The sequence below is a fragment of the Camellia sinensis genome, chromosome 11, assembly GCF_055761805.1.
Source record: "Camellia sinensis isolate YWXY chromosome 11, ASM5576180v1, whole genome shotgun sequence".
In the NCBI taxonomy this organism is placed as follows: domain Eukaryota; kingdom Viridiplantae; phylum Streptophyta; class Magnoliopsida; order Ericales; family Theaceae; genus Camellia; species Camellia sinensis.
The window spans coordinates 141395280-141467368 of record NC_138971.1 but is presented as its reverse complement, the minus strand read 5'-3'; the positions used below and the strand labels follow the sequence as shown (position 1 = coordinate 141467368).

Here is a 72089-nt window from a genome sequence, read left to right as displayed (position 1 = left end):
CCTCCATGACAAGAATAAACAGCAAAGGAGACAAAGGATCCCCCTGCTGCAAACCCCAAACGTACGGAAATAACCCGCCAGCGTCCCATTCACCAAAACAAACAATCGAACCGTCGAAATGCAAAACCAAATCCACCGCCACCATTTTTTCCCAAAACCTAACCGTTCCATAACAGACATAAAAAAATCCCAATTGACATTATCATAGGCCTTGTCAATATCTAACTTACAAATCACACGTGGCTGCCCTGCTTGCAAACAAGAGTTAACACACTCATTAGCCACTAAAACGACATCTAGAATCTGGCGGCGCCCCACAAAAGCGTTCTGTGATTTGAACACCACCTCCCCCATATGCAACCGAAGTCGGTTGGCCAAAATTTTTGATAGAAGCTTGTACACACTGCCCAACAAACTAATCGGCCGAAACTTGCAAATATCCTCATCCCCTCCCACCTTAGAGATCAAAGCAATAAAAGTCGCAGTGAAACTCTCCTCAAACTAGCATGTCTGATAAAATTGCCCCATTACCGCCATGACATGTCACGACCCAACCCCAGGGCTTAGGGTTGGAATCGCAACTTACTAACTTATGTTATTTGTACCAAATTAAACTGCGCAAGTGGAAATAAAATAATGAAACAGAAAATTTACTTCATTTTACTATTTAAGAAAAAGAAAATACATCTCTAGGGCCTTAGTTATTTTATTAGTCAGTGACCGGCCCCGAGTAGGACAAAAAGGAAGCAAAACTAAAAAGATAAAAAAAAAAAAAAAAAAAAGTGTGGTTCAACAGCAATCCATGTGCGGGTTCCATTTTGTGGGGTTATGGGTTTCCCCTACATCTCGTCACCTGAAAGGGTAACAGCTATAAGCACACAGCAGAGTGAGAAATATTATGCCAAGAGTGTAGGGAATACAAAATAACCATGGATAATTAGTTGGGCTAAAATATTTACATAATTTACTTTGAAATAACAATTTATTTAAAGTGGCAAAATATAGAAATCATGTAAATAAATAACCATAACCACGGTATAAAACAGAACAGAATAGAGGTCACAGAAGTGACAGTCAGAACAGAGGTCAATGGATCCATGACAAACAGAGGATCACAAAGTGGCTAAACAGAGACCAATGGTTATTTAAGTCCCCCAAGGCGTGGGATTCCAGTGGTGGTACTTACAAAACATAATTATTTATAAGGTTATAGTCAAATATATACTAAAATTTAAACAACCATATCCATGGATTTTCTTTTAAGTAAATAGAGTTTAGAAAATAACCCACGTAACTGAAATATTTATAAAACATAACTTTTATTAATATAACTTAATAAAATATAACTTGTATAAAATAAGTTATGGTAACTTCAAACATTCGAAAAACATATAATGGTAAATCAAGATATAATATAACTCACCTTACTATTGATCCTTAACCTTACTCCACTATCACAACCTTATAAGCTCCTTACTTTCAATATTCATGTACCCCTCTCTCTCTTTTTCTTTTTTTCTTTCTTTCTTTCTTTCGTTTTTTCTTCCTTCATTCACAACACTCTTGCTCCTTATATACTACTAACTGAGCCTTGATTGAGTGACACGTAACCTCTCTATGGAGGGCCATTATTATGCTAATAGATTGAGTGTTAATTATAGATTCAAATAAGAGATTTGAGTCTTTTTAGGATAAGTATAGATCTCTCAAATAAATATATACTTGGGCCATTTGTTTGGGCCGATATTACTAAACATTTGCTGAGCCAAAAATAGATTACAAATTTTCTTTTCTTTTTATTTATTTATTTGTTTGTTTTGGTGCTAAATTTTTCAGTGTTTCTAATGTAAATTAAATTACACCTTATCACTTATCATCGTAAAATTAATTATTTTATTTTACTTTACAGATTATTATTATTATTCTTGTTATCAATATTATTATTTATTTACTATTTTTAACTTTAATTTGACCCAACTAGTATTATAATTCTATAAATGTGTTAATTTGGCCCCAAATAATAATCCCTAATTAATCCCATATTTGATAACCCAATGCCAAATTAGATTTATATATTTATTTATTTAATAATCTATCATCACATGCAACCATAATTATATATAACTATAAATATTTATGTAGTATTTAATTAAACGTTTAGGGTGTCACATGACATCCCCCTTTACAACTTCCCAACAATGCTGGAAAAAGGCCATAGTGAAACCATCTTGCCCCAGAGCCTTATCTCCACTCATCTCCTTCAAAGCAGCCATAACTTCCTCTTCTGAGAATGGCTGCTCCAATCCCTCAGGATTCGAGAGCCCACTAAACACCATACCATCAACCACCAGGTGGTACCTCTTCCCTTGATGCCTAAACAAATGCTCGTAAAAGCCAACAATCCCCACCCGAACCTCCTCCTCGTCCGTCAGCACCACCCCATCCACCTTAATCTTCCCAATTCGATTCACTCTCCGATGTGCATTTGTCATCCGATGAAAAAACTTTGTATTGCAATCCCCTGCCTTTAACCACAGACACCTCGATTTCTGTCTAAAACTGGCCTCCTCTATCTGAGCAATCCGAACATAATCAGCCAGTAAGTGCTCCTTCTAAACCACTTCATCGTCAGACAAACCCACATCAGTTTCCATAGAATCCAATAACTGCAATTGAGCCAACATCTCCCCCTTCTATCCATCCAAATGACCAAAAACATCCTTATTCCATTGTTTCAAATCCACCTTCAGCAGTTTTAACTTCAAAGCCAACCGATGACTCGGAGATCCAGCCACAACATAACTCGTCTACCAGTGCCTCACCCTATCTGCAAAACCATCATAACGAAGCCACATATTCTCAAAATGAAAGGGTGAAGGACCCCTCCGAATAGCCCCACCATCCAACAGAATAGGCCAATGGTCAGACACCGGCCTAGACAGACGCCGCTGATCTGCCCTTGAAAAATGCTCATCCCAAGCTCTTGTCACCAGCAAACGATCAATCCAAGAAAAAACACGGCCCCGAGACCACATGTAATCCCTTCCTTGTAAAGGCAAATCCACCAAATGTAACTCATCAATCAAATTCGAAAAAGCTCGCATGACGCCCGTTAAATGACCATTTCCCGACCTTTCCCCGACCAGCACACGATATTGAAGTCATCCCCCACACACCACGACAACTCCCAGCGAAAAGCAACACTCTCTAACTCTTCTAGGAACAACCGCTGATCCACACATCGAGTTGGTCCATATACCCCTGTGAACACCAATCGAAAACCATCATCCACTCATCTGAACAAACAAGACATTGAAAAAGCCCTAACTTCTTTCTCCTCTTTCATCACCACCCTAGTGTCCCAACAAACAAGAAGTCCCTCTGCCACACCAGACGCTAGAAGAAACACCCATTGAATACACCGACCACCATAAATCTCCTTAACAACCTCCCCACCCACACACTCCATCTTGGTTTCCTAAATGCAAACCACATTTGTTTTCACACTTCGCAACAATGACCCCCCGCCACACGCTTCCCCCGATCATTTAGATCACCCACATTCCAAGATAACACCTTCAATCTCATTTTAGAAATAACTATTTGTCCTTTCCCCGCCTAATTTTCTTTTCGGGGTCCCCTGAACGCTTATCATAGTTAATAGAACACTCTAAATTCCGTAGCTCGCGATCCCCCCTTTGACGTTGGACTCCGTTTCAAACCACCTCCCATGGTGGAACCCCACTGCGCCAAGACATCTCTATTGCTGAAAATAATCGCATAGCCTCTGACTCATGACCCTCAAAAGAAACACTTAACAAACGACTAACCTTAATAATTCTTTCCAAAACCCAATCCGAAACCTCTATAGGTGAAGGCTCCAAAACCCCAAAACCGTCCCCCGCCACAACCCCCTGCCTATCACCACCCAAACCGATATGAGAAACTGCAAGCGGGTGAGGAAGCGAAAGGGTAACAGCCTACTCATTACCATAAAAGTCCACACTATCAGCTACTTCATCCACCAAATCCTCTCACCTATCCGGCACCCTCGTAGGCCCTGTACAAATAGCAGCTGGTCCTCCCTGCATTAGAACCAAGGCCTAGGCACCCATAGGCGAAGACTGTGACCCCTCTGCCACCGCAACATCTGCTGAGACTGTCGGCCCCCATAAATTCTGTGTAAGCTCCTCCGAACGAGCACCCTTGTCCTCCTTCGTCAGACCAAGACAACTACCAGCAAGCTCATTAGGAGTAAACGCTATCTCCGTCATTGCCAGACCAGGATTCGCCACCTTACCCTCTGAAAGTGACGACGCGGCTCCCATCGACAACTGATGATGATCGGCTTCCTGCTGTTGAACCTCCGTTGTCGCACCACAACCACGACCTAGGGCACCCAAAAACGATCTAAACACTTGACGAACCGATGGGTTGAAATTTGACCCGTAGGCCAGACTCGTCGGACCCCTATGAACCAGCAAACCACCCCGTGAATAGACCCCAAAATGGCCGTGCAAATCTCTTTGGTCCATTATAGGCCCTGTAATCCCAAGTCCACATGGGTGTGATCCAAAATAACCAACTCCCATAGCCTGACGCTGCCGTGGCCCAACATGAAAACCTTTTCCTCTGTGACCCAAAACCCCAACTCCTAAATAAGCATTATTAAACTGGCCCAGACCCACATCCCTCATCCCAGGCCCGTAAGCGCTGTCCAGGCGCTCTCTCTGCGGCCCAAATCCTCTACCTGACTACCCATTAGTATGAAATTCTAACGTACGATCATGGCCCAGATATTTCGCACGAGCATCTCGCCTCCAATTTTGCTCCAGTCGCCTCGCCGCCGACGAGGACCATCTTTTCCGACCACTCAGCTGCCACCAAGATTGCCGCCGGTCCATCCAACCCCATTTTGGATCAAAACCTTCCAGGACCAGGGCAAGGCCTTCTCTGCCATCGTCCACTGGAGGTATAAAAATCTGATGACGACGAACCCTGGTAAACATGACCACCTGTACCACACGTGCATTCTGCTTAGACCTCAGTCACACCGCCACACTCCGGCATCCACCCGATACGCAACCCAGAAACAAACCAGAATCAGGAGTCCCATCGGCCTGTCGCAGCCTCGAAACTAGCCATCTGATCTCCGCCCCGTACAAGGCTATCTCGCTGCGCCATCCTTTTCCTCGTTGCACCACGGCCAGCCGACGACGACCAGTAGCATTTGCCCCAATGTTCTCTATCTCGTATGACCGAGACCCTAGAAACAGAAGCCTCCGACGAGGACCACGCTCCAGCACCAGAAACGGGTTATGAAGTATTTATATCATGTTTATAGTTCTCTAAATATTAGTCTCTGTTTGGATATGGATGGATTTCAAATGGAAGGATTCGAGATTGAATTTTATAAAAATATAAGAGATTGAGCTATTTTCCCATGTTTGATTTGGCCGGTCACGACAAATGGATAATTGATGAAATATAAAGGTTGTGATGCCACAAGTCTAGGTTGGTAGTTCAATCCTTGAATTGGTTGGGAGAGGTAATGTAATAAACCAAATTGCAAAAGGAATGAGAGAGAAGCATCCGACAGGCATACAAATAAAACTTGGAGGCCACAGCTAACTCTAAGAACTATCTCAGTTTTGACGAACCCTTTTACTCAGAACTTTGGCTAGCATCACTTTCCAGAAATCGTTCTCATAAATTGTCTTTTTAACACTGAAGTTTATATCATAGTAACAAATTTTTATGGTTGTTACACACCATGCCCCTGACTTCTTAATAGCTTATATGCCTTTCTGGTCAGTATTGGAGGAATTTGCGGATGACATTTTAGATGCCATCCATTCATACAATCTATACTTGGTGTGGAGCTTTAAAATATTTAAATCTAATGATGTAATTCCCCACTTCCTCCTCTCTATTTGTCACTTTTTATATCTGTATCAAGTGCAAAATGAGAATTAAATAATTCTTTTTCAGCTCAAGCAGTTAATTTGTTCTATCATCCCATCCATGCATTGTCGTGATGGTGTCGGGGCTGGATAAAGTTTTTTCTTTCAGTTATTCTATTTGCACAGAAATCAACCCCAAAATAGGACACAACTCTCTCACATGGGTGTGAGAATCCAAGAAAGGTGGTGCTCACCTCATGTCAGAGGATTGTGTCAGTTTTTGTATTGCTAGACTTTTTCTTTTTCTTTTTGTAGATCTATCTCTTGTGGCTAGCATTCTCATGTACAATCAATTGGTGTATGCGATTGAATTGACATGAGTTACTCTAATCATATCATCTTGGTGATGGAAATTGAAATTAAAACTTGGCCTCTCTTTGCAAACTCGAACGTGCAGGTATCTCCAAGGAGTGAAGCCCGAAGCAAATGAACTAGGTTTCCATCCAAAAGGTTCAGGAAGTGTTCAGGTCCTTGGCATAACCCATGATATGGACAGCACGTGGCATCTCACACCATCATCCGTTCAGGTAGAGTCCTCTCTAAATCCAAGTTATGGTACTCATGTCCTAAGTAACTCCTGTTAAACCACACATGCTGTAGGATTTTGAGTCAATGAACAATACTGCAATGACAAGACAACGACAACAACATTACCTCTTTGGAAGCGAGAATGGTTCGCCCGAGCCTGTGAAACAGGAGAGTAATGCTATAAGGCTTTTCTTTGATGACTGGCCTAAAGCTAGAGATTCGTAGTCCGAACTTGATGATCAAAGATATGACAAGAATACATTCTCCACCACTCAGTTATCAATCTCTGTTCCAATGCCTTCGTCTGAAATCTCATCCAGGAGTGCTTGTTCCCCAAATGGTGAGTTAACTTTAAACCAGACAGCTTTTGCCAACCTAATTTGAAAGGGTAAATTTTTTTAAATAGAATGAGATTTTGAATCACTGTCTTTCTATGTGTTGGTTGCAGATAATTGAAGGAAGCAAACAACAGTAGTCGTCCTGGGATCTGGTGTGCGTCTTATGAATTAATAAATGTACTTTTGAGAAGGTACTACAACATGTAGCCTTTTATGTTGCTAAACTTAATGTTGATCAACATATAGTTTGCTGAACTGGTGGTGTTCAAAACATATGCATGCTTAGTCCAGTTTCCAAGATAGAGGTAGTTAATTTAGAGGGTTTTGCTTCTAGATTTTGGTTTTTGCTGTGAAATTATTATTACCTAACTGTTATTTTGATATACATTGTTGGCTTTATTTCTTAACAACTCAAGATTTTTGGATAATATATCAGAGCTTTGGTTAGACATGAGGAGTGTTAGCTTGTTATACATTGTTGGATTGTTGGACCCCATTTCTTAACGTGTGGATAGTGGATTTTGAAGTTGCCCTGGGGGCGCCGCCATGTGCTCCAACACAAAATTGTGGGTCTCATCCCTCCACTAATCACAATTTTCTTGGGACACCAACTGGTTATGCCCCATGACAATTGAATTACCTCCCTTGGCAGTGGGCTTTCCTCAATCTTCATGGGATAACATGCAGAAACGATTGAAAGTGATTGTTGTTATGCACACACTCTAAGAGAAAGTGATTTTTTTGCTTGTTATTATGGATTGAAAATATCATTCATAATTTGTTTAATCTTATGTTATTTTAGGAAAGTAAAAAAATTGAAACTTCAAAACACCAAATGAGGTGTTGCCTTTTTAATATGGTATAGATAGATAGATTAGCATATAGGATAGTAAACGATGTAACTAGTTGGATTTCCTCAATTATCTTATCATGTTATCACATGTAATCAAGTCACTCACATTCTTGAAATTTTAAAGGATTTGGAAAAAAAAAAAAAGTACTTAAATACTTTGGTAAAATTTGAGTGTTTAGTAAGGATACAGTGAGAAGGGATATGAATTGAACCCTTTTAACTATACTGGGGTGTTTAGCAAAGGCTATTTTTTTGCCTTTTTGGGTTAAAATTCACAAAAGACAAAATAGACTAAAATAGCCAATAAAACAAAATGTCACATCAAGCACATAATCATTTTTTTTTTTCATAAACATTACATTCAATTACAAAACAAATTCAACTACCTTCCCAAACACATAAATTTTAGCCTACTAAAATAACCAAAAATTAAAATAGTCTACTAAAATAGCAACTTCCCAAACATTCACACTATTAGTGTCACGACCCAAACCCACCCTTATGGGTTTAGCACTGTAACCGGCCAATAATCCGTGGATTACCAAAGGCCTCTGAACAGATTAGCAAATAATAAGGGGCTGCGGAAGCAATAATACAAAATAGACAAGGTCCAATAAGCTGTGATAACGTACATGGGACAGAACATTTCAAAACTTATTTATATATACATAAACATGCCAGTCCAGATACACAATATTTACAAGGTATACACAGATTGTACTTCCTAAAACCTAACTTTATAGAACATATACAAAAACTAGCATGTAAACAAAAACAGCCATGGCATTAGGCTTCGTTCGGAACCTCCTCGTGAGGCGCAATAGTTGGCTGACAAAACAAAATAGAAGGCCGTCAACTCTGGCCCTGGTCATGTGCCGGCTCACCTACATACATAATATAAACTGTGAACGAAAACCCAGTGAATAATAATAGAGTAAAGGGTTTCAATGAATGAGTTCGTACAGATTCAGAAATCATAAGTCATGATTAAGTTTACGTGATACATCCATTAGCATTAACAGAACAAAACAGAACGTATACACGTGGGGCTACGAATAACCAGTTCCATAAAGGAACCTCCAGATCCGGGTAATAGAACAGAACAGAAGTTGAGCCCCCGTGACAAGGCCTCCGGCACAGGTAACAAAGTACAGACAGAAATAAGTTCCATAAAGGAACCTCCGATACCGGGTAACAGCTAACAGATATCACATGATGCTAAGGATGTCACGAATACATATCAGAAATTGAACAATCATTCATTGTACAGAACATATCATTTCGGAAAACAGATCTTGTTTTATCACACAAAAAATAGATACAGTTGAACATAACTTTACTAAATTATTACTCACAGTTGGCCTTGAAACAGACAGACGGAGCAGATTGATCACACAACACGCGGCACGTGACCTACATAACACATAACGGATACACCTTTGAAACACACATTCTAAAAGCACAAAACTTACGTCATTGGTTCTTAGTGTGTTTCTAACCTTAAATCCTCACTATAAAGTCTTAAACATAGCCTAGGAATGCCTAGGATGGAATGAGGATACAAAGATGCCTTGGAAAATATTTTTCAAAACTTGCTGAAAACAGGGGTCTCGCTCAAGCGTAGCTTCCTTCGCTCGAGCGAGCTTGTCAAAACAGAGAGGTCGCTCGAGCATAGACTCCTTCGCTCGAGTGGTCTGTAAAAATGCAAAAGTACTGGTTGTTGAAATTTTACGCTCGATGCCCGCTCGATGCTCGCTCGAGCGTGAGACACAGCTCTTCGTTCGAGTGTAGGTCTCGTCGCTCGAGCGTGCGTCTGCGTGCACCAAAAACCTGAGAGCTTGCAATTTACGCTCGAGCCACTATTCCTTCGCTCGAGCGGAGCTCTGAACAAACGATGGTCGCTCGAGCATGGAACCCTTCGCTTGAGCGAGGAAGCCAAATTCTGGAATTTCCAGATTTGCCTCCCAAGCTCAAACCAAGCATTAAACACCTCAAAACTCGACCTCTTGGGCCCATTTTCTGGAAAAAAAACTTGCAAACTCATAGTATAAGATGTTTCAAAGATCAATTTGTAAAATCAAAGCCCAAGGGTGAGTCAATTGAACATAATTTCAAATAAACTTCCAAGAATTATTAAAGAACATGACATGCAAGTGTTCAATTGAATTCAACGCTCCAAAAATATAACCAAATGCAAGATTAAACTCAAAATCATGATGAACTCATGGACTATAACTAGAATATGGTCTTGCATGCAAGAATTTCCATGAAAACACTTCAAAATGCTAAGATATGAACATGCATGCATGATTTAAGCCTCAATTCAACATTTTCAACCAATTCTTGACTTTAATCTCTAATCTTCCATGAACCATGCAAGAATTAATCTTAAATTCACAATTACAAGTGAAAACTCCTACCTTAAGTCTTGAATTCCAAGCCTAGAAGCTCAAATATGCCACTATTCTTCAATTCTTCCAATTCCAAGCAAAGTCTCTAGATGAAATCAATCTCCTACCTCTCCCTCTCTCTCTAGTCGGCTTTGGCAAGGGAATAGGCTAAAAATGTTATGTGAAACAATTCTAAACAAGTCTCTAAGAAGTGGCCCACTAAGTGGCGATTAGGTAATTGACTTGAACTAATGTAATTTAACTTTATTTAATCATACCAAATCAAATGTCAACTAAATTTACCATAAAATCACATTAATTCTAATTAACACAAAACACTAATCAATTTCGGATTCGGCCGCCGATAAGGCCTTCAATCCACAGTTTAAAACATAAAACATGAACAGATCGTTTTATGGCCAACAGATAAAAACACTAAGATGATGCAATACATATGCAATTTAATTCCGGATTCCTTCTAAATTACTGTTAGGCATAATTAATCATGGTTTAGCATTAATCGGAGGTTGGGGTTATTACAGTCTTCTCCCCTTAAAAGAGTTTGGTCCTCCAAACTCGAATTACCTTCATTCAAAATCAACATTGGGTCAAATGGGAACAAATCTGGATATCTCTTCATCATGTCTTCCTCGGTTTTCCAAGTTGCATAGGTTCCTCCGTGGTTTTGCCAATCAACTTTTACCAACGATATTTCTTTATTCCTTAACTTTTTGATCTGGCGATTCACAATCTGGATAGGTCTTTCCTCATAAGTGTAGTCATCTTTCAAAAGCACATGTGTCGGTTCGATGGCGTGGAGTGGATCCCGCAAATATTCTCGTAGCATCGATACATGAAAGACATTATGCATATGTTCCATTACTGGAGGTAAGGCTACATGATACGATACCGGATTGATCTTTTCGAGGACTTCATAAGGTCCAACATATCTTGGCGCCAACTTGCCCTTAACACCAAACCGAGTTTGACCCTTCATCGGGGTCACCTTTATGAACACATGGTCCCCAACTTCATATTCCTTATCTCGTCTTCGAACATTAACATAGCTCTTCTGCCAACTCTGTGCAGTTTTCAGACGTTGTTGGATCAATTTCACTTTCTCGGTTGTTTCTTGCACAAGTTCTGGTCCCAACAAAGGTCTATCACCTACTTCAGCCCAACATATCGGAGAACGACACTTTCTTCCATACAAAGCTTCGTAAAGCGCCATTCCAATACTTGAATTGTAACTGTTGTTGTACACAAATTCGGCTAATGGCAAGTAGGTCTCCCAATTTTCTTGGAAGTCTAACACACACATTCTGAGCATATCTTCCAGAGTTTGGTTCGTTCGTTCAGTTTAGCCATCTGTCTGTGGGTGATAGGCACTGCTCAGTCTCAATTCAGTCCCCAAAGCCTGTTGCAAACTCTGCCAAAATCTCGATACAAACTTTGAGTCCCTATCAGACACAATAGATACTGGCACTCCATGCAATCTCACAATTCCAGTCATATAGATATTGACCAATTTATCAGCATTATAAATAGTTTTGACAGGCAGAAAATTGGCAGACTTAGTTAAACGGTCAACTATAACCCAGATAGAGTCCATACCTCAAGAAGAACGAGGCAATCTCACAGTGAAGTCCATAGTAATATGCTCCCATTTCCATTCCGGTATTGGGAGTGGTTGTAGCAAACCAGCGGGTCGTTGATACTCAGCTTTAACCTGTTGGCAATGTAGACATCTAGCCACAAAGTCTGCAATACTCTTTTTCATTCTAGGCCACCAAAAATTCTGTTTCAAATTATGATACATCTTCGTGTTTCCCGGATGCATAGCAAATTTACTACTGTGAGCTTCAGTCATAACACGTTTCCTCAAATCACAACAATCGGGCACACAAAGACGGTTTGGAATTTCAGCACACCATTCTCAAACACAAATCCTAGCCTTGGCTTCGAATCAAATTCCTTTATGATCTTTTTCAAGTATTCATCTTCACATTGTTTTTGTTTGATCTCATCAAGAATAGCAGGTTGAGCAGAAAAAGCAAATAACAGCCCATCTTGTTCTAGGTCAGTCAACAATTCTTTTCGGTTGGATAGCAAACATGACAAATTCGCACTGGATTTTCGGCTCAAAGCATCTGCTACGGTATTAGCCTTTCCCGGATGACACAAGATTTGCAAATCATAATCCTTGATTAACTCTAACCATCGCCTCTGTCTCATGTTCAATTCGTTTTGGGTGAAGAGGTATTTCAAGCTCTTATGGTCGGTGTACACCTCACAAGTTACCCCATACAAGTAGTGACGCCAGATTTTCAAAGCAAACACCACAGCTGCTAATTCAAGATCGTGTGTTGGGTAATTCTTTTCATGAGGTCGAAGTTGTCTAGAAGCATAGGCAATCACCTTTCCATTTTGCATTAATATACACCCCAAGCCTTTATAGGAAGCATCACTGTACACTTGAAACCCATCAGTACCATTAGGTAAGGTTAAGATTGGTGCAGTCACTAACCTGGTTTTCAACTCTTGGAAAGCTGCCTCTCTTTGTTCATTCCAGTCAAATGGCACATTTTTCTGAGTTAACTGAGTCAATGGCATGGCAAGCTTGGAAAAGTCTTTCACAAACCTCTGGTAGTAACCTGCAAGTCCCAGAAAGCTTCGGACTTCTATCACATTTGTTGGTCTAGGCCAATCCACAACGGCTTCAATTTTCTAAGGGTCAACAGAAACTCCATCCTTGTTGACTATATGTCCCAAAAATGCCACACTGTCGAGCCAGAATTCACACTTGGACAATTTAGCATACAACATTTTCTCTCTCAAATCTGTAAGGTAGTTCTTAGATGGTTCTCATTTTCTTTCTTGTCTTTAGAATAAATTAAAATGTCATCAATAAATACAACCATGAATTCATCCATATATGATTTAAACACCCTATTCATTAGGTCCATGAAAGCTGCAGGTGCATTAGTCATCCCAAATGGCATTACTAAGAATTCATAATGTCCATATCTAGTTCGGAATGCGGTTTTCTTTATGTCCTCAGCTCTAACCTTTAATTGATGATACCCAGACTTGAGGTCAATTTTGGAAAACACTTGGGCACCCTGAAGTTGATCAAACAAGTCATCTATTCGGGGCAGAGGGTATTTATTTTGGATAGTCACTTTGTTCAATTGCCGGTAGTCTATACACAATCTCAAAGATCCATCCTTCTTTTTGACAAACAAGACTGGAGCACCCCAAGGTGAAGTACTCGGACGGATAAATTTCTTATCTAGTAGTTCCTGAAGTTGGGTTTTCAATTATTTCAATTCAAAGGTAGATATTCTATAGGGAGTCTTGGAAATAGGTTGTGTCCCCGGAAACACCTCAATAGTGAATTCAATTTCTCTATCTACTAAGTCCCCAGGTAAGTCAGTCGAAAACACATCGAAAAATTCACAAGCAACAGGGATTGTTTCTACAGTAATATTGTCAGATGGTGCAGTCAGTATACAACACAGATAACCCCTACATCCCTTCCTAAGGAGTTTTACAGCTTTCATAGCCGAAATCAAATATGGGGGAGGAACTACCCCATTTCTAATGAAAGTAAATTCAGGCATACCTGGTGGTCTAAACACAACAGTTTTATTTGCACAGTCAATGGTAGCACAGTATTTAGTCAACCAGTCCATCTCCAAAATACAATCAAAATGGTTAATGTCCAAGGGTAATAAGTCCACATACAACATCATATCGCCAATCATAACATCACATGCTGGATAAATATGAGCACACATCATAGAATCCCCAGACGGTGTAGACATAGATAATACATAGGTCATAAGTTCTAATGGTCTAGTCAATTTTCGAGAAAAAGCATGCGATACAAAGGAATGTGTAGAACCAGAATCTATCAGTACACATGTATTTTGAGAACATATAGAGAGTGTACCTGACACCACAGTATAGGTGTTCGGTACGTCACCGGGCACTAGGGCAAACACTCGGCCTCATCTCAGAGGTTCTTTCCCAGTATTGGTTTTGGCATTGGTCCTGGCCACAGAAGCGGATCCCACTGAACTTGTTGCAGGACGGCTAGTAGTCTTAGACCTGAGCGGGCAATCTCTCACTACATAACTTGGCTGGCCACACCAGAAACAAGCACCGGACGCTCGGTGGCACACACCCCTGTGCCTTTTACCACAATCAGAACAGACCGGAATAAACCCACTACTCTGACTTGAGCTGTTCGAAGTCCCTGTGTTTTGCTTCTTACTAACAAAGGACCGGCCTTTTTTAAAACCAAACCCGGATCTTTTTCCTCTCCACTCAGTTGTTGTAGTTGCTGGGGCTTTACCTTGTTTCATGGTGACTATGGTAGCTTCTGCCATTAAGGATCTGCCCAAGACTTCCACATAAGAAGGCAATTTTAACACGCCCACCCGATCGAACACCTCAAAATCCAATCCACCTTCAAATTTCCGTGCTTTCTTGTAATCAGTGTCCATCATATGTGGAGCAAACCGTGCTAATTCGGTGAATTTAGCTTCATATTCCGCCACAGACATTCTTCCCTATTTGAGTTCCTGAAATTCAAACACTTTCCGATCCCTGAAACATTGGGGAAAGTACTTGTCGTAGAAGATAACATTAAATTGTGCCCATGTCATATTCCCGTTACCGCTTCGGATCAGTAACCACCACCTACAGGCTTCATCTTTCAGAGTGTAGGTGGCTAGGAGGACTTTCTGAGTTTCAGAACAAGGAAATACTTCATACAACTTTTCCATCTCAAGCAACCACGTTTCAGCTTTCAAAGGTTCAATTCCACCATAGAATGTTGGCGGTTTCATTTTCATAAATTTCTGTGTCAAATTGATGATGTCAGTATTATCTGCCTCGGCTTGTGTCGGTGGAGGCGGATGAGGCAAAGGTTGTTGTCTCTGTTGTTGTGTCCAGGCTTCAGTCAACGCTGCTAACATCTGTTCTATTTGGCCTATGCGGGTCTCCGAAGATTCACTTTCACTACTTCCCCTTACATTGTCCATCTTACTATACAGGCATCAAATGATAATAAACACAGGCATAATCTTATTCGTTTCCTTCAGTTCATTTGATTCAAATGTACATTCAGTTTTCATATTCAGTTGAATTACCACACACTCACACATGTAGATGGAATGCCCCTAACTCTTACTAGGACATCCTAAGCTCATACGGACTTGTGTGTACGGTAGAACATGTGCTCTGATACCACTCTGTCACGACCCAAACTCGCCCCTATGGGTTTAGCACCGTAATCGGCCAGTAATCTGTAGATTACCAAAGGCCTCTGAATAGATTAACAAATAATAAGGGGCTGCGGAAGCAATAATACGAAATAGACAAGGTCCAATGAGCCGTGATAACGTACATGGGACAGAACATTTCAAAACTTATTTATATATACATAAACAGGCCAGTCCAGATACACAATATTTACAAGATATACACAGATTGTACTTTTCAAGACCTGACTTTACAAAACATATACAAAGACTAGCATGTAAACAAAAACAACCATGGCATTAGGCTTTGTTCGGAACCTCTTCGGGAGGCACAACAGTTGGCTAACAAAACAAAACAGAAGGCCATCAACTCTGGCCCTGGTCATGTGCCGGCTCACCTTCATACATAATATAAACTGTGAGCGAAAGCCCAGCGAATAATAATAGAGTAAAGGGTTTCAATGAATGAGTTCGTACAGATTCAGAAATCATAAGTCATGATTAAGTTTACGTGATATATCCATTAGCATTAACAGAACGTATACACGTGGGGTTACGAATAACCAGTTCCATAAAGGAACCTTCAGATCCGGGTAACAGAACAGAATAGAAGCTGAGCCCCCGTGACAAGGCCTCCGGCACGGGTAACAGAGTGCAGACAGAAATAAGTTCCATAAAGGAACCTCCGATACCGGGTAACAGCTAACAGATATCACATGATGCTAAGGATGTCACGAATACATATCAGAAATTGAACAATCATTCATTGTACAGAACATATCATTTCAGAAAACAGATCTTGTTTTATCACACAGAAAATAGATACAGTTGAACATAACTTTACTAAATTATTACTCACAGTTGGCCTTGAAACAGACAGACGGAGCTGATTGATCACACAACACGCGGCACGTGACCTACATAACACATAACGGATACACCCTTGAAACACACATTCTAAAAGCACAAAACTTACGTCATTGGTTCTTAGTGTGTTTCTAATCTTAAATCCTCACTATAAAGTCTTAAACATGGCCTAGGAATGCCTAGAATGGAATGAGGATGCAAAGATGCCTTGGAAAACATTTTTCAAAACTTGTTGAAAACAGGGGTCTCGCTCGAGCGTAGTTTCCTTCGCTCGAGCGAGCTTGTCAAAACAGAGGGGTCGCTCGAGCGTAGACTCCTTCGCTCGAGTGGTCTGTAAAAATGCAAAAGTACTGGTTGTTGAAATTTTACGTTCGATGCCCGCTCGAGCATGAGACACAGCTCTTCGCGCGAGCGTAGGTCTCGTCGCTTGAGCGTACGTCTACATGCACCAAAAACCTGAGAGCTTGCAATTTACGCTCGAGCCACCATTCCTTCGCTCGAGCGGAGCTCTGAACAAACGATGGTCACTCGAGCGTGGAATCCTTCGCTCGAGCGAGGAAGCCAAATTCTGGAATTTCCAAATTTGCCTCCCAAGCTCAAACCAAGCATTTAACACCTCAAAACTCGACCTCTTGGGCCCATTTTCTGGAAAAAAAACTTGCAAACTCATAGTATAAGATGTTTCAAAGATCAATTTGTAAAATCAAAGCCCAAGGGTGAGTCAATTGAACACAATTTCAAATAAACTTCAAAGAATTATTAAAGAACATGACATGCAAGTGTTCAATTGAATTCAATGCTCCAAAAATATAACCAAATGCAAGATTAAACTCAAAATCATGATGAACTCATGGACTATAACTAGAATATGGTCTTGCATGCAAGAATTTCCATGAAAACACTTCAAAATGTTATGATATGAACATGCATGCATGATTTAAGCCTCAATTCAACATTTTCAACCAATTCTTGACTTTAATCTCTAATCTTCCATGAACCATGCAAGAATTAATCTTAAATTCATAATTACAAGGGAAAACTCCTACCTTAAGTCTTGAATTCCAAGCCTAGAAGCTCAAATATGCCACTATTCTTCAATTCTTCCAATTCCAAGCAAAATCTCTTGATGAAATCAGTCTCCTACCTCTCCCTCTCTCTCTAGTCAGTTTTGGCAAGGGGATAGGTTGAAAATGTTGTGTGAAACAATTCTAAACAAGGCTATTAGAAGTGGCCCACTAAGTAGCGATTAGGTAATTAACTTGAACTAATGTAATTTAACTTTATTTAATCATACCAAATCAAATGTCAACTAAATTTACCATAAAATCACATTAATTCTAATTAACACAAAACACTAATCAATTTCGGATTCGGCCGCCGATAAGGCCTTCAATTTGCATTTTAAAACATAAAACATGAACATATCGTTTTATGGCCAAAAGATAAAAACACTAAGATGATGCAATACATATGCAATTTAATTCCGAAATCCTTGTAAATTACTGTTAGGCATAATTAATCATGGTTTAGCATTAATCAGAGGTCGGGGTTATTACAATTAGCTTTCATAAAATGTGTGCAAACACAACAAATTCTTCATAGTATATAATTACTACAAGAACACATTGTTTTAAGGGTAAATTACATTGACGTCTCCTGAGATTTGGAAACCCCAATTTTATTAAAAATAATTAAGTAGTAAACAGTTTGGCTCGATTTAATCAAGTCTTTTTGAGCCTTAATTTGTAACTATAATCAATAGTTCTTAATTTTTTGAAACCAAACCATAGTACTTTTAAAATAAAATAAAAATTGGATCAAAACATACAGTTTGAACCAGTTTCAATTGATTTATCTATTCATCTAGTTTTATTGAACAACCTTACCACCTGGCTTGAATCAATGACATTGTAACACCATTTAGTGAACAATTTTCTTCATTGCTCAGCAATGGATTCGTGTCCTCAATAGTTCGGCTGGTAGAGAAAGCAGGTTGCTTAGGTTTTGGTGGAAGTGCAAGTTCATTATTAAGCATTGAGACGACATAAGACATAGTAGGTCGATCAGCTGGATTTTCTTGCACACATAGAAGCCCTACGTTGATGTATCTCAACAACATCAAACTAGAAGGACAATTTACAACTGGGTCGAGCAAGTCCAAGCCACGGTCTGCATTCCACATATCCCATGCCTGGAAATTTCAATTAAAAGATAATCAAAAATTCAACATCACAAAGCGAGAAATTAAATGGAATGAGAAGGCAAGGGTCTCATTGATTAGCTCACATGTCCAAGAAGATTGAGAGAGTTACTGTGATAAAAACCAGTATTCCTCCTCCCACTCACAATCTCTAGCAACAATACTCCAAAGCTGAACACATCGGATTTTATGGAAAAAATGCCGTCCATTGCATATTCTGGAGCCATGTATCCACTAAATTTTAAGTGTGCAAGTAAAAACATTTTTAGTAACTTGTGACATATACTGCTTTCACGTAACAATTTTAATGGGATTTTTTGTTTTTCCACTTACTAAGTTCCAACAATCCGGTTTGTGTTTGCCTGTGACTGATTACCACCAAATATACGTGCCATGCCAAAATCTGATATTTTGGGGTTCATTTCGTCATCTAGAAGAATGTTGCTAGCCTTTAGATCTCTATGAATAATGCGCAACCTTGAATATTGATGCAGGTAAAGAAGCCCTTGAGCAATCCCTTCAATTATATGAATGCGTGTCATCCAATCTAGCATCTCTCGCTTGCTTGGATCTGTGTTTAAGTTTGTCGGGAAGGTTTTTCAACACTTCAATAATTTGCAAAACATTAAACATGGGAGGAGAAAAACTAACCAAATAGGAAGAAATCAAGACTTTTATTGATCATGTACTCATAGATTAGTATATGTTCATCTTGCTCCATGCAACAACCCAAGAGTCTAACAAGATTTCGATGTTGGAGTTTGGCAATCAATACTATCTCATTTCTGAACTCCTCAAGCCCTTGTCCTGATCTTTCTGAAAGCCTCTTTATTGCTATTTCTTGTCCCTTGAGTAATTTACCCTGGATGAAAATAACCACGCAAAAAAAAGAAGAGGAAAAGACAAAATTAAAAGAACTTTGCCTCATTAGAGATGTAACTAGCTAAAGAAATACTAACAATGGAGAAACATCTCCAACTGCTGACAGATGAGGGGGGAATGGAAAAAGAAAAAAGAAAAAAGAAGCCAAATCATGACATAACATGCAAAACATGAAGGTGTGGTTGTAATTTCTAGTGGTGTAACGATGTTGGTGGTTTTCAGATGGCATAGAGATGGATGTGAGACAAGTTTTAGTGGTTGTAATTTCTATTAGCTCGAGAGATCAACTAAGTCCTAGCTTCAAGACCATGTTAAAAATTTAGGGGCATCCAACCCAAAACTATTGGCAATGAGTAAAGAGACTTTAGACTTATATGAACCAAACTTGAGTGACATAGAAAGGTGACATGGGACAAATCTTTAAACAGTCATAATTTAAAGCTCTCAATCTACAGATTCAATCTTACCTTGTAAACAGGTCCAAAGCCACCCTGTCCAAGCTTATTGGATGATGAGAAACCATCGGTAGCGGCAGAGACACTTGCAAAACTAAAGAATGGCAAATCAGCATCGTTCTTCTTCCCCCTTGTCAAATTATATCTAGCATTTGTTTCATGATCAGTTGCATTAGAACTACCATCAAAATCAAATACCAACAAATCCTCGCTTGGATACTTTGCCCCTGTTTATCATAAAACAACAATATTATACACAAGCTAAAATATACTCTTCATCATTTCTTTGAAAAGCGCAACAATTTTCAAATAAAAGAAGTTCAAAGTGACCAAATTGTACATAGGCTAAAATATACTCTTCAAGCAAGTCATGATGAAATTGCAAATCAGTGGAAAGAAATGAAAGTAATCGCAAAAATATGGAGATACAAGTGGAGTTTGCATTCAATCAACTATGCTAGCTCAATTGGCCACTCATGTACACTCAATTGAGAGGTCAGGGAGTTGATTTTTGCCCAAGGAAACGATTGATTATTTCTTCTCTATTAGGAGTCTCTCTTTAGTCATTTATTTTTCTTCGTTATGGGGCTCCTTTTTGTATGGATATAGTTGTTTGTTGGAGTTGGACTTGTAAGTATGTATTGTTAGACTTCTTACACAGCACCAGATTGATGTAATTCTCTTTATATTTATAAATAATCTCCTACCGATTGATTCCAAAATGTATATCTCTAATGCAATGTATGACAACTAGACTGACAAATCATATGGAAAAATAAGATAGTACAAATAGATAGTTATTGTAGCATTACTCTTACTCTCACTTCTTACTGATTGTGCAATTCCCCTTATATTATCATTTAATGACTTCTTTGAATATGAGCTTTGAAACCTAACCAAGAAAAAAACAGACCATTTTGTTTGAGCTTTTTCCTCCATAAATGCCAAAGGGAGAAGCATGTAACAAGCATAGCAAGGGGAACTAGAATCGCTATGATCACCCACAACTTTCTTCTGTTCCCTGAATTTTGATAATATAATCATGATTAGCGTGAAGTTCAAGGACAAACTAGTATATTTATATCTATGTACTTCTGGAATAAAAGGAAGAGACTACATTACTAGTAGACGTCGCTTTGATTAGGGTGTTTACAGATCAGTTTGATTCAGTTTTTAAATGAATCAAGAATCAAACTAGTCTTTATGGTTCTAAAAATTCAAGGATTAAATTGAACTGTGAAACTTTTTGAACCAAACAAAAACCAAACTGCAAAAAAAGGGCTCAGTTTCACTATTTTAGGCTATAGAAGTCACCATTATATCAAAACTATCTTACTTCACCAATTATCTATAGAAACTTTCCACCAAAAATCACATAACTTACTTCAAATTTACTTAATTAATATTCTTGAAACAAACTATTATTAAATGTGTAAAACACAATAAATTCATCATATTATTTTAATAATATAAAATTTGTAAAAATGAGATTGAGATTGAGATTCAAGAAACCCCAATAAGAAGAAGAGCAACCACCTTGCATGACACCCTTGTGTTATAAATATTAAAATTAATACATATAATAAAAAGAAAACAGTTCGTTTGGTTCAATCATTCAGCCTTAATCAACAGTTCTTATTGGAACCAGAACCTCAAAAAACTGAACCAAACCATAGAGATCTAGATCAATTTACCAGTTCCATTTTATTTTATTTTTTTGAAAACTCTCTAAGGCCCTAACTTTGAGCAATTGCATAGGCATACCTCCAACATCTAGAAGCTCAGAAGCAGCAAGTTTGATGTAGAGATTTTGCGTAGTGTTGGACCCATCTGAGAGCTGTAAATTCAATAAAGCTCCATCCCATATTGAACACCCACTACCATTATAAGCATAAGCTGTGCAAGAACAATTCAGGCTGCAAGCTGATGCACACTGTTTACCATTCCTAGCAGGATATGCTTTTGAATTTGCTGGTGGTAATTTCAAAATTGAAATTTTCCGAAACCCATCATTTTTCCTGTTGGAAATATTACTTTCACACTGCAAACGGGTTTTCCTCACACAACCGCCTGACCAGTCATTTAACCGCTGCGTCTCATTAGGTGAAAGTGGAACGAAACCTGGCAAACATGCACAATGGGTTAAGGATGTAACATTAAAGATTCCAAATGCCCCGCAAAAAGCATATACTGCGGATTGGTCTGCCGGTGAAGCCTGGAAGAATTTCCAATTCCATAAATTTGCTAACCATAGTCGCAGCGTAATCTGCCCTGTCTGCTCCATTACAAGTCTTGATAGTACAGAACTATTATAAAGAGAGTAGGTAAAATAGGTCTCTCTTTCATTTGAGATAAAACTGAAATTGAAAATGTCGTTTGACCCCATTTCAGGAACTAAGCTAAACCTCTGACCATTCCAGACTCCACTAGTCCAATATATTCTGGACATGTTCCACACCATAAAAAATTGACTGCTTCCATTTGGGTCTACCTGAAGTGAGAACCTCCCAGGAGCTGGATCTTCTGAATTTTTCCACGAAGTGAGGAGTTGGGTTTTGCCAGTGAGTTTATTGATGCCAAGCTTTGCACCGGGCATCCACGTGTCGGTTGGGTGATCAAAACTCTGCCAATATATAGTAGATGGCTCCGAACCATTCCTTAATATGAAATTTCCATCATCAAGAAGGACAGCTTCAGTAGAGTTAGATATTGGTGGTGATACCAAATTCGTAGTCCAAATCAGAGTTTTTGATAAACTGTCGAGCAGGACTAAATTACCATCCTCTGACAATCCAAGTTTCAAAGAAGATGGATCTGACAGTGGTTTGTCTCTGTTTGCTACCCAAACTTCTATCCGTTCAGCAAAGTTCTTAAACCAAATGCCAAGGTAAACGTTAAGGGAATTACCCGGTCTGAAGAAACCCAGCTCATAAATGCTTCCCTGAGATACTAAAGTTTGGCTCCCTGAGAGACGCTGGGCTGCTGAAAGTGTGTCGCTTCCAATTGAAAAGCAGGGCTTGGATGACACAAATACAAGCACAACACATAGAAAGAACCATGGTCTAAACATGGTGCCACCAATCACCATTCCCCTGTGTTCTTGCCACATTTTTGAATATCTTAACTTGCAAAAAATTATCAGAATTATGAAGAATAAGCAAGACCCAGATTTGATTTTTTTTTTTTTTTTATGGGGGGGGGGGTGGATGAATATACCCAGATATTTCATCTGACTTTGACCAACAACCTCCAGTCACCTTTGATGGCTTTTTTTTTTTTTTTTTTTTTTTTTTTTTTTTTTTTGAGTGGGGGTGGGGGGGGGGGGTTATGTCATCTGACTTTAACCAACAACTCCAGTCACCTTGATGGGTACAAATTAGAAAAAGATTGAAATTGAAGAAAGATGAATATATGTAATGTAGCGTATGATAGAATTTTAAAATTATGATTTGATATTAAAATTGTATTTTGAGTTTATGAGTTTTGAAATTATGATTTGAGTAAGAAAAATTTGTTTAAATGTGAGTTGAATTGAGTTTAAAATTTTTGATGTGATATATGATATTTGATTAAAAAACTTATAACTCATAACCAAATACACAACTCAAAATTCTATTCAAAACTTATAAAAAAATTTCAAAAATATTTTTTATTTAAAATATAAAAATAACATGTGCCAAAAAAAAAAACACAAATACTGTTTCGGTCAATCGGCCAGACGATCGGTCAGATGTCAGGAGGGACGTCCGGGAGGATAACCGAGTAAACGTGTTTTCAACCGTGGGTGTGAAATCTAACATGTGCCCAAAAAAAAACATGAATAATGTTCCGGTCAATCGGCCAAACGATCGATCAGACATCAAAAGGGACGTTTGGAAGGATGACCGAGTAAACGTATTTTCAACGTGTATTCAACCTACTTTTACAAATTTTTGAAGCCATCTCCAAAAATCCAAAAAACAAGGAGACAATCAATATGAATCAATTGACATTTGGTGTGGTCTAATGATGTACTAGTCATATCGTAAGGTGTAATGAGTGAGAGGTTAGGGCTTGGAACTGATGGCGCCGTGATGAATTTGTAATCTAACTATATGAATACATTAATGCTTTTTTAACATAAAAAAAAATCAATATTAATCAATTTTCAAATCTAATAAGACCCAACAAATAGACGACAATGAATAAATTTTAAATTTTATCAATTTAAATATTAATTTTTTTATTTGTTTCAATTTAGGAAAATAGTATGGTATATATGCAAGTCATGTCATTTGTGAGTTTAATTATCACAAATGAGATAAGAATTGTTTACCCTAAGACCCCCTAAACTATTGAGAAATATCAATTTGACCCTCTAAATTATAAAAACATACTAATTGAATTGTTGACAGAAGAGATCAAACGCCAATAGTTTAGAGGATCTATTTATACGTTTTTATAGTTTAAGGAAGCAAAGTGATACTTCTCAATAGTTTCAGGGATCTATTTGTATGTTTTTAAAGTTTAAGGGGTCAAAGTGATACTTCTCAATAGTTTAGAGAGGCTCCTTGTAAATAGCCTATGGAATAACTTAATACTATAAAAGTTATAACTAAAAAAAAAAAGTTATAATCAAGCAACTCTTGAATTATAACTAAAATAATGTTATAACTAACATAATATGTCATAACCAATAATACAATAAGTCATAACTAAGCACGCAAAGGTTGTAACTAAAAGTGCATATAGTACACACTTAGAGGTGTGTATTATAGAATTTCCCTTCAATTTAAATTATTTGTCTATTTTTGTTAACTAAAATTGATAGAAAAATAGTTTTTTAGTCATTAAACTTAATATAAGTATACATAAAATATCTAAAATATTCGTTTTTATTGAGTTTAATGACTATTTTTTTTTGTGTGTGTCTAATTTAGTTAATGAAATTAGGTAAATTGTTCAAATTTAGAGTTTAAAGTGACAAAACTAAAAATTAATGATTTATTTGATTACAAGTAAAAGTGATAAACGAGTCGAACAATTAATTGTTTAAGTTTGATTTGATAATTTTGATAAGTTTTAAAATTTGTTCAAATTTGATTCGTTAAACTTTTGAGCCAATCTCAAATGAACTTTTATCGAGTCGATCTTAAATAGTTTAATATTTTATATAATTTTGAAATTATTGAGCCAAATCGAATAAACAATTGACTGTTCAAACTTAATTTGAAAATCTTAACGAATTTTAAAATATATTCAAGTTTTACTTATTTATTTATCAAATGAGCTCAAATGAGTTTTTAACCAGTTGAACTCGAGTTATTTGGTTCATTTTTCATTGACTTCTGCTCATACTTTAAAATTAAGGCCAAGTTTGGGAAGACTAAAAAAATGCACTTTTTGTCTTTTTGGACTAAAAAGTTGAGGTTGAAAATATGGATGTTTGGGTTTACTTTTTGACTTTTTATTGAAAAATGTGTAATAAAAAATTGTAAAAATCGATTTGTAGGGAAAAATTTGAATTGGGAGTTGTGCAGCCGTAATTGTTGACTTTTGGTGAATAGTGTTAACTTTTTAACTTTTTGAGTAACTTTTTAACTTTTTAACTTTTTGACTTTTTGACTTTTTTGAAAGTATCCAAACTTAGCCTAAATTAAATTAAAAAAATTAATGAATGAGATGAATATCCTATTCATGGAAACATTCCCTCGCAAAACTAAACTCTAATAAATTTGAAAAACCCGCCACTATAAATATCAAAAAACTTGAATCACACCGCATTTTCGCTCTCGAACTTCGTTCAGATTGAAGAGAGAGAGATGAAGAAGAGATCGATGAGGAAGTCTTCTGTGGCGGACCTTCTGGTTTCGCCTCCGACTATCACAAGCCCTAATCGATCTTCGAGCGAATCTCCGAAGCATTTCGAATTCAATCTCGGTGCCTTCAACACTACCTCATCTTCCAAGAAGAAGAAGAACGATGTAGCATCAAGCTCTGTCCTGATCCAGCCTACCGCATCACCACCACATCTGAAAAGCCTGAGTACGATCTCTGATCTGAAGGAACTGGCCTCTTCGCGCCTGGACTCCATCAAGCGCCAGCTCGATCGTTCGCACTCGGAGATCCTCAAGGACATGGAGGCCTCTCAGTCTCGTCTCCACAAACGATTCAAGGTCTCTCTCTCTCTCTCTCTCTCTCTCTCTCTCACTAGAAATTGTGCCTTAGTTCTATCTGATTAGTGTAGCTAATTTAGAATCAGATGATGTGTTTTGATGTACACTGATTTCTTTCTGATTTATGTGTTTTTGACAGTCCAGATTTGGTTTATTATGATAGATCAACGCCGATTTTTCTCTTTCTTATAATCATATTTTGATATCTGGCAGCATTAGAGTTAGTCATTATTGCTATCTGATGTTTGATTGCTTACAATCCACAGTCAATAAGTATGCATTCCTAAATATTACCATTATCTGCTGAAATTATTGGTTTTGCTAAATTTGTCCCTTCCCTTTTCATCTATTGCTATGTAGCTGACAGTCACCGTGATTAATTAGATTCTGTATCTAAAACTTGAAACACCATTGCAACATGAGAAGTCGGGAAAGAGGATAATATATTGTAATTAGATCAGCTACACTTCATGCACTGCACTTAAATCCATGAAGCCTGTGGAGGATTGATTGATTTCAAATCATTTAGGCTGTGTTTGGTTTATGGATTTGGAGAGAGATTTGGAAAGGAAAAGGGAAACGGCAGGTGAAATGTTAATGAAATATAATTAGATTTCATCTATATTTCATATACCTTTTTCCTTTTCTTTTCTAAATTGCTTCCCAAGTCTATGAATCAAACACAGCGGGCAAGTTAATTAAACAGTAACCAGGCTCTTGTTCATTAAACATGATGACTTGTGGCTTATGATACTAAAATCTTTCTCATGCTGGATAACTTGATCTGCTTTATTCACAGCCTCTATGGTGTAGTTATGGCTGATGGTCTGGGATTTGCCAAAATTTGTGTTGACATGACTGGATAGAATACTATTTTTTACATGTCATGTGTGGGAAATGGGAATCTGCTAGTTACCCTGTTTCATTTATATGTCTTGTAGTACTAATTGCAGTATAAAAATAAAACACTTTCTAACTCATCCTTAATGATGATATCGCTGCCTACATTACACGCTTGTAATAGAACAACATAAAAGATAAGCTCAAAGAGCCTATAAAGGAATTTTCTTATGTGCCTTATATGTAGTTATTTGGCTATGATGAACCAGATCCTGGTTCACAGAGATTACATCACAATTATTCATTCGTATGGCTTTTGATAAGCAAGGGAAGTGATGGATCACAATGGTATTTATGTTTCTAAAAGCTTCCATAAACTTTGACAAAGTTATTTGGGGATCTTTATACATTATTCAGTTGTTTTGTGCATTATTTGTGGATAGCAACGACAAAATGGTTTAATTCCTTTATTGGCCTGCTTTTAGGTACCATTGTTTCATGTTTGTTATTTTTATTCTGAGGATTTCTGTGAACATTTATTTATTTTGAGGTTTTACCCTTATGATAAGTGAAAACATTACCCTTTTATTTTTCGTTTGACACCCCCTACTTTTCTTTCAGCAAGAGGAAGTGTACATCATTTGAAACTGTAAACCAATTAGTGAAATCCTGCCGTCAGGTCTTAATAAACTAATTTTGAGGCTCTCTCTTTCTTTTCTCCTTTTTTTGTATAAATAATAGATTCAGACACAAGCATGCCAACAAGTGACCGATGAAGCAGAGAAGGAGTATAAGAAAATGTCTGAACGAATCAGTGAAAGTAGGGAAGCAATGAAGGTTACTTCTATTCTCATCATATGCAACAAAAAACTAAGTTCAATTTTCTTAATAATTCCACTTTGCCAATTTCACCCCTGTAAGCTGATGATTTGTTTTCAGGCTTCATACTTAGGGTTCTTGGCAGAAGCACAAGCCAGTGCATCCCGTGGTATGTTTGACTTTACCTTAAGAGCAGCATGAGCAGATGCTTATATAACCTATAGTTACGATGTATAAGTAACTCTGGAAGTTAACGTGGTTTGAGACTCTTCAGCTAGTAGATTATGTGCAATGGTTGTTCTCGTTTAGGAACTAACATTTGTTATAATTATCTGATGTGTTGATTATTTTTCACAAAAAGCAAGACCACAAGACAAGCATTTGGGATATTTTTCGGTCTGGTATGAGTAGTGTGTCCTGTTGACGGAAGTTAGGTCCAGTTGTTTTTATTTGTACATTTGGTGTGGTACCAGTACCATGCATTCTGGTAATGTGTTTGGATCACTCAATTCTCCCATGCATATTGTGCAAGTGTGTGCCTGTGTGTTACAAATATAATAGAATTCCTGCAGAATAGCATCAGAATCAGCTTGACCGCATTGAAATTCTAAGACTGCAAATGAAAATAAAATGCCATCAGACAAGGGATAAAAATCTGTGTCAGCAAATTGCTAATCGTCATATGATTATTTTAATGAAAAATTTTTTTTTCTTGTTTTTTATTTTCAGCATGCAAAACATCCATTCCTGAGCTCTCACAGTCATTTGAGAAAGCCCTTGATGTTCTTCGAAGCCGTTATGGGATTTCATCATCTGCAGTGTAACCAGCCTTATTGTGCTGCTACTCGGGGTGACTGAAGGTTGATATTATTTTTTATGAATTGCTGGATTACTATGCGCTAGGACCTAGGGTCACCTTTCATTTAGTATATCAAAACACTGCCGTGCCTTAATTGATTCTCTCTTGTGCCTAGATATTTGTTGGGTTTCAATCCACAAATTTCTGCTTTATATAGGACTGAAGGTATTACTCGTTAGATGGAAATTCATATGATAACAATCTGATAAAATTTGGTAATAAGGAAAAAATAAAAAAATCAAGCATTAAATAAAAGAATCTGAAATTCATCAGCCACTTGAATGTAAGTATTCAGCATGATGAGATTGGAAACTGCTTGAATTATTTTTGTATACCAGGAGATGTTACCAGTTTTTCAGAGCGATCTACTTGATGCATTATGTGAAAAAATTAGCTTAGCAAAAATTTTAGTTAGCATATGTATGTATGTTTCAGTTAGTTTCAACGTAACATAACACATATAGTCTCTAATCCTTGCTTATTTTTTATTTGCTCAGGCCTTTTAGAAGATTGGGCTAGATTAATAAATATTAACTGATGGTAAGAACGACACATTATAAACTTCACTGTCTTTTCCCCTCCATCACAGGAATGTTCTTTCTTGCTTCTACTTGGGTGGTTTTTTCTTATGTTTTTCTGATTCTTTCTTTCATAAGATTTCTAATCTGAACTTGCTTAAACATAATAAATTCATTTGACTAATATGCCACACATACATACACATCACTTCGGCTTTCAGTTTTCGGTCCCATGTAATTATTTATGAAATTTGCAGTAACAAAAGCAGTTAATGTCCACGGGTCATGGGCTTAAAAGGAATAAATTTTGACAATCATCTTCTGCAGTGACTTGTGTGTTTTGCTAGGAATCAGTGTCTCTGACAGAAACGACAATCTAGGGATTGGGTGGAGGTGAAATGTGATGTAATTTGGCTACTTCTTTTTCTTTTTTATATATTTTAAGTACAAATTACTGTAAGACAACTTGTGAACTTCAAGACAAATCAATAGGTTTATAATTCAAGCCAATCTTTGTGATCATAAAACAAAGAAAAGCAAAAAAGATAAAATTGTTTCTCGGTTCACATTAAAGCAGCAGTTACTATAGTGTCGTTTTGAGTTGTCACACAAAATAAATGCCCATTTTGTGTTATAGGACATTTTAATTTTAGTTTGAGCTTTAAAATTATACCCAATTTATTTTTTTGTTTGGGCCTTAGCAACCTTAATTTTGTACTAACAGGCCATTTTTCATTCAACAAGTCATTTTTCATTTAATTCCCCGTTTAACAAAAAGACTAACAGGCTTGAAAGCTTGAAATGCACTATTTCTAAGCATTGGCATCAAATTACAATCCATTACACCGCCTCTAATGGTGAATCAAATTCACCATCAAATTTAAATTTGGCAAAAAAATATCACTTTTATAGTTTCAACAATTTTATTAAACGGATATCAAATTGAAAATTCATCAAAAGTTTTACCAAAATGAGAAGCGGAGTGAATTTTATCAAAATATTGTGCGTTTATGTTGGAGGTGGGTCCCACCGAACAACCGGTAAGACATCCTCTTGGATGACCATCTTAAGCAAAATTTTATGAAAATTTTACACTAAACAATCGATCACCTTTTTGTTTTCTTAGTTTTTCATTTTTTGCATTGGCTGGTCGTCTGCCTAATCGACTGTTAGTTTCATGAAAAGCTAAATTTCTCTGTTGGAGCAGGTGATATCAAATAGAGGAAGTCATTTTTTTTTTTTTACTTAGATTTGATGAAAAATCTGATGAACCATTAGAGATACTCTTACTTAGCACATTTAAAGCCCAAAACAACAGTTCCTCCACACACACACAACTTAAAAAGCAATAAAAGAGCATCAAGATCAACAAAAATGCATGAAAAGCCCATTTAAATCCTTCAAATTCCAAACCATCCACATCCAGAGTAAAACATTATTATGCAATCTCCAACTATCAAGGCTTGGAAACATGTTTAAACCAATATCTAAACCCTTTAAGAACATCTAGATCAAATTATCAAGGCTTGGCAAGTGACAATGGCATAAAAAATTCAGAGCACTCCGAAACAAATCACAGGCAAAAAAAAATGGCCTCAGCACTGTAACACTTGCTAATTTGATTGCCAACCACACCAAATTCGAAAACAGACCTGCTAGGTAGGAGTTATTACATTCATCCACCTACAAACTAAACTGAACCGAAATTACTACTTAATAGAGGATATAAAGAAATTCCTAGAGAAAAAGGATAGACATTAATTAAGTAAACAAAAGGTTGTAATATCAACAGTCCGCCAAAGGAAGATTGTGGTATCAACAGCCACCTGTAAGGATAAAGAATAAATAAATTGAAAACAATAACGTAAAAAAGAAATGTGCACTGCAGAATATACGTAGTAATAGAAATGTGTAGAATATAAGTTGAAAACAGAAAACAAAGATGGGAACTTGAAATGTGCAGATTGCAGAATATAAGTTGAACAAAACACAACTTTACCAAGCAATTATATCCATCTTCATACTAGATTTGATTGGAAGGATTAAAGCATGGGATTAGGATTATTAATCCGTGGGCCCAATCATCCTAAGTTTGTTTTGACATTTTGGTTTAGGATTATTAATCCAATGGATAATTAATCCAACAAATTTGTAGGATTATTAGTAATGGGGTAGGGATGGGATAGTTAATACCACACTAATTTGATGGGATTATTAATACTTCACTATTAGTGTTGTGAATCAAACATGGCCTAATTGTACTTGAACATGGGTTTGAGGATGAGCCTGATTCTGGAAAAGCTAAAAAAAAAGTAATAGTTAAAAACATAATTGCAAGTTAATTCAAAAGGTTATACAAAGTTGCAAAGTAATAATCAAATATTACCTGAAACATATTGTTCAAATTCTTCTACTTCATCCATTTTTGTGCACAAACAAGTACCTCCACCATCATAGGAGAGAGTGAACTGCGAACAAGATCAAATATGCATCCTCCCATACTAAATGCCGACTCTAAAGCAACTGTTGAGACGGACATGGCTAATACATCACGAGCCAATCGGGACAACACACAATACTTTGATGAATTTGCCTTCCACAACCCCAATATATCAAATTTCTCAGGTCTCTCCTTCACAAAAGTCAACTAAGGCCTTGTTTGCCAAAGGCTACAATTGGGCTTTTAGGTTAAAATCAACAAAAAGACAAAATAGGCTAAAAATAAGACAAAATGTTACATCAAACTCATAATCATTTCACTTTTTCTCTTACAAACATCACATCAAACTACAAAAAAATCCATCTTCCAAACAAAAAAATTTTAGCCTACTAAAATAATCAAAAACTAAAATAACCTACTAAAATAGCCAACTTTCCAAACAAAGCCTAAGTACTTGTCCACTTCTAAGTTGCCCATATTCAACATCCAAATAGGTACTAAATTAAGATGCTATATGAGCAAATAAGGATTGTCACAATCATCATCAATCACCATCCCTGATGCATCACTTGCATTACTTGCATTAGGCACTTCCACAGAACTTGAATAATTTGCAACGTAATGCTCCTACAAATGAGTCAAAACAATCTTTCACTTGACCCGTCATTTGATTCACCACATTTTCACCAAACAATTGTGAAAAGCAAAACTTGACATACTTACATCCCCCCCCCCCCCCCCAAAAGATCAAGCACCACTGCAACATACACTAGGAGATTTATTTTATCTCCATTCCCCAAACACTTTTCAAATTTTGCTTTCATCCCTTTGGCCATTAAAGACAACATTCATCCTCCTTCACATCTGTTTTAGTCAACTGCTCAATTTTGATTTGAATCAGAAACATCTCATCAAAGAAGCAATTGGAAGTCACATAAAGTGAGCCTGAAAACCTCTTGGTAGCATTGTAGATCAATCACTCGAGCATATATTCTTTTCTCTGACCATTTTGAAGATGGTACTCTGCAAGTGCACCTCGTAAAAGACTATCTGGCATTATGCCGTCTTCCAGCATACGGTTATACAACATCATAGCATCCGCTAATCTTCCAACCTTGCAGTAATGACGAATCAAAATACCATATGCTATGACATCAGGCAATAAATGCTGGTTTACAGCACAACGGAATGCAAGAGAAGCTTCCTCCACGAGCCCCCTTTTACATAGACCATCAATCAAGATGCTGTAACTCACAATATTTGGAGATATATTGCTCCGGGACATCTCTTCATGAAGCTCAAAAGCATTTTTCATGTTATAGGATTTGAAATAACCATCAGTTAAACAACTATAAGTGACCACATTAGGTTCCGGACCTTTTTCCAGCATTGTGGAGAATAATATCATAGCATCATCCATCCTACCTTCTTTACAAAAAGCATCAATCAGGATAGTGAAAGTTTTGGCATTGGGTTTGATCCATCCATGTTTCAGCTCTTCGTAAAGTTGAACAGCCTCACTCAACATTTTCAAAGAGCAGTAACCACAAATCATAGTGTTGTACGTCACAATATCAGGTTCTGGCCCACACTTGTGAACCTTCCGGAAAAGTTCCAATGCATTTTTCAACAGGCCTTCCCTGAAAAACATGTTAATGAGAACATTATAAATGGTGATGTCGGGATTTACTCCATTGTTGAGCATCAACTGAAAAATCTGTAAACCAGCCGCTGAATTCTTTTGATTGCAGAACCCATCAATGAGAGCACAATATGTTACAACATCCGGAGAAAAACCCCTCTTCAGTATCTGGAAGAACAGAATTAATGCCTCTCCTGGTCTCCCTTTCTCAGCAATCCCCTTAATAAGCACGGTATAAGTAACTACATCTGGAATTATATTATACAGACCCATATGGATGTATAGCTTTACAGCATCCTTTATTTGTTTCAATCTGCACCAACCATCAATTAAGCTGTTAAAAACAAAAACATTAGGTATTAAACCCCTCTTCACTGCCCTGTAGAAGAACATAAGAGCATCAACCATCCGCCCTTGTTTGCTAAGAGCAGTTACGAACACACAATAAACAATGACATCAGGAGTATGGCCCTTCTTTACCATATCCTCATACAAATCAAACCCATCTTTCAACTTTCCACATTTGCAGAAGCCATCAATGAGACTACTATAAGTTAAAACAGACGGCTCAAATCCTTGCTTTATAATCTGACCAAGTATACCACAAGCTTCAAGAAGCCAACCCTTTTGACACAAACCGTTTATGAGTATGCTATAAGTGACAATGCTCGGTGTAATCCCTTCTTTCAACATTCTATTATATATTTCAATCCCCTTTTCTAAATCTCCAATTCTCACATACGCATTGATCACGGAGCTAAAAACCACCACATCTAATGTCATGCCTCTGTCCAATGCAGCCAAGAGAAGACAAAGTCCCTCATCTAACTTCCCTACCCTGAAGAGTCCATCAATGAGAATACTATAAATAATTAGATCAGGAGCTATACCCATCCTTGTCATAAGATTGTAAAGATCAAATGCCTCCTCCAGTCTTAACTCTTTACAATACCCATTAATCAATGTGCTAAATGTCACCAAACTTGGTTTTGGACCTATCTTTGCTATCAAGGTAAAGTAATTGGAAGCAACTCCTATACAATTACCTTTACAAAGTCTCTTTAGAATCTTATTGCAAGCAACAATGTCAAGCATAAACCCTCTCTCAATCATTGCCTGGTGAAAATTTAAACCCATTTCAACCTCACCCTTCATGAAAAAACCATTAATTACAAAATCATACACGTTCAAACACCGGCTCTGCTCTTCTCTCTGACCATTACCCATTTTTCCATAGACATCCAAAATATAGTCAATACGCTGCGAATCCACCAAAGAACTCAACATTGTTGATAGCGCATATGTTGATAATGGAATACCCATTTCAGACATTTGAATAAATACTTCAAACGATCGATCAACCATCCCAATTCTACAATAATTTTCAACTACGAAGCTATACACTGTGCTAGGATTCGAACCGTAATTCTTAAACCCCTTGCACAACACAGAGACAACATCTAAACCCCCAAACTTTCCAACCATTCTATCGAAAACCCGCTTAGCAGGATCGAATAGTCTCTGGCTGAGCAAAACATGGGAAAGACAGCAAAAAGATTCAAGTGTGTGGTTAAACCCTAGAAAATTCTCGGACCACTCGAAGAACCGAATTGCCGAACTGGGTTTGGAGCGGAGATGGAAAAGAATTGGTTCCACATGGTGGGATTGTAAATTGGAGAGAGTTTTGCGATCCAAGAGCTTGAGGTTTTCTTGGTAAAATGCTCTTGTGATTTGGTCAACTAGGGTTTTTGACAGTGAAGAGTAGTGAGTGATAGATGAAAATATGAATGAATGAGAGGTTAATATGGGTTTGAGTAGTAAAGGAAGTAGTACCTTTCTGGATGATGCAGAAGCAGAAGAAGAGACAACCACCATTGTCTGAATTTATTACCATTGGAAGTTCCATCTATTGGAGGTTATGGATGATGCCTCCAGGTCTGGAGACTGTGTTTTGCTGCATCTGTTTGGATGCCAGGAAAGTTTTGGCCTGTCAAATGTTTGGGTCGAATGGTTTTTTGAGTTTACCCGGATCCGACCCGATAAAATCGCGTTCACCCGGAACCAATCCAACCCGATACTCGCATTTACGGCGATGTAAAATATAATTTTAATTCGTTAAAATCACTCAATTCATATTGAGCCATTTAGTTTGATTCATAATATAAAATTTATAACTTATTTTTCAAACTGTCCCATCCTGCCGTAATTAATACATCTATGTTTTTTTACTTTTGATAGAATAACAAAATAAAAATTAATATGAGAAACATTGAGATATAAAATTTGATGTAAATTAGTGTTATATAAATGAAAAATATTATGTAAATTAGTTTATATATATATATATAATATTATATAAATTAATATTATATATTATACAAATATTTAATAATTAATTAAAGTTATTCTTTAATTAACTAATTAGTTTATATATCACATTTGTCAATTCGTCATTTATAATTTAATTTTAATTTTTTTTTCCTTAAGCCCTACAGCGCACGCACATATGCTGCTAGTATCCATGGAATCTATCATATTTTAAAAGAAAATTATCATGCTAGCAAGTACGGGACATTAATACTACTTTTTATTTTATTTTAATAAGGCTAAGTTTGGTAACTTAAAAATAATTCATCTTTTTATCTTTTTTTCATCACATCACCTCTCTACTTTTCTGCACATTTTTTTGTAAAAAGACAAAAAGTGCACTTATTTAGGTCATCCCAAACAACCCCTAAATCTTGAGACTTGTTCAATTTAATAAATTAAAAATAAAAAGTTATTAAATGTATTTAATTTAATTAATAGATTAAAAATATCAAGTTAATATAAACATTAAATACACGAATAATATTATATGCATCAATTAGTATACTAATTCGTGTATAAATTATGTCACATCATCAATTGATCAATTGATATACTAGTTAGCACACTAATTAGTATGTGTAACACCACCGCAAATACATACTAACAAGTTAAATTTAAAAAAATAGTAGTGCAACATGTACCAATTGGTATACTAATTAGTATACCAACATTGTTATGACATTGTCATTTAAAAATTATGACTCTACTCATTATATAAATTACAAAAACTCAAAACTAATAAAATTATGTCACATTATCCGTCAATAAAATAATTAATATACCAATTTATGCATATAGCATTATTTTTAAAAAATTATTAAACTCAAAATAAATTAATACACTATTAGATACATCTTATCAAGTATCTCAAGAATGACCTCGAGCAATTGCTCAAGTAGTCATGAGAGCATATTTAAATGTCAAGATAACATATATCCTATCCGCATATAAAAATTATTTCAAGATGAATGAGGTTTTAGGCGAGTCATAGTTTAAGGGGTTTATTGGAATTTATCCTTGCATGATCAAAATTAATTTGTGATATTAAAAAGAAAGAATTAGGTTTATCTCATATTCACAAGTCAACGTGAGAGAATTTGAGAGATTCGTGGAGCCCACTATAGGTAACGTTTATATAATTTAAACCGTTCACATTTTAAGAGTCGTTGAATAAAATATTCATGTAAAAAAGAAAAATGATTGAATATTGGTAGTTATATGTTTGATTAATTTTATATTACAAAAAATGAATGATTATTTTTGAAATTATATTTGTTGTTTATTTTTTTAAAAATAAATATGATTTAAACATATAATTATCGATATTCAATTATCTTTATTTTTTTTGTATGAAAATTCTATTCAACGAGTCCAAAAATGAATTGTTCAAATTACTATAATCAATTTCAAAATGGGTTTATTAAATCTAATTTAAAAGAAATGATAATTTAAAAGAAATCAAATCTAAAAAGAAAATAAAATTAAAACACAGTCAAAACTTGATCTCTTCTTTTAACGAGGATAATCACACAAAAGCTACTAAGGAAACATGTAATCAAAGATTGGAAGTGGGGAAAGACTTGGGGATTGAGATCGATGAGATCTACTTTTGTGTAGATGGTCTCTTGAATATAGCTTTGGCTTTATTACCACTTTTCAAAGTACATAATAATATTATTTTGCTTGAATGAATAATCCAACATTCCTAAAGATTAGAACAAAGTCTAATGTTCCTACTTTTTATGTTACCCCTAGCCTTTATATATATGTTGAGAAATTTTATAATACACATTATTTTGGGTTATCACTTAGGTCCCGTATGTTTCCAGAGATGGAATGGAGAGGATTGATAGTAAGGGGATTAATAGTAAGGGGATTATTATACTAATCCCAAGGTACTAGTAATCTTAATCCCCTTGCTATAACCCAAAACAAACGGGGCCTTAAATTGATTGTGATTATTATTTTAATTATGATCAAAAATATTTTTAATTAAACCTTACATAGTATTTGATTATGACTCATTATATGTTTTGAAGTTACATATATATATATATATATATTTTTTTTTTTTCAAAAAATTAATTTTGTAGGGAAAATGTGGTATTGTATTAAAGGGACAATGATCATATTTGGAAAAGTTATTAGTTAGTCTTGGGGTACCATCATATGATACTTTAATGGTGTTGTAATTGATAAAGGGGGTGGGGTTCACAGACTTATTTTGAGTGTTTGAGAAACATGAGAGCGTGTGATGAATTGTGATTGGTGAGAGGTACAATCACGTAGTGCTCGTGGATTAACTAATAATTTTTTTATATTTGACTAGTTTATGGGCTACTTAAAAACTATATATATATTTATTTATTTATTTAAAAATTTTGTGTCAACTTTTATTATAATTTATGAGATAAAAATAATTTAAGTAAATTTTAAAAATTCATTATTGAGAAGTTAAATAAGGATATGTCTAGTTCTAATATCAATTTTTAACTTCTAAATTTTAAAATTTCACACCAAACAGATTAAATTTTCTTCTCGATGCACACAATTAGAACATTGATAACTTCAAAAAAAAAAAAAAAAACGAAATCCTACCATCCCGACTCCCAAGTATCCAATATTAAGGGAAAACCACTGGAGTCCGGATCCTCTGCAGGGTTTTCCTGCAGCCCATCCTACGGTGCAAGGCAACGACGTCGTTTACCATTTTTTTTTTTTTTTTTCCAGCTTCTTCTCTGCTTCTCTTTTCAGAGACAAAATCCCCAAAAGTTCCAAATCGAAAACCAGAGGAAGACGAATGTTTGAAGACGAACAAAGGACCGACGAACGGCGGTGGACCGACGACCGGGAAGATGAACGCGGAGTCCTACCAAAGGCCCAAAATGTCTCAGATTCTATGTATATATACGTATATGTATACATGTCATATATGTATCAAGTTATATATATATGTTATAGGTTCTATATATGTTTCTTCTTCTTCTATATATACACACATATAATGATATAATATGTACTGCCATGGTTTTTCAATTGCAATTTTGTAAAAAATAGGACTTCTCTTTCATTTCAGGTTCTTTCTCTCTCTCTCTCTCTCTCTCTCTCTCTATATATATATATATATATATATATATATTATAGAATTCAATGAATGAGTATATCAAGCCCCAAAAAAATTGTTAAGCCACTAATACGGATCAGAGCCACCATGCCAAACAAGGCTTTTGAAGCTACACAGTGACTCATCTACCCTCTCCTCCTCTCTTTGATCATCATCTTGTTCAGTGTCTGTGGCTGCTTCAGCTTGTTTCTGAGGTACCATTTGTTTCTTTTCTTTACTTCTGTAGAGATCTGAAACAACTCAAAAGGACAAAGCAATTAACAAGCCAAAGCCGAAACAAAAGCAAACCCAGAACATGAAAAGTTATAAGATTGTTATGGTTTAATAGGTCTCTTTTCTTGGGTGGATTTTGTAGGTCTATTTTCCTGAGTTCTGAAGCAACATATAAGAAACGAGAGAGAGAAAAAAAAAAAAAAAAAAAAAGGTCAAAAACGACGTCGTTTTTGACCACGGCAGGGACCACCGCAGGAATGTATGGCAGAAGATCCGGACTCAAATCACTGGGCAGTGGTGGAGTAAAGAATTAGGAAAATGCTTCGTAGCTCGAAAAAGTGAGACTTGAATGGCTCGAATGGTACGAAAAATATTATCTTATCGGTAATAGAATCAAAAAACATCTTAAAACGACGTTGTTTTAGGATTTCGAGCCACTCGAGCTACGGAAAATTCGAGCTACGAATCGGAACCGAAAGAATTATTACAAATTTATTAAAAAAAATTATAATTTATAATTATAATTATTAATATTTATAATGTTTATTATGTATTTGTAATTAATTTTAAGGGCAAATTACATATACACCCCTCCAGGTTTGACAAAATTACAGATACCCCCCTGAGGTTTGAGAAATTACGAATTCCCCCCTGAATGCTATATTTGCATAAGAAATTAGGGGGTAATTTGTTATGAAATATAAACCTCAGGGGGTAAATTGTTATGAAAATACAAACCTCAGGGGGCGGGATGTAATTTCCGAAACCTCAGGGAGGTATCTGTAATTTAACCAAACCTGGAGGGGTGTATATGTAATTTGCCCTAATTTTTTTTACTAACACCACTGTAATGTAGTTTTCCCAATATCAATAATACTTCTTGATTTTTGCTTACATCCGCATATAATTATTAAATTTAACAGAATTTAGTAATTATCACATTTAAAGTGGGATTTGTTATGTGTATATAATGATTATCATTAGACCGTTGATGCCATATTATTATTGTATTTATTTTTTCTTTTAGAATGTGATATGGAATATATATATTTAGAAATGTGTCTAAAAAAAGAAAGCTGTATGTTATACATTAAGGTCATGTTTGATTCACAAGATTAATAGTGAAGTATTAATAATCCTATTAAATTAGTGTGGTATTCATTATCCAATTGGATTAATATCCATTGGATTAATAATCTTACCCCTACCCCATTACTAATAATCCTACAAATATTAAAACAAACATAGGATAATTGGACCCACGGATTAATAATCTCAATCCCATGCTCTAATCCACCCAATCAAACATACCATAAGGGTAAATCAGTATTGAATCGATTTAATTTTTTTTAAAATAATATGTATGAAAGTTTTATAAAATGAATAATTTGAATCATCAAAACTTTATCTGTGGTGAGTCTTAGAGATCAATACAACTCTCTCAATTTTAAATTTGAACTGGAGAGAAATTTAATTTTAAATTTAAACTTATTATCTTCTAAATATTTTTTTCTAAATAGGTAACATCGCTCTCTCTTACATTATTGATCAGGCTCTTGCTTTGCAATCTCCATAGGCAGGAGAATAAAAAAAAAAAAAAAAAAAAGGGTGTAAGTAATAGAAAATTTGTGTAATTAAAGTGAATAATTTTGAACTTTCAGCTTTCAAATTGAACCATGAAGTGGCAGAGATCAGACCATGACAATGAACATGAAATATGATTTTTGAACTTTCAATTTCCAAACTGAACCAACAAGTGGGAGAGGGAGATCATGATGAATGAACAAGAAAAGTTAGCTTTGGACCTTGACTATGCTTTTCTTGCTTGATAAGATCTTGGATTTCATGTGACACAACATTTCAGGTGACACAAACATCCTTTAGACAAAGGTTAGCTCCTTACATATTGACAAAGTGACAGCATGGCCATTTTATACACCCACATAGCCATATTTTCTTATATTTAAATTTAATATCACAATCTAGATTGGTATGTTTTCTTCTATTTAATCTCTCTAATATCACAATCTCTATGATATTACTTAATCTCTCATTTTCTTCTATTTAATTTCTCAAATAATTTATTTAAATTTATACAGTTGCAGAACAAATGTCAAATTAAAAAACATATTGGACCATGATGTTCTTTTACTATTGTTTTATAATCACACAAATTAGTTTTTAAATATGACTAGTGAAGCGTTGTCATCAAGCTGAGTTAGGCTAGGTTGCAAAAATAAAGCCTAAGCCCATCGAACTTTTTTCCAATGGGCTTGGGTCATACTAGCACGTGGACCAAAACCTTAGGCCTAAGCCTTACTATAACGGACTAACAGGCACAGATGAGTCAGTCTACCGAAATTTAAGACCTATATTTTATTTAAAAAAATTTCATTTTTTCATATTTTTTGACGAGTTCTCGAGACTCATGAATAAGCTAATGGTAAAGTTCACGTGCAAGATAAAAGCCTATTGAACTAACGAACCTAAATTAGTCCATAAATTTTCAGATCAAATTATAACTTTTACACCCTCTATTCCATTATCCCCAAATAGTAAAACAATTAAACAAAGCCATAGATGACTTATTACCAAACAATTACTCCATGAATGTTGTTGTATTGTCTCATCATTCTAGGCATATATTTCTTTGCTTAAAGAGACAGGTTAACCCCTGAGAGGAATAAAGCAAAGTGACATAACAACAACACATCACAACACAACACAACCCTGGTTAAAGATATATATTAAAGCAAAGCAATTGCCCACACAATGCCAAAGCAAACCCAAAAACAAAAAACACAGCCATGACAACCGACCGCTGCATCAGCAGGTTAACACCTTCTGCAAGAAAATTGAAAGCAGTCTGCAAAACAAGACCAAACACTCACCGGTCATTCCCGGTACTTGTCTCTCTGTGCCCAAAATTATGGACCCTTAAATTGTACTGCCTCAGTACCAAAAAAGTACATGATTATCTAAATTTAAAAATTAGACTCAATTTTAAAATTTAATAATGTAACATATTTAAGATAATATTTTTTCTCACATCTTCTCAATTATCAATTATTTATATCACTTACACATTATTAAGTCTAGAAAATAGGTCTATAAAATAGATTTGTATATTATTTTTCTATCAAAAATTATTGAAGCATTGTTTTATCTATCTATTTATTTATTTATACATTTATAAAGTGAACGCTTTGATAGATTCCTGAAATCTTCTCCTTTTATGATGTCAAGTGTTTATTTTAAGTGAACAATGTTGGTGGTGTCGTGAAACTTATGTTGTTATGTATCTATTTTTAATTTTAAAAAAAATGGATAGATGGGAGAAGTAGACTTAAGTGGCGGACACCATATAATATATATTTTATTTTATTTTTATTTATTTAATTTACATACATGTGTTGCGTGTATCAACTACTAGTATTATTATAAAATGAACACATTTAATGGTATCTTGAAACTGTCCCTCCTTATACTATCAACCGTCTATTTTTCTATTTTTTTGTTAGTACTATTATAAAGGGAACACGTTTGGTCTATGAAGTGACCATTTTTTTTTTTGGTGATGTCTTGAAGTTTCTTCTTATATTGCTAACGCTGTGTTTGGTTTAAGGATTTGAGGAGGGATTTGGAAAGAAAAAAATGAAAAGTTAGGTGAAATGTGAATAAAATATACCTGTATTTCACCTAGTTTCACACACCTTTTCCCTTTTCCTTTCCAAATCCCTCCCCAAATCCCCCAACCAAACACAACATAAGTATCTATTTTTGTGTTAAAAAAAATGATAGATTTTGTTTGGGCCTACTTCAAAATCATTAAGATGATTTGAATCGTTTAACATGTAGAATTTGCCAAACTGATTATTTATGAAAATAAATGAAGGTAGATTCCCTTCCGTTCAAAATCTAGGCATTTTGTGTATTTTATTCAAAAAAAATTAGGTCAATTCAATAATTGTAATTTATTTAATTTATTGCGTTTGTTACAAAAAATATATATAAAAAATACAATTATCATTCATTTTTTTGTGTCAAATATGATGAATTGAATAGACTACATTTATTAGATCGGTTTAATTTTTTATATGGATGAAATACACGAAGTGTCTGATAAACAATTTAAATCATTAAAACGGAACTCATGCTAAGCTCTACGGATCCAAACAACACTCTTCAATTTAGATTATGAATTGTTGGAGGGAAGGGAATCCTCCTCCAAAATAAATCAAATTTATCGAATATTGACAATCATACGAACGAATAAATGTCTTAAAAATAATCAAACAACATATGTGACTTTGAAAATAATTTTTTAAAATTTTCTAACACATTTATAATAGAATCATATTTTTATTGATATCTAATTAATTTAATTTTTTTATAAATAAATTTTAAAAAATAAATAATCCAAATCGGATAAACTTCCAAAAATAAACCCACCAAACCTCACAAAGCCTAGGTATGATCCCTCTAAAATATATATGCATATGCAAATACATATGTATAGGTCTGGGTAGTGACACATGGCCTGGTAAGACAAGACACGTAAATATAGATCATCTTTTGATTCTATTCCTTCTTTTATTTTCTTTTGGGGTTTTGTCCTTTGACTCCATGAGGTTTCAAGATCTTCCTACATTCCAATTATGATTTGCATGTGCTCTTAAAAAAAGAAAATTAAAAAAATGTACTCAATTATCAGAAGTGATTGAAACCCTCTCTAATTACCACTCTCACCAACTCTATATACATGTGGGGGCTAGTGATTGGAGGAGAAGAAAAAAAAAACAAAAAAAATGACCAATCATAGTCAAAAAGTGTCGTAGGAGTGCCTTCCTGTAGGGGTCCAAATCATTTTTTCTCAACTATATACATGATATTTGATAGCACATCACAATTTATTCTCATGATTGTTTTATTAAAAAATTATTTTTTTTATATGCATATTATTCTTAACAAATTTTGCAAGATAAATAAATCGAATTACTAAGATAGGTCCGGCTACAAAAACTAACAACGTATCTCTCGGTTGATTCTCATACTATTTATCCTTTTAAAAAAAAGTAATTTACAAACATAAATTGGATACAAGAATTTATAATAATTTGGCAGAAATTTATAAAATTATGAGTAAAAATAACAAATGTTTAATTTGAAATAAAATAAGGTAAAATTACAATTTATTTAAAAAAATTATATATAAATTTTATAAATATTAATAATAAAAAATTTAAACTTATGAATCTTTAAATATTTTTTGAAAGATGTTTTAGAATTGCGTGCAAAAATTCTTTGTGTATGTATCATGACTCTCCCAAAAATAAAAAGAAAAAAATGGAAAAATATCAAATGGCTCTTGAGTCACCAAAATCATCTGATTAGATCAACATCGTTAAAAAAACGTGGTCTACTTGAGACACACACGGTAGAATCCTCCTTTGCACCAGCTCAGACAGCCAAGTCCCACATGTCCTCATTGATCAAGACCACTCCTAACTGTTTCTGTCTATCTATACATATACACATATTAACGACGTGTATCACGACAGTTTTAGACTTGTCTTTTTATTATGTTTAGTCATTTTTTTATTTGAACTTTTAATTTTTCTTTTCCCCTCCATTTTAGTCTTTCATGTTTTAAAATTTTCCCAACTTCCTATAAGCTAATATCTATTTAAAATTAAAAAAAAAATATTACGTTAATTGTCACATAACATAAAAAGTAAATTACGATATTAATATTTAATTTGTATCAAATCTGTAAATTACATATAATAAAACAAATTATATAATATTATGTGACTATTGATGTGTTATTTCTAGGTGTTTGGAAACACATATATAAGTCACATTTTTTTTTGTATTTTTTTCTTTTTTATCTTTAATGATTATTTTTCAAAATTATGTCAAATATTTTTACTTTTTCGATTCGTATTGTGTAGATGAATATAAAAAGTAAGAAAAAAAATTCTTAAACTTAAAAAAAAAAAAAACTTGAAAAACTCAAAATACGTCAAAGAAATTCACTATTTTTTTTTATTATTTTTGTCTTTTCTATTTATTTTTTTTTGAAATTTTTTAATTTTTTGGTTCATCTTGTCGAGTTAAATCTATAAGTCTAAATTTTTTTTTAAAGTTTTAAAAAAATCACTAAAGATGAAAATAAATCAAAAAAATCATCAAATAAACAAACCCCAATCACCCATTAATTTTTAACACAATTTAACTTTTTTGAATAAATTTCAAACATGAAATATCAAAAAAAAATTAAGAGTTAAAATGGAAAATTGATCAAACATGGAGAAAATCTAATTTATCCCAAACACACACCAATTTACTCACACGTTTTCCGTTATCTAACGGCGGACAATGACGTTGTCACTTGTCACGTCCCTCTCTCTCTCCTCTCTCTCTCTATATATATCAATGTTGCTACATGCATTGATCAATATATAATTAGTATATTAATATATATTATAGTATTACTATTTAAAATTATGATAGTACTACATATACTAATTAATGTATATATTAATATATCAATTAGTGTCATGTCATTATTACTGACTCTATTTATTATATAAATTATAAATATTTAAAATTTTTAAAATTATATCACATTATCTATTAATATATTAATTAAAACATATAATATTATTCTTAAAATTATGAATCTCCTATATTATATAAATTACAAAAATTTAAATATTTTAAAATTATAACACGCCAACTATTAATATATTAATTAATATATCCATCGGTATGAATAGTTTCATTCTATATATATATATAGATACATACATATGTACCCACGCCGATATGTTCTCTTCCCTTGTGTCTTTATTCTTGATCTCTTCCCATATATATGCAAGCATAGCTATATATATATATAATCGTAAATCACAAAACTTTCCATTTTTTGGAATCGCTAAAAGCTGCTGGAGTCTCGCCGGTGGTGATCACAAATCCGAAGAATTCTCTCTCTCCCCCCTCTCTCTCTCTCTCTCTCTCTCTCTCTCTCTCTCTCAAGAATGTGTGACGTTTGAGTGATGTTCGCTATCTCTAGCTTGATTCTCCGAAGCAGAATTCAAGGGATTTGAGAGATTTGACTCTTTTTCTTTGTCACTCTGTTTTTGAAGCTAAAAAGGGACTAAAATAGGTAACTTCGGTGATATTTCAATCGCCATTGAAGAGAGCTCTAGATTTTTAGCTTGTTTTGGAGGCAGTAAATCACTGGACACAGAGACACCTTGCTTTGTTTTTAAGGTAAAGTATTTCTATCTATAAACTGTATATATATATATATACATTCTCCATTGTACTGATCTCTGTTTTTGTTGTTGCCAATCTCTGAATTTTCTCAAGTCAATTTTCTCTTTCTCTCGATTTACTTGTTTGGATTTGAACTTCATTTCTATAATTCTCATAATCGATTTCACGTTCTCTGGATTTTGTTTATCAACACTGTGCCAAAGAAGAGGAACAAAAAGTTATCTGAAGCAAGAGTGTTGAAATTTTGTCTCTGAGTACTTTTTTTTGGAGAGAGAGAGAGAGTAATTTGCTTAGGTGAGAAAGGACCAGTCAACCAAAGTGATTTTTTTTTTTTTTTTTTTTCTTTTTTGTCGATTCACCAAATGCTTACTTCACACAGAGTCATTGATGATTCACTTTTTTGTTTTGGATTTATTGAAGAATGAAGAAGATACGAACGAATGAATGAATGAGAAATGAATAGATTATTATAATCGACTCGTCAGAAACTTCGGCATACTCACAAATGACATTTCTTTATTCGACTTTATTCGATTTCTGCACGGTAAAGCACGCACACACAACACACACACTATTCATTTGTGACCACTTTCAATTTCTTTCCTTTCAATTATTGGGTCCATTATTTACATATCACTTCCACTGATCCCAATCTCTCTTTCCTCTTTTTTTCTTTTTCTTTTCGTTTCTCTCAAAATCCCGGTTTGGCTTCCTGGAAAATTCAATGAACCCGACCGCCATTACATTTGTCTCTCTTCTTTTTTTCTTTTTCCTGGCAACCAAACAGGACTCACTGATTTCATGTATTGGCTGCACTTTTTTATTTGAAAAATGATCTATGAACATAATTGTTTCACATAATTTGCCACAAAAACAATGTGACAATAGCATGCTTAAGCAAGCACATCATTCTGTATAAATTTTATATGTATATAACATTTCTCGTTTTTATTTTCTAACAGTATCCTTTTTAAAATCTTATTTCTTAATTTTGCGTTTGATTTATGAATTTAAATAAATGATTTGAAAAGTAAAAATAATAAAGAAAATATGTGAAATATAACCAAAAAAAATAATTATATTTTATTTATATATATATTTTTTTCTTTTCAAATCTATGAATCATCTTAAAAGGATTTTTTTTCAAGAATTCAGATATATTTTCAACAGAAGGACCATTGGCTCGAAAGAGGAAATTTATACACTAATTAGTATAACAACAATGCTAGAGGGTCACAATTTTTGTGGTCACAATGGCTCAAAACTGTCAAAACGACATCGTTTTGACATGTTTTGCACCCAAAACGACGTCATTTTGACATGTTTTGCACCCAAAACAACGTCGTTTTGGCAGTTTTGAGCCATTGTAGCCACAAAAATTGTGACCCTCAAATATTTTTCTTAGTATAATAGTTAGTACATATAGCATTATTCATTACCTTAAATGAATGCATTTATTGCCCCTTCAATTTCTTTCTTTCTTTATTTAGGGTTAATTATCTAAGATTTCTTTAAGTATCAGCCAGTATCACTTATTATGAACATATACATATTTACTTTTTTAATTATAAAAATTATATAAATATATTTTTTTTGAAAATGGTATAAAAAAAATTAAAAATAATATATTTTTTTAATTGGCGGAGTCAAAATACATAAGTTTACAAATGAAGACCATAAAGTGACATAAATTAATAATGAAAGGGGATGCTGTAATTCACCATTTCAGTATTTATTTGTTTATTTTTGTATGTGCAGGTAAGGTAGAAAAATAGAAAAAGGTTGTTTAAAGAAGAAAAACAAAAATGCTGACGTGTATTACATGCTCGAAGCAAAAGATCGAGGACGACGAGGAAGTGGTGCGCGGAACACCTAGTACAAAAGACGCGGTCAAAGGCCTGACCACGCAGGTTCTAATCTTATACCCTCACCTCTCTCTCTCACTCTCTCATTTGCTTATAGATGAAAAATAATAACTATTGACTATATGTGGCAAAAAATTTTATATTCAAATTGAGATGAATAGCATTTTAGAATTAGTATAAAATTTATAAAGTGGTATGAGTTTTGAAATTTGTGAAAGGTGTCTCATATGCTTTTTCAGGAGAAAATACATGTTAGTGTACTTTTTATAAGTTAATTATTAATTAATGAAAAAATTGTTATTTTATATTTTAATGTTTGTAAAGTTTATAAGTAATCTGTAAATATTTTGTTAGAGTTCTACTGACAAGTAATATCCTTTTCTTATGCCAAGAAATATTTGTGACAAGACTTTAGCACATATCCTGTCAGTCAAAGTTATTTTTGATAGCACTTTCATAAAAAATTTCTTCCAATTGTATGTTAAAATCTGAGTTAAAATTTGGTATAAGATTTGGTTTGTTAAATTTATCACATCAATAAAAATAATTACTCCATTCATTAGATACTTTGAAAATTAGATTTAATAGTCAAAAAATGATATAAAATTTGGTTGTGTCAAAATAATATAAAACTATTGTAGTGGTATACTTTGAAACATACAAATGACTTTGGTAAAATTATTTTAATGTATACTTTGAAAAATATGACCAATTGTAATAAGTTAAAAAATGACTTTGACAAAACTATTTTAACTTTCACATTGGAGTTGGTCTTACACCCAAAAAAATATTCACAAGGCCAACACAGTTGCTCACCGTTTGGCATTTTTGTTTTATTTTTTGTAAAGGAAGTAACCTCACTTCCAAAATTTTACAGCAATAAGGAGCTCTAAATCCATCACGAGTGAGGTGAAAATTGAAAAAAAAAAGGACACAACATACACTGTGGCAGTGCCACATCATTAGTGGTGGCTCTAATTAGAGCTCCCAAGTATTTTTGAAAATTTTAATATAGTAGTCGAGATAATTTTCATGTTCACAAAATTTATAAAGTTAAACTGGGAAAGGTCAGTCGAGGTAGGATTATACTAAGCACGAGAGGAAATTATAAAAATTAGGATAAATTACAAATATATCCCTTGAACTTTGCTTAAAGTATAGAGTATGTCTCTGTGATTTTAAAAATTTCAAATACTCCCTTGTTAGAATTTTTTATTTGACAAAATTAACTAAAAAAATAAAATTCATAATTGTTCTCTAATACAATAATGAAATTACCTAAATTATTAATTGAAATATATTTCTAATATCATTAAAATCTGTTAATTGACTTCATGATTTATTAATAAAATGGGCAATTTATTACGAAATTAGAGATTTCAATGAGTGGAATGTAATTTTCAAAATAATAGGAGTGGTTTGTATTTTAATCAAATTTTAAGAGGTGTATTTGTAATTTATCCTAAAAATTAAGATAAAACATGAAATTATATGACTAAAATAGTTAAATTTAAAAATAAAAATTCAAAAAAAACCCTAGGTTGTCATCCCTAGTCATACTAGCGAGTGCCTTAGTGGGTCCTAATGTAAAGCAATAGGTGTACGATCTTTTATGGTAGCAAAAAATTGTTGAATATATTCGAAGATCTTCTGTAAGATTGTGATTCGAAAGTAACTCTTCAGATGTCTATCTGGGGGAATCTCTGTATTATCAAAAAAGTGAAAAAGACACAACTTGTCCCTTTGGTATGAAATGAAAAAGCTTTAACTGGCCTTTGCTAGTAGGAGTCTCTCCTCCTATAAGCTGATGAGACATTATGTCATACCCACAGCTGGTTTGTCTCGGCATCCTTAGCATACAAACAATAAAAACAAAACCAACATAATTTTTTTTTTTATTCAAATTTATTTGATTTTGTTTTTTTCACATTATATCATTTGACTCAATTAATAACCACCCTTTAAGAAATTAGAAGGAAATTGAAGAAAATGATTCATTCGAAAAGTGATTCATTAGTCCTCAAAAAAAAAAAGTGATTCATTCACTTTGATTTCAATCCAATTTTATAGACGTTATCAATTATTGACAATATAAAAAAAATTAAGGCAAAATTGATCATAAGAATCAAATTGATACAAAAGACAAATATAATAACCATCTTTAAGACGGGCGCATTTTAGACACAATGCAAAGCACACTCCAAATACTTATCGTCACTCATAAATTACGTATATCAATTAAGATTGAAAGTAATACATTAACGTGAAATGTCAAGTTTAGTGCATCTAAAAACAAGTTCCTTTACTAGTATTTTAATATAAGGCAAACTTCACTTTACTCTTATGGTTTGGGCCGTATGCGGATTATCCCTGATATTTGGAAATCACCACATAACCCTCATAGGGTTTGTGGATTGAAATGCACACTAACTTCTATGGGTTTGTGGATTGAAATGCACACTAACTTCTGTTAACAAATGTTGTAAATTGATAGTTATACCCTCATCCTCATCCTCATCCTCGTCCTCATCTTCATCTTCATCTTCTTCTTCCCTCTCTCTCGTCTTCTTTTTTTTTTTTTTTTAAATATTGTTTCCCAATTAAAGATATATATATATATATATATGTATGCATGTATGTATGTATTTATATACACAGTGAAGAAATTGAAATCAAATAACACGATTTTGAATTTTTAATTCATCAAACGCATTATCAAATCATCTAATTCATTAAATATCCCCAAAATTATTCTTGACACACACACATATTGGAGACTGGATGATAATAGAAGTTGTTTTGGGTAAGTTTCACCAATTGAAGAAGACATGGTGCAGAATCACAGATCGAGATTGGGGCATCCATTGGTGTTGTCCAATTTAGATGCGTTTGATAATCTTCTTAAAGGATATATATATATATATATATATATATATGCACAGTGAATCAAAGAATATAATTTTGAATTCCTAATTCATCAAGCATCACCAAATCATCTAGTTCATCAAATATCTCCAAAATTATTTTATACACATACACACACACACATATATATATAGATGCACAGTGAAGATTGAAAAAAAACTTTGTGCGCTCATATTTTATCCATGTATATATAGATGCACAGTGAAAATTGAAGGTTGATTTTGTTGAAACATATACGCATATTTATTTATTTTTTCTTTCTAGGTGGAGGTTTACAGATATTGATGATGAAGAAGAGGGTTTAGTGAATCAACAAGGGTTTAGTGAATAAACAAGCATTATGATTGTGGGTTTTGTTCTCAAGTAATTGATACTAACCTTTATTCTGAAAATGATAGCAGTCATATATATATATATATATATATCTAGTTAGATGATTAATTATAAGAGTAGAGAGAGAAACAATAGAAATAAGGAGAGAGGAAAAATAATGGCATTTTTGGTAAATTTAAAGATATAAGAAGGGTATTTTTGTCTTAAAAATTGACTTACTCTGGCTCTCACTATCTGTTATCTTGGACAGAAATGTTAACTACGCGTTTTAGTCCACAAATCCCACGAGGGTTATGTAGTGATTTTCAAATGTCAGGGGGTTAATTCGCACCCCCAAACCACAGGGGGGTAAAATGAATTTTGCCCTTCAATATAAATAGAAAATCCATGGATCCAAAAAAAAATCCAGAAACTTGTTACCCAGAATATTGTTGGACAGTCTGGTTTCAATTTTGTATAATGAGATCCATTCTTGAAATGCATCTTAACCCTTTAATGTTTTTTCTGAATATTTTTGTGGATAAATATTTTGACTTCCTAACATTGCTCTAATATAAATGGCATGGAAGTCATTGTTCACCCCTATTTTACATTATATACTATTATATGACAGTGTTGTTTATTCTATGTGACCATTTCCAGAAATAGCGGCCAAATGCTGCACTAACTTCCCCACCAATCTCTTTAATTATGTACACGAGATCCATGCAAGTACACATGAAAACCAAAAACCCTTTCTTTAATCCCCTTTCGTCAAGTTTTTAAATTGGGCTGAAAGAAAGTGAAGTTGATTTGGTCAGTTTCTTTGTAGAATATGCAACTCCATTACACTAGTGACTATTTATATAAATATATGTATACTATACTTATTCCACACAAACATAACAATATCTCATAGTGGGAATCCAGGGAAAAGAGAAGGACCCATATTCAGGAAGAGTAGACACATCCTATCCTAGTGTGTCCTTGCCATGACCCACCATTGAATTCTTGTCTACTCATTTTATTGTATTTTCAAAAAGTATTCAAAATTGCCAAAAGAAAAGAGGAAAAAATGCCATAGCCTATCAATATCCAGTAAAGTGAATTTATTTATGATGGCCAAACCAAGGCTGATTTTGTAGCAGAAAAGTTAATGCCTTAATGGTGATTTATTTCAAACTTTGTTAGACCATCAGCTTTGACCTTGGCTTGTCCCACTCCGCACACTGTCGAATTTAATTTATTGAATGAAGGAAAGTGTGTTGAAAATATAAATAATACAATTGTTCTTCTTAACCCGATGATGTTTAAGCTAAAATTTCAATGAGAGGCCTTTTTTATATGTAAATAACATTTTTACAATTACTAATGTAAAATTTAATTTTGTTCTGGATTCTTGTAAATATAATCAAATGTTATTCACAAATTTTATTATTAGGGGCCTTTGGACAGGTATTTGTTTTTCTTCTTATATGGGTCTTTGGAAAACAAAACTTGTTTTTTACTAGGCCTTGGGACAATGAAGAATTTTTAAGCCTTACTATTGAGGATCTTTGGATGAGGATTTTTTTTTTGGCCTTTTACTATTGGGGACTTTGGAGAACAAAAGTCCATTTTTCCTTGGCCCTTGGACAAGGAGGTTTTTTTTTATTGGCTGACATTTGGCAAGCAACCTCAAAATTTGAGGCATTTTGAAAAAATAGAACCTTAGGCGACGGCCTAGGGGTCAGGTCGGCAATGCCTCTCTAATGGATCTTGTGTCAAAAAAATAATATTTCACACGTGTTTGTGCTTTAGCTCTTGTGTTCTGTTTGTAAGAATAGGTTACTCGAGAAGCCAAAAGTCTACAAGTAATGTTGTGACTCACAAATTTTTCTTAGCAAACTTGATTGATGAACATGGTTAATGTGCTGTTAATGTTGCAGCTTCTTGTCATTTGACAAACTCACAGCATTTAGGAAAATATAAAATATCATAAACACAAGCATTAGAAGTAAAAACTGAGCTGTTTGGAAGAAAAGTGTGATCTTAAGCCTAACTTATCTGGTTTTCTGGTTAGCATATAATAAAGATTTGATGAACAAGTAATAGTTGGCATACAAGGTTTGTAGTTCCTGCTGTTATTAGTGCATACATGTTTGGCCATTGTAAACAAAACTAGTAAAGAAAGCAATCTTGATGGTTCCTTGGTTCTGGGTCATTCTCAATTTTTTTGGCATACGAGGTTTGTAGTTCCTACTGTTATTAGTGTATACATGTTTGGCCATTGTAAACAAAACTAATAAAGAAACCAATCTGATGGTTCCTTGGTTCTGGGTCATGCTTAATTTTTTTTAATCTAATTTTGTCTCTCTCTCTCTCTCCATACTGTTAGTACAAACTAACCATTAACACATTCATATTCAAGGTAATGGTATGCCTAATTATTGAAACTGGCCTGAATTGCTCTTCAGAGCTCACAAAATTCCTTTGAAGTTCTAAAATATACTTTCAAAGAATTTTTCATATAATCCTTTGCTTTCAATATTATATATACACATTCCACTTAAGAGCACAGAAAAGGGTCTAAAATTTTCCAGTATACAATACCTCTGGTAAGTTAACTTATGATTTCAACAATATGCAGATCAAGGATATGGCATTGAAAATGTCGGGTAACTACAGGAAGCCTGGTACAGGCACTAGTAGCTATAAGAAAGGGCAGCGGTCTTTCCCAGACTTCGACACCATCTCAGAAGGGGTCCCCTACCCAGGAAGCTCGAGCTCAACACCTGCATGGGATTTTACTACCACAGGCCACAACCTGGCTGGTGGTTCTGATTCAAGGTTTGCCCGGTCATATGGTGGTGACCGTCCCTCTGTAGGATTAGAATCTATCTGTAGCCGGTCTAGTGAAGTCGTGCTAGAGGATGAGGATGAGCCCAAGGAGTGGATGGCACAGGTGGAGCCCGGCGTGCAAATTACTTTTGTGTCTCTTCCTAATGGTGGGAATGAACTCAAACGAATCCGCTTCAGGTACATTTTTAGTGTTCTATACCATTAGTCATTAAAAAAACAACGCCCAATTAGTACACATTAATGTGTGTTTCTCTCCCAAACACACCATTTGTCATTAGCCAAGTTTAAAATTCTATTAGTTCGAGCATTATAATCTACATACATCCATGCCGAAGAACTGGCTTTGAATCTCTTTCTTGCATTTTCTTAGGAATAGAAGGCTTTGAAAAAGACTCAAAATGTTTAAGATTTTCAAGGTAGTTTACTTCATATAGAATTTAAGCTGGCTTACCCTGGATTAAATAGTCAATTTTTGAATTGTTTGATATCTTTCTGCCCCTTTTTTTTGTATACCCTTCATTAAACATCTATTTCTTGCATGGTTGATGGATGGGATCCCATGTTTGAAGAATCCATGTTATAGAGTCATCAATTTTGATAGTTGTTGTAGTAGCATGGACTATACCTATCCACATGGACTACACCTACTTGAAATATTTTCAACACGAAACACTCAGTTCTACATATTAAACAAAAAATATAGATCTTGTAGATGCCAAATTGCTCAGTGGATGTTTAGTTCTTTTGTTTCTAAAATTTGATACTGATGTTGCTTGTACATTTAAATTTTGAAGCCGAGAAATGTTTAATAAATGGCAAGCTCAACGATGGTGGGGTGAGAACTATGATCGAATCATGGAGCTCTACAATGTTCAGAGATTCAATCAGCAAGCTCTTCAAACTCCCCTAAGGTCTGAGGATGAGGTAAACCACGTTTGACGACTTCATTTTAATTCACTTTGTTATTTATTAATGTATTTCGCTGGTATCTGCTATCCTAAAATGAATGTACAAATGGTCAAGAGTCAAAATTTATCTTTGGACTACATAGACTTTTTTTTGGGCATGTAACAAAAGGATTTGTTACTCTTGATTAAGTTGTTGAATACTAGATAGCTTCCTACCTTCACATAACTGTTGCGGATCTTGGGCACACCAGGGGACACTCACAAGCAAAAACACAAGACTTTTAACGTGGTTCGGCAAACCGGCCTACGTCCACGGGAGCAATGTTGTTATATATCAACAAATGGAGGAGATTACACACTCTCAACTCACTGTCTCTCTATATAACACACTCTCTCACACTCTCTGATACACAAACAGAATATAGCTCTCACTAGCTCTCTCTGTTTTGTGCCTCTCTCTCAGCAGTGTGTTTCTCTCTTGCTTGCTATGTTTGCCGTGTATTCAACTCACCATCACCATTCCATTTTATACACCAAAACAGAAGGTGGAGGAGGCCTCATGGGTGTGTTGGCTGCCAGCCCAATATTCTCCTTTGAGCTGCTGTCCAGTTGAAAGCTTTGTCCCACCATGTGAAGACTTCACATGGCCAACTCCATGCTTTCTCCTTTGTTGCTGGCGCATGGCAAGCCTCATGGTTGCCAACTCAAGCCTCATGACTTGCCAACTCATGCCAACCTCTTTTGCCTTCCTTTTACCATGTGGGTTGGCCACCCTTCCATGTGGCTGCCAACTCAATTTGGGTTGATCTCCTACAATAACTCACTTACAACTCAAGTGCAAATTTTTTTTTTTAGTGATATTTGTATCTGTATCCATCTGCAAGTGAACTCATACAGAATCAAGGAGCAAAATTTCATTTCTTTTCCATCAAAGCAGTCAAAACGTTTCTGTATAATAGGAAACCAAAAGGAAACAGTAGTGGAATATCAAAATTCCAATTTTTTCCATTGAAACTTGCCAAAATGCGCCAAAACATTATGAAACAAACCGAAAGAATGAGTTGTTTCTACACTTAGTAAGAAAGAATATTTAACTATGGTAGTTTTCATTTACATCTTTTTGTCAAAAAAAATGTGAGAAACGAGAATAAAGCGGAAAAAATAAATAAATTTATTAAAGACCATGAGAATCTAGAAAGACAAAAAGGAGAAATGGAAAGGACAAAATAAAAATTATTTTCTCATTTCCCTTGTGTTTCAAAAATGTTTCCGTTTCCAACTAACTAAAATAACATAGCAAAACAAAATTTAATCCCCATAGCTTACCGAATTTAACTTTTGCAGCCAAGAGATTCTACTTACTCAAGACTAGGATTGGCTAGGGAAAGTCCAATGATGACTCCATCACTAAACAAAGAATGGGTGCCAAGAAACTATTATAAACCTTCAGATCAAGGAGGCAGCCACTACTACAATGCTGGGTCAAGTAATTATGGTGCTGGTGGCCCAGCATCAATGGACGCGTCACGTACAACAACCTCCTCTAGAGATGAGAATTCGGTTTCAATTAGCAATGCCAGCGACGTAGAATCAGAATGGATTGAGGAAGATGAGCCTGGGGTGTACATTACCATCAGACAGTTAGCTGATGGCACTAGAGAGCTGCGGCGTGTCAGATTCAGGTAATGAAATTTAACCAAGCTATAATTTTTCTTCTCTTTTGTGCAGTTTGGTGGTCGTGAATCATGAATGATAGAATTAAAACAAATTTGGAAACTTGGTTTGATAAGATTGTTTAGAGTTTTTTTGTTGTTTTTTTTCCCCTGTATTCTTATTGATGATATGTGAATACGTACAAAGCAGTCTGGGCAAGCCATGTAAATGAAATCTTGAAATGAGCTTTTCACTTAAAAATTTTACCCATATTTCTTAAAACAAAGATGAATTTTTTTATTTCAACATTAATGGTTATGAAAAATTTTACCCATGCTGTTCCATTTTCTTTCCCTCTTTCTTTTTTCTTCCTTTGGGATGAGTTTTCCCCTTTGTTGTGACTGATTCCCTCAGCAGTTTTTTAATTCAAAGCAAGATGGAGTATTTCTTCCTCTCTTTCTTGCTTCTTTTTTTATTTTTATTTTTTATTTTTTCTTTTTTTATGTTTATAATAATACAATAATAACACATCAATAATCCAACCCTTGACCACATCTCTCTTTTGAATGCCATTGGGAGAAAAAAAAAAAAAAATTCTTCTCATGCCAGTACTTAAAACATTGTGCTACAACGGAACAAATTGATAACAACTTTTAGCAATTATTAAGATCATTAAATTGATGCTTCCTATCTACAACTAGTTCTGATATGATCTTCTCTATGTTCTTCTGCTACTTTGTGTTTTTTTTTCACAGCCGAGAAAAGTTTGGAGAGGTGAACGCGAAGACCTGGTGGGAAGAGAATAGGGAGAGAATACAAGCACAATACCTTTGATGAATTATTGGTGTTCACATTGCAATGCTTGTCTGCAATTAGAGCACAGTTTCTCTGGAAATGGAATCATTCTACATTTCTGCTTCTCAGCATGTTATGGAGTCACCACAGATTGGATTATCGCTTACCATAGTCGGGAATTGAAATGGCATTCTTGTCCTAAAATGCTATAATCATTAATCCTTGACAGGTATTTTTGTGATGATGATTCAGTCTATACTGTGGGGTTATCCTAATAGATACAGACATTAATTTGAATGAATGCAATGTGAGGACATGTAGTATAGGTTTGGTTTCTAGAGGCCTTTTTATTTTATTTTATTTTATTTGTTTTTTTGTTATTATTATTATTATTTTTTGTTCTTTTTGCCTTTATGATCTTCAGAGTTCATACCAACAATTTGCAAGATTTTTTATTTATTTTTTGGTCTTGGGGCTTCTTTGAATTATTTTGTCTCAAGATTTACATATCAGAGTTTGAGAAATGGAATTGGAAGCTTATGTACTTCTGCACCTCTACTTGTCTCTCTCACTATCTACAGCTTTAGAAGAAAACATAAAATAAAATAATAATATTTACTTTATTAAAATAAAAAATAAAATTAAAACGATACCATGGAACAAAGTATGATAGCCTAATTCTTATTTTATACTATGATATGTATTATTAATTTTGAACTATGATAGACATACATGTGCTGCTCATATGTCGCATCCTGCTCTTTCTTAGTGATTGTCTCTTTGGCTAGGTGAGAGGCTAGATGTGATCAATTTCTGTTTTCCATTTTTCTTTGAAATGGACCATAACAAAACCATTTTCTCTATGTGAGAATTCGTTTGGAATGTGAAATGACATTTTCATTTTTTAATTATTTTAACTTGAACTTAAAAACTCTTATTTAAAATAAATTTTTTAATTTTTTTTATCTTTGTTAATGAAAAACTAAAATAATTATAGGTTAGACGTGACATTTGATCTTATTTGGTCTTATATAGCTATTTTAGCCCCAAAGACATGCCAAACGAACCCTGATTCTCTTTGGCGAGGTGAGAGGATAGATGTGATCAAAATCTCTTTTTCATTTCAGAAAGAAATTCTAAAAGAATATTCCATTTAATTTTCCATATGGAACTCTTTATCAAAACCAATTTGCCCACATGAGCTATTGGAAGGTTTGAAGTTCTTTCAACTTGAGCTTTAAACATGTTAGGAACAAATAATAATAATAATCACTAAGCTCTCTGGCAAAAAAATAATCTTTTTCAACCACACCACAATGTAAGCAGAGCAGCTAACATACTCTAATGGAAACCAAACTGAATTTATAGAAATTTCAAATATTTAAGCAAATAGTGTTATGTCAAGTCACCATCAGACGCACCCGAAAGATAGCAGCAAAACATCCAGACCATGCTGCAATCTTTTTTATGACAAAGTGATAAGTCGTCATAACAACCCATTTCTCATAACAACCCATTTCTCATACGACAATATTTTACATAACGCATCTCTCTCATTACCCACACCACACAACATATCTAACTTCCAAATGTCACATAAGGACAATATTTATATATATGCATATGCAGTAAACCCATTACCCATATTTACGATTATCTTCATTCATTCATCCCACAACTTTCCTGGTGAATGCTCTTCCAGGCTGCATATCTTGAGATCGGCCTCCAAGAGGCAAGTCAGATTGGCCATGCCATCCCCCAGCCTTCATGGGTCCTGGAAAGGACTGCCTTGCAGGCGGCGGCAATCTTCCAGAACCAATGTTCATATTTGCCAGCTTCTCCGCTGTCTCAGAAACTCCTCGTGCTGTCTTGCCATTGTAGATGGAAGCTGCCAACACCAGCATTGTGTTTTTATCAGACACAGTAATTGTTCAAAAACAAAATACTGAAACATACTACAGCTATAAAATTAAATTTTATTTTCAAATCAACATTAAATTGACAATAATGTATAAGGAGAATAACTTCCAACAAAATGCAAAAATGAAAACATCAAATAGACTAGTAACTGTTTATGCATATGATGAACAAGTGACATGAGTAGTCATCCAAAGCATTTAGGTCACAACTAGTTGTTTCTCCTATCTTCTCTGGCCAGGCTAGCGGAAGTAATCACATCATCTCTTGAAAACTAGATCAAACTCAACAAAAACCATGTGAACACAAAAAACTAGTGAACAAACACTTACTAGGACTGTTCCTTGCACGTGGTCGGTATCGTGGTGGTGGTTCTTTGGCAGCGATCTTCGAAAATTTATCATTCTTAATTGCATCCTATACACCACAGAGAAAGGGGGGAAATAAAAAGATGTAACCAAGAATGATCAGCAGAGCTCAAACAAATCAACTATCACCATCAGTGAACATCACAGAGAAGCAAAAGCATATGGTAATGTAAGTTCTGCCCTTACCTGATTATTCATTTCCAATTTACGTTGCACACCTGTAACAATCATTAGAATAAGATAAGATGAGAATCAAGTAACAAATTAAACACAACTTATAATAGTGTATAACCAAAAAAAAAAAAAAAAAAAAACAATGCAACTTACAGAGGTGATAGAAAGAAAAACACATTAGTTTCATGGTACAAGCAACATTTTTCCCCTTCAGTTGTCAATTGTTACGTCTCATAACTTTGCATTTTATCAAAAACATCGGGACTAGAAACATATTTATACATGCAAACAAACATACAGAGATACTTAGACGACATTCTGAAAGGACAATATTTGTTCTGCACAGTTTAGACATTTGATGTGTTGGATCAACTTCAGAACACAGAACAAAAAAGAAGAGTTCAACTACCAAAGAAAAAATATACCAGCTACTCAACAAACTGAGACTCCAACAGCCATATTAGTCAAAAACAAATTTCAATACTAATTAAACACTGCCACCACTGACTAATCTTGAGGCTCACCATCTCAGAGCAAAGGAAAGAAGATTTAAAATGGATCCTCTCAGCAATGAACTTTTAAATTGAAATAAAAGTTCCGACACTTCACAACCCCAACCCCAACTCCAATTGTATCATATAACTAGAAGTGCATAGAAAAGTGGCAACAACTTGATTCAGATTATCAAAACTGCAAGTAATACGTCACCTGTCGTTAGAGACACATGCGATTTGGCAGGAGGAAAGTTGTTAGCTGACTTTGAATTAGAGAGAGTCCCAGAATGCCTCTTCACAGATTTATGCTCTAGCACACCCCTTGTTCCAGCTGCAAAATGTGCAACAAAAAAGGGTTGAGTAATTATTCATACGTTGTGCAAGGAAGACAAAATTGTATGAGAAAGCCGTACCAGATGGAGGTGTTCTTGTAACAGCAGTTTTGGAGCGAAGAGATGGCGGTATATAAAAGCAACTCTGCCACATGAAAAGATACAATCTAAGATATCTAAAGTCACAACAGGTTAAGCACAAAGATACATAATGCACATTCCAGTCTGCATGAATCTTGCAATAATAAATGTATGCTGCGGAAGGAGAAAGATTGCTACCTGGAAGAATGGATGCTGTAGGGCCTCCAAGGCTGTTGGCCTCTTGCAAGGATTCCATGAACAAAGCAACTAGGTGTTTTGGAGAAATACAGAAAAATCATAAATTAGAAGATGAGATGGATTAGTAAAAAACCAATGTCAGGATAGCAAAAAACCTATGTTACATGGACTCCCTCTAAATTTGTGACGTATCTGTGTTCGACCCTCAACACTCAAGTAAATGTATCAAATGTGTGGGGCATGCATGGCTAGACATGCACCCATTTAGTATACACCTTAGTCCTCGTAGGGTCTACTATATTAAATATGCAAGAGATTCCTGTTTCATGCATAAAATGCTACTTTGAAGATAACAGAAGTAATTACAAAATATGAAATCAAGCCATGTCCTGGTGTCCTTAGACATGAAAATTAGATAAATTTGATACTTAGACACATACCTCCACCTGACAGCCCACCTCAGTCCATGTAACATAGAACAAAACCAATCTTCATAACACAACCAGCTAAAGTTCTTAAAGACACCAATGAATTTTCCACTTTTGAAATAAAAAATTAAAAAGGCAAGAGAATAGAAAGCAGAAAGTTACGGAAGATCGGTACTTACTGTAATAAGATTGATTGCATCCTCACTTGCAGATGGTATCCGTACAGAAAGGTGGACACCACTGAGCTGTCATGTCAAAATAAACAGCATCTTCTAAGGCCTATGTCATATTTGCTAAAGGAAGATTAATTTATGGGTGAGTTATACTAACAGTCCCTATAGTTTAAGATTTGTGTCACTTTGGTTCTTAGACTTTTCAATTGTGACACATTTGATCCTGAATTTTAAATCTTGTTTCAAATAAAGACAATTGAAGATACCATTGGATTTTTCAAGAGCAAAATCGCCAATTTAATAAAATATAAACTAATTTGACAAAGAAACTAATTTGACAAAAATAAATGTCAAAAAAATATTTTTGAATTTTTAAAAATTATTTCTACTCACTAAAGATAAAATTATGTAAAATTGATAAATCTTTTATATATTTATTTTTTTTATTAAATTAATTTTTATTATGTGTTTGGATGATGATCATGTAAAATTAATTTTTAAAAATTAATCATGTAATTTTTATTAATTTTTAACAATTTTACATAATTTTATCGTTGGTGAATAAAATAATTTTTAAAAATTTAAAAATATGTTTTTGGCAGTTATTTTTGTCAAATTAATTTATATTTTATCAAATTAACGATTTTACCCTTGAAATTAAGCAATGGTATCTTTAATTGTCCTTATTTGGAACAAGATTCAAAATTTAAGGTCAAATATTTCACAATTGAAAAATCAAGGATCAAAGTGACACGAGTCCCAAACTATAGGGACGGTTGGTGTAATTTGCCCTTAATTTATTGTGCAACATTCGCCAAACAATATGACCATATGACATTCCGAGTTGATGCATATGGTAAGGATATACAAATAGCAAACCTGTGGAAACTGGTTGTTAATAGCACTTGCAAGCTTCAGACCCTCAGCCCACTCACTCTCAGTTGGAGTGCCTATTACGCTGCATATTTTGTAGATCTCATCTGCTTCACTGCAATCAGTGTAGGGAACATAGTCCAATCACAACATGAGAGAGAGAGAGAGAGAGAGAGAGAGAGAGAGAGAGAGAAAATTGAATTTAAACAAAAACAAAATGCCACCCAAGTAAGAGGTAAATAAATCAGGATTTAAGTTTATTGCGAAAGCATCAGAAACACACATCATAAAGTTTCACTGAAAGCATCTTTTAAGGCCTAGGCCACCAAACTATGGGTTGTTTCACCAAAAGCGAATGCACCCTTCATGCTGACCAAATTCATGATCTAATATCTCCGCTCGCTACAATGTTAAACTCCATTAATAATAATTGCAAGGGATCAAAAGGACAAGATATACACCTTGAGCCCGGAAAAAGGGGACAGAGAGAAAAAAGTTCAGCCATGATCGCACCCATTGCCCACATATCTGGTGGAAGGAAGGAAAAAATCCAATTAAAATCTTAACGCAGGTTCTATAAAGACATTGTTTTACATGCTTTCTTTCCATCAGTGACTCACCAACTGCAGAATTATACATTGGAGACTGAAGCAGAACTTCAGGGGCCCGATACCTGCCAAACCAATATTTTAGATTCAAACACAAGAATAACAACAAAAGTATGCATTTAATAATACAGATATCACAATGAGATGGAGGAGGGTAAACCACTACATACCAGCGTGTTGAAACATATTCTGTATACGGTGGTTGGGAACTGATCTCACGAGCAAGACCAAAATCAGCAATTTTTATTACATCCTTTGAAACCAACAAGTTCTCTGTATGGTGTTGTGCAGGTAAAGATACATTCTTTAAAAGAATATACTAAAAGAAGGAAAAATTATACAAACAACAAACAGAAACAACAATTGAGTTCAAACATAAATTACTGGAACAGAGTGTGAGAGTGAATCTGTGAGGGGCCATCTGTGAGGCCACTCCTACTGTTTGTATTAGTAAAACTATAAGAAACAGATTAACCAGGCACCTAAACCTATAAGGCGATTACCTATGGACTTTAAAGCACAGAGATAGAGACTTATTTCCCATTACAACCTATTTGCAAGACACAGCCTCACCCAAAAAGCAGAGAGTTCATTGGAATTTACACATTGGGGCAGTTTGTTGCAGCTTAAAGGAGCTTATTATAGCTTATTTTAATTTAGGAGTTCGTGCCAACCTATTTGGTGTAGCCTCTTATAACTTGCTAGGTAGAAATAACTTAAATAAGTTTTGGGGGGGGGGGGGGGGGGGGGGAGCATATTATCAGCTTTTAGCTTATAATAAGTTGCACCAAACAGGTTCATTAAAGCTCACACCGATGTTGGGCTTCACAAGTGAAAAATATAATATCGGGTGGCAATAATGGCACACATCAAATAAATGGGTTTCCCAAGGGAAAAAAATGGCCATAAAACAGTCACACCAACTGTTTTCTCTCTTCTTCCCTTTCTCCCACTATTTTCATTTTTGTGCTTCTTAAAGGTAGTTTTCAGTTGACTTGTTGGGTCATCTGAGAAATTTGGATATTTTCAGGAAAAATGTCGATTTTTCCCCCATTTTGCAAAACCATTCACAATCAAAATTAATTTCTTTTGGCTATTTTTCATGAAAAGAAGAGTATTGTGTTATTGTCACAACACTGTTCACAATCAACTAGACACTGACATGCAGGTGTCAAATATCAAGCAGATCCAATTCTGAAGTCACAGCAACTAGAAATACATTCTGTAACATCAACCAGGTGCAACATTTTCAAATCATCACAAACACCAGCAATGCCTACCTGGCTTAAGGTCACGATGAAAATATCCTCGCTGGTGCATGTATGCAAGTCCCTGAAACACTTGGAAGCACCAATTTTTTACTTCAGCTTCTGAGAAAAGCTTTGCCCTGTCTTTCATAAGTTGATATAGGTTGAAATCCTGAAACGAGAATTAAATGGAATTTTATACAAATGATAAAAGTTTATAATCAAGTAATGAGGACATTGACGAAGTATGAGTAAGCCAACATACCATGTACTCAAACACAAAATACAAAATATCATGTTCTCTAATGACTTCCTTCAGCTTTACAATATTAGGATGGCTCATTTTCCGCAATGACTGCCGGGAAACAAACACATCTAATGTCAATACAGATACGAAGACTAAAGCCAGAGGCAACAGAGTGAAACAGTAAATTATGTTACCTTAACTTCTCTCAAATTTATGCATTCCTCCCAAGAATAATATTTTCTCTTCATTTTTTTAATCGCAACCTGTTAAAATAAACATTTAATTTGAAAGAGCTTACTTAACCAATTCATTTTTAAGGCTGACACGAACTTACAACTTCACCAGTCTGCTTATTTATAGCTCGCCAGACGGTCCCAAATGTTCCATCTCCAACTTCTTTGATTATCTTGTACCTGTACCACCCAGAACTGCCTTACTGAACCCAACAAAAATCAAAATAGAAATAGTGCTAAACAAGATTACATAAACAGACGTACCTCTCCATTCTTGTGATTCAACAGCTCCAGATGTTTTATTTATTCAAGAAAAGAATGCCCCGTATAGGGGATCTATGACGTTTATCTTCAATAGATGACTTAAAGAAAGGGGAAAAAAACTACAAAATGTAAACCAACTGCCCGGCTGATCTAGCTGACTCCACCATTAATTTTCTACTGCACAGTGCATGAGCACAGAACCAGTACGTTTCTGATGGATGGGCTTCACAGCCTTATTCATAAAATATACCAGAACAAAGGCCCCGAGATAACAGTAAGGCATATATAGAAGGACAGGTCGAGTTCCGCAATACATCTTGACACCAATCCAAACACTGATCAAGCCAGAATATTGTTTTAGCAAAAAGATTGGTTTATTCACTCGGGACAGTTGCCCCACACTATCGCAAACTTGATGACAGCTACCTCAGCTATAGGACGTAAAATCTCTTTCAGAATCTTCAGTTACTGTTTATGTCAGGCACTCTAACCAGCAGTCATCAGGAGAGAAGAAAAAAATATAGATAAGAACTAGAAACTCTGCACGAATTCAGTGCAACCGACTTATCTAATACAAACTACTTAAGAAAATATCATTCAGTGTTTGCAGACTTCAACCCTGTGGTCAGCAAAAACAATATAACAAAGATGAAGGTTAGTGCCATCTCATAGAAACACATTGAAGGGTAAAAAAATTAATTGAAGAATATGCACAAAAACAATGTTTAAGTAAAGTTTACCCCAAAAGACAGTTTCCAAGGATCACAATTGATGTTGTATCAACGATGCACTACAAACAAGAAAAAAATGTGTCAGAATAAACATAAAATATAATGTTGGTTTAGAAAGAAGTGAATATGTAGCTTACTCATAGATGTGCACTAAAGATCCAACACCTATCTCAGAAAAATTTTGCATTAGGCCTCCAGTATTGTTCATTCAATAGAAACTGTTCACTAAGTGCAGTTGACAAAGGAAACAAGAAGGAAATCTCCAAGGATAAAACACCGCCAGTGATGCACTTGCTGGAATGGGAAAACCCGAAAGTAGTAGCAATATGACCGAAAGCACACATTCTCCATGACTTAATAAAGGAAATTAAGTCGTTGAAATCGAAGTCCGATGCAACCTGACAACACAAAGAACAAATGTGCACACATTAAAACCACAATTCTTGAAGGATAAGTTGTATTGATCACGAAATCTTTACCAACTTAAATGGGGCATTTTTTATTTAGCATGAACTAGGATAATGTTTTCCATATGGATGCACTATACCACACTCATACCATCACAAAGCAAACCAAAATAAGAAATAACAATGAAATTCCAAATTGAAACTATCACCAATTCACCATAATTTCCAATGTGTCAGATTGCAATAGAGGATTTCAGTTATAATTTACTTTGTTATTTATTCTCAACTACCACATACAATGTCACTTGAGTGATTTTAAGAAAGACAACAATTGAAAACCTTAACAAAGATTTCTACACTGCACAAATACTTGGTTGCAGTTGTTTGTTAGAAATAACCTGCATTGTGCTAATTGTTATGTTATAAGAGTGCAACTGGTACAATAGAACAACTCAATGCAGCAAGGAAATCGATGTATTTCTCAAACAGTGTCATATACATCAAAGGCAAACATCCTTGTTATTATTACATCTGTAAATGACATTTGTGTTGTCAAAACAAAATTATAGGAACAAATTAATAAACATTATAAACTACCCTTACACTGCTCTCTACTTTTATCAACGTGAAAGACCAATTGAAGAAAAGTTTATCATTATTTTGGCAACAATTAGTAAACAATATCTTTAAAAGCATGACTTCATTTTCTACTCCAGATGTACGAGTAAACCACCAACACAGCTTATCTCCATTAAACTTGACCTCTTTTTTTTTCTTTTTTAAAGTCAATGGGCTCCACGTATAAACATGAACTACCTCCAAGATATTCTCAAACTCATAACCCCCACCATTAATGATAAAGACAAATTCACCGCTCTTTGGTAATTCCAGGATTTTTCGAGGGATGGGAACCAAACAAAATCAGAAAGATTAATGACAACTTTCGGGCATTGTTTTGCACATAAGGTCACAAAGCTTTTTCCACTAGGACAAAAAACTCGTCATGAAGAAAAATAAATTATCCTCTAGCTAGAGAATCAAGCGTTCTTACTATACATATCTAACCATTGAATTCCCAACAAAACCCGAACAGATTTAAATAAAAACCTGAATTAATAGTTGACAATTATGAATTCCTCTCAAATTCGAATCTGAGCATTTTCAAATAGAATTACCCCAATCTCCTATGCAATCACAGATACAACAAAATATAATGTTCTCAGATCACCCGATCTCGTGTCTCAGAATCGAAAGCAACACAAATCAAACAACAAATCTTAAATAACCCTAAATCAAACCCTAGTCTCATAATCACATGCGAAAACCCTAGAATATCACCTAAATCACCAAATTAAGCGAAAACAACACCAAAAAGCCCTAAACCGATAAGCCCCGATCCCTAGATCTCATCAATTCAATTCAACAACAACAACAAAAAAAACCCTAAACCAAAATCAATTTCTTTAGATCTGATTCAAATTCAATACATATACACATACATATATGTATATATATACCTGTGGTGAAAACGGCATAACCTAAAGTCGCCACGGACGGGCAAAGGTCGACTCCAGAGCTCCGCGCTCTTTCTTCCTCTCTCTCCTCTCACTTTCTCTCTCTAGAAAGCCCTCTGCCTCTCTACGAGATGTGATGTGACTCTCAAATTGAATGACAAACCCAGCTATTCTCCTTCGGTCATGGTGTTTATATAGGACGGGCCGCGATCCTCTACACCGCGACTTAGCATTTTGTTGTTGAGGTGTTTTGATCAGGTCTGTTGGTGGGACATCACGTTGGTGGATGGATGGTCCCAAATCAACTACTCTACTCTTTTATTTATTTATTTTTTTTTGACTAGTAATAAATACAAAGAAAATATATTTAATCTACTTTCTGATATAATTATCATGCTAAATTATGGTTTATCCTCTTTTATATTTGATCATTTTTTTACTTTTGACTCTTAAAATTTATTTTTTCTTGCTTTGATCATTCATAATTCAAGCTTTCTCAATTTACTCGTAAGGTTAATTTTTGTTCATAATTAGACAGAAAAATGTCATATTAACTATCACATGACATAAAAAATATTATTATATTAAAATTTGAATTTATATCAGAGATATGAGTTATATATGATAAAATATTTTTAAGTCTCGTGATTTTTAATGTGTCATGTTTTGTTTAATTTTTTACATAAGTTAACCTTAGGAGTAAATTGAGAAAAATTTGAAATATGATAAACCAAAATAAGAAGAAACAAATTTTAAGAACCAAAGTGAAAAAATAGTCAAATATAAAAGGGGCAAAATGTAATTTATTCATAATTATAAAGACTTCTCTCAAAATTTGATGAGTGTACTTTATAGGGCAAATTGCAATTTAGTGTAATCTTTTATCAACTTTAATAATTAGAGTCATAAGCTTTTACAAGAATTTGCAATTAGTTGGAAAAGAGTCCACTAATTTGCAATTTCTCATGACTTATACTAACTAAGATCAATCTCTAATGACAAATGTTATAATAGTATTGTCGTTGCTATAATTTGGCAATGAATAATATAAAATGATAGAATTATAACAATTGTGTTCCAATGGTCAAATGCTATTTTGGTACCGGTCGATCGTCTCAAACACACTAGTTTTTGTGTTTGATTCTGCAGAAATGACAATTTTGCAAAAAATTATCTATTTTACTGGGAGAAGAGAGAGAGAATGAGGTTTTGTCTAAGTTGGTACATATGACAGCTACATTGTGACACTATTTGAGCACCACTTTTCATCTCAAGCTATCAAATTATAGCAATAGTAGCTCCAATAACAAACCATTAAAAATGCTCTAATTTGAATAAGTACATGATACTTAGCTTATCTTAGCTGAACACTCTAAAACTTAGCTTAGCTTAGCTCGACTCTTGACATGATTTATTTGCAACCCTACTGCCCGATTTATTTGCAACCCACTAGTACAATGGAAGTGAGGTTTATTTGGATGATTTTTTACTAATCAAAATAATTTTTAGATTTTGTTTACATTGCATAATTATTAATTTTTTTGCAATCTTATATAATTCTTTAATAGTAATTTAAAACTAATAATGCTAAATAAGTCCAACAAATTTTCTTTCTATTACATCTGTTTCTCTTTTTTTCAAATATAAAAAATTTTAGAATTGTAAGTATAGTCTTGATAGAGATGGAATGACTTAAATGTTTTTTTTAAGGGCTTTTTTCCAGCTTAAAATTTGATTTTAGCTTTAAAAACAAGCTAAAATTAAATTGAAAAGTTACTTTTTTTCAGTTGAAAATTAGCTGCAAATCTAAAACAATGCTTTAAAAAGTTATTATTATTATTATTCAACACAATGTCACTTTTTTTAGCTTATATTGAACTTTTTATAGGTAGAAAAACAAATAAGTTTGAAAATCTCAAAAGCGGAATCAAATCTCTTACATTTTCAAAGTATATATGCTTAACCATTTGGATTTAAATTTCGAACAACATAAATTAAATTACAAAAATGAAAAGGAGAAGCCATATTCCCTACTTTTGTTTACCAATTTCCCACTCTATTTGTTTTATTTCAACAAATTTTAGATCCAATTAGACCATTAAAGTAGCAAGGATGCTTTCCTTTGGCCATGCTCCAAGTCAGAACTTTTGAAATTACACCGTTTATTAAAAAAAAATATTACGAATTTTAGAGTTTTATATGTTTGTAATGAACAAATTTCTATATCATTTTTCTATATCTTAATATAAAATTTATGAATTTCATCACTTTCATCAATCACTAACACTTTCAAAAAACACATCAAATAACTTCTCTATTTTAAGACATTCAAACATCAAATAATTTCCCTATTTTAAGGCATCCATTGGATAGCATTACATCAAATCAAACCATTTGATTGGAACAACATGCCGGCCGGTAATACTTTCATATTAATCAAGTTCATTAATATTATTCTTTTGTGTGATATAAGCCAAAGAAGTGGCCCGCACAAAAGTGAGGGCACAGGTAAGGTGGATGGGGTGTGATTATTAATAAGTTAGGTCATATGGGTTGGTGGAGGGTGGCAACATATTATTCTTTCTTATCCAATTTAGTGCCTTTTTTTTTTTTTAATCATTTAACTTATTGTTCATTACGTGTTGCCAAAAAAAACAAAATATCACATTTCTTCTGTCCCAAAATAATAATTCTATTTAAGAAATTTAATTTTTTTTCATAATATAATTATTGCACTTTAAAAATATTTTTTTTAAAATTACCCTTTAATAATATATTTTTTTGAAAATATCAATTGCCATAATTATATTTTTTATATTATTAATGAATTTAAAAGAAAGACAAAATAGGAAATTCATATTATTTTAGTTCTTAATTTTTAAAAAAGGCATTTACACTAAGTTCTAATTTATGAACTTATATTCTATTAAGTCCTAATTAAGATTTTTTAGATTTTAAAGTCTCATTAAATTTTTAATAGTCAGAATTGCCCTTCAAACAATGATTGTTAATTATTTATGATTATGATGATTTGACATTTATTTTGATTTTCAAAACTTTAAAATATCAACTTTCAAATTGAAAAAAACTAATCAGTGTGTTTAGTTTAAGTTTTTTGGAAACTGAATTTTTTGGTTTCGTGTTTTTATTTTTTATTTTTAGTGAATATTTTAAAAATTTTAAACATTTTTATTTATTTTTTTAGATGCATCTTACTTAAATGTATCTAAAAAGTAAAAAAATTGTAAAAAAATATTTAAAAAAATAATAAATACATAAAAATACAAAAAAATTGAATTATTTTTTTGTGCAAAATTAAAAATTTTTGGACTATAAAGGAACATGACGATGGAACATTGCTATGCAAAACTGAAAAAAAAAAAAATAGATAATGTTCTCAATTTTAAACTGAAAAAAATTGATAATTTCCTCAATTTTATTAGATAATTGAATTAAACTAATAAATAGAAAGACAAAACTGTTTAATCTCATATGGTCTTTTTTTTTCATCAGTTAGTGAAACAATTATCTAAAACATTGCTATATAAAATTGATAATGTTCTTAATTTTAAAAATTAGAAAAAAATAATAATATTTTCAGTTTTACTAAATATGATTTATTGGTTCCAAAAATTTTGGATAGGACCTAAGTTACCATAATATTTGTAAATAGAATTTTTAGGTAATTAATTTTTTTTAAAAAGAGGTTAATATTTTGAGATAATAAAAAATAAAATAAGCGACTAATATTTTGAGACAGGAAGAATGGTAATTTTGGATGGGTGCTGAGGTGGAATCAAGATCCTTTCATTGAGTTTCCTACTTGACTTCCTACTTGTTGGGTTATTGGGCCGACTTTTAGGCTAATTTTGATAATTCGAACCGTCACATTTGAAGATTTGTTGAGTATATTATACCTGTAAAAAATCAAGTTGATCGAATATCAAAAAGTATGTGTTCGGATCATCGAACTAAAAACTATTTTTTTAAAAAAATTAATAAACAGTTTTTCGAACACATACTTATCCGATCAACTTAATTTTTTATAAATATGATATCTTCAATAAATTTTAAAATGTAAAACGATTCAGATTACCCAAAATAGGCTTAAAAGTGAATATAATGGCTTAACAAGTAAGAAGTGAAGTAAGAAATCCAAGAAAGGAATCATGATTCGCTGAGGTGTACTTGATTTGGTCTTGCGGTGGCTCCACGATTTCCACACAGGTAAAGAGAACAAGAGGGCGGGACCTAGCATCAATCTATCATAAATATTTTGAAAATTATTAATAAAATAAAATAAAATTGAAGATTTTAACTCTTATAATAAAATAATTATTAAGTTTTTAATTTTATTAATTTAAAATTTTTAATTAAATCATCTATCTATTTTTATTAAGTAAATTGATGAAAAAAATGATATTTTACCCATTAAAGGTGTATGAATAATATCTAAAATATTTTTAAAGAAAAAAAAATAGTGATAAAATA

At 34.2% G+C, this 72089-nt stretch overlaps 6 protein-coding genes across 9 annotated transcripts; 2 read left to right on the top strand and 4 right to left on the bottom strand.

The window, feature by feature from the left end:
* Positions 1-2165: 2165 nt before the first annotated feature.
* LOC145802678 (uncharacterized) lies at positions 2166-3104 on the bottom strand. The gene is made up of 3 exons (XM_082895445.1): positions 2823-3104; positions 2619-2693; positions 2166-2573 (listed from the first exon to the last, which is right to left on the bottom strand). The coding sequence occupies exons 1-3, from the start codon at positions 3102-3104 to the stop codon at positions 2166-2168; spliced, it is 765 nt and encodes a 254-aa protein (XP_082751571.1).
* Positions 3105-13902: 10798 nt separating this feature from the next.
* On the bottom strand, positions 13903-22928 carry LOC114268288 (G-type lectin S-receptor-like serine/threonine-protein kinase At4g27290). Of its 2 annotated transcripts, none has more exons than XM_082895754.1 (6): positions 21511-22928; positions 19759-19973; positions 19061-19271; positions 18743-18980; positions 18496-18643; positions 13903-18400 (listed from the first exon to the last, which is right to left on the bottom strand). In XM_082895754.1, exons 1-6 carry the CDS (start codon positions 22853-22855, stop codon positions 18092-18094), a joined length of 2466 nt encoding a protein of 821 aa, XP_082751880.1. In that variant the 5' UTR covers positions 22856-22928; the 3' UTR covers positions 13903-18091. The 2 variants fall into 2 exon arrangements, 1 of the variants encoding a protein (XP_082751880.1); XR_014344698.1 differs by having other exon boundaries at positions 17952-18400; positions 18496-18626.
* Positions 22929-25456: 2528 nt separating this feature from the next.
* LOC114268290 (uncharacterized) lies at positions 25457-29446 on the top strand. Of its 3 annotated transcripts, XR_003631204.2 has the most exons (6): positions 25457-25901; positions 27483-27578; positions 27681-27729; positions 28290-28420; positions 28917-28959; positions 29285-29446. XR_003631204.2 is itself a non-coding variant. In XM_028209421.2 (5 exons), the coding sequence occupies exons 1-4, from the start codon at positions 25548-25550 to the stop codon at positions 28382-28384; spliced, it is 594 nt and encodes a 197-aa protein (XP_028065222.2). In that variant the 5' UTR covers positions 25457-25547; the 3' UTR covers positions 28385-28420; positions 28917-29029. The 3 variants fall into 3 exon arrangements, 2 of the variants coding, with proteins under 2 accessions (XP_028065222.2, XP_028065221.2); XM_028209421.2 differs by lacking the exon at positions 29285-29446 and having other exon boundaries at positions 28917-29029; XM_028209420.2 differs by lacking the exons at positions 28917-28959; positions 29285-29446 and having other exon boundaries at positions 28290-28602.
* Positions 29447-31268: 1822 nt separating this feature from the next.
* Positions 31269-35009, bottom strand: LOC114268291 (uncharacterized). Its single transcript, XM_082895753.1, has one exon. The coding sequence runs from the start codon at positions 34892-34894 to the stop codon at positions 32354-32356; it is 2541 nt and encodes an 846-aa protein (XP_082751879.1). The 5' UTR covers positions 34895-35009; the 3' UTR covers positions 31269-32353.
* Positions 35010-45543: 10534 nt separating this feature from the next.
* Positions 45544-57853, top strand: LOC114268292 (protein BREVIS RADIX). Its single transcript, XM_028209425.2, has 6 exons — positions 45544-46004; positions 47769-47920; positions 53742-54130; positions 54748-54877; positions 56206-56543; positions 57270-57853. Exons 2-6 carry the CDS (start codon positions 47816-47818, stop codon positions 57346-57348), a joined length of 1041 nt encoding a protein of 346 aa, XP_028065226.1. The 5' UTR covers positions 45544-46004; positions 47769-47815; the 3' UTR covers positions 57349-57853.
* A 798-nt stretch (positions 57854-58651) lies between these two features.
* LOC114268293 (cyclin-dependent kinase F-4) lies at positions 58652-65956 on the bottom strand. Its single transcript, XM_028209426.2, has 18 exons — positions 65815-65956; positions 65687-65736; positions 64947-65565; positions 64784-64862; positions 64644-64712; positions 64468-64557; positions 64236-64374; positions 63126-63228; positions 62968-63020; positions 62809-62875; positions 62354-62462; positions 61481-61546; positions 60874-60942; positions 60676-60739; positions 60477-60593; positions 59781-59812; positions 59559-59643; positions 58652-59197 (listed from the first exon to the last, which is right to left on the bottom strand). The coding sequence occupies exons 3-18, from the start codon at positions 64952-64954 to the stop codon at positions 58977-58979; spliced, it is 1371 nt and encodes a 456-aa protein (XP_028065227.2). The 5' UTR covers positions 64955-65565; positions 65687-65736; positions 65815-65956; the 3' UTR covers positions 58652-58976.
* Positions 65957-72089: the final 6133 nt, after the last annotated feature.

Excerpts from the sequence above, each read along its gene's own strand:
- LOC114268290 (XM_028209421.2), top strand. The coding sequence starts at position 25,548 with ATGAAGAAGAGATCGATGAGGAAGTCTTCTGTGGCGGACCTTCTGGTT. Across the intron at positions 25,902-27,482 it reads GTCTCCACAAACGATTCAAG|ATTCAGACACAAGCATGCCA; the intron begins GTCTCTCTCTCT and ends TATAAATAATAG. Across the intron at positions 27,730-28,289 it reads ACAAGCCAGTGCATCCCGTG|CATGCAAAACATCCATTCCT; the intron begins GTATGTTTGACT and ends TTTTATTTTCAG.
- LOC145802678 (XM_082895445.1), bottom strand. The coding sequence starts at position 3,104 with ATGCGAGCTTTTTCGAATTTGATTGATGAGTTACATTTGGTGGATTTG. Across the intron at positions 2,694-2,822 it reads ATGATGGTTTTGCAGATAGG|AAGGGGGAGATGTTGGCTCA; the intron begins GTGAGGCACTGG and ends TTGGATGGATAG. Across the intron at positions 2,574-2,618 it reads GTTTGTCTGACGATGAAGTG|ATAGAGGAGGCCAGTTTTAG; the intron begins GTTTAGAAGGAG and ends CGGATTGCTCAG.
- LOC114268288 (XM_082895754.1), bottom strand. The coding sequence starts at position 22,855 with ATGTGGCAAGAACACAGGGGAATGGTGATTGGTGGCACCATGTTTAGA. Across the intron at positions 19,272-19,758 it reads GCTTTGGACCTGTTTACAAG|GGTAAATTACTCAAGGGACA; the intron begins GTAAGATTGAAT and ends ATTTTCATCCAG. Across the intron at positions 18,644-18,742 it reads AACCGGATTGTTGGAACTTA|TGGATACATGGCTCCAGAAT; the intron begins GTAAGTGGAAAA and ends CTTAAAATTTAG.
- LOC114268293 (XM_028209426.2), bottom strand. Across the intron at positions 63,229-64,235 it reads TCATCGTGACCTTAAGCCAG|AGAACTTGTTGGTTTCAAAG; the intron begins GTAGGCATTGCT and ends AACACCATACAG. Across the intron at positions 60,740-60,873 it reads TACAGCATCCATTCTTCCAG|AGTTGCTTTTATATACCGCC; the intron begins GTAGCAATCTTT and ends TTCATGTGGCAG.
- LOC114268292 (XM_028209425.2), top strand. The coding sequence starts at position 47,816 with ATGCTGACGTGTATTACATGCTCGAAGCAAAAGATCGAGGACGACGAG. Across the intron at positions 47,921-53,741 it reads TCAAAGGCCTGACCACGCAG|ATCAAGGATATGGCATTGAA; the intron begins GTTCTAATCTTA and ends AACAATATGCAG. Across the intron at positions 54,878-56,205 it reads CCCTAAGGTCTGAGGATGAG|CCAAGAGATTCTACTTACTC; the intron begins GTAAACCACGTT and ends TAACTTTTGCAG.
- LOC114268291 (XM_082895753.1), bottom strand. The coding sequence starts at position 34,894 with ATGGTGGTTGTCTCTTCTTCTGCTTCTGCATCATCCAGAAAGGTACTA.